Source organism: Eubalaena glacialis, chromosome X, assembly GCF_028564815.1.
Source record: "Eubalaena glacialis isolate mEubGla1 chromosome X, mEubGla1.1.hap2.+ XY, whole genome shotgun sequence".
NCBI lineage: Eukaryota > Metazoa > Chordata > Mammalia > Artiodactyla > Balaenidae > Eubalaena > Eubalaena glacialis.
The window spans coordinates 18,808,179-18,880,267 of NC_083736.1; the positions used below are offsets into that span (position 1 = coordinate 18,808,179).

Below are 72,089 nucleotides of genomic sequence, written 5' to 3' on the forward strand. Positions count from 1 at the left end.
TTATATCGTTTGCTTTGGCCTGTCAATATGCTGAAAACCAGTATCAGAGATTTTGACCTTTGGCAGTTTTTAAGCTGAATGGATAATAATTCAGCAATTTTTAATTGTGTCACTGATAAGATAACTAATTAGATGAGAATTTTCAAGTGCCAAGTACAACTGCTATCTAATTTGCAGTTCTTACCAAAACCCATTAAATCTGAATAGATAAAATGTCCACTGTGAATATTGTACAGAATATTGTACAGAATTTGTACAGAAGGTACAAATTAAATTTTTCAAGTCACCTATCAGAATTATTTTGACACAATTTATGCTTTGTGTAAAAGTAATAAAAATCTAAATTTAAAAATTAGCTTTCTGTAAATTTTATTAGTTACAAAAAATATTAGAAAATAAATGCAGAATTTTCTTCTCAGTTATTTTATGTTGACAATCCTCATTATCATATCTAAGCAATGTGTTCTTGCCCCAAATTGAAGCAATCAGAAATCTATATTCCATATACAGTGTGTTTTATGTATGGTATCTCATTTATTCCCTGCAAGAACCCCCTGCTCATATTATCCACATTTTACAAATGAGAAATGAATTTGCAAGACCACACAACTGATAGGTAGCAGAGTTGCAATTTGAACCCAGGCCATTGAACTCTAGAGCCTATATGCTTAACAACAAAACTGCATGGCTCTTAAATTTAAAAACTAAAAAGCAAAAACACACAAGCAAGAAACCTACTTAAGGAACATTCTAGGATCACAGTGTTTAACATCAAGTTTTGTAGGCTCGATCCCTCCAAATATATCCCAAATCCAATTACGTCTCACTGCCTTCACTGCTTCTCAGTGGGACATTGCAGTAAGGGACCTCAGTGGCCCTCATGGCACAGTGTTGGTCTTGGGATCAGGAGTATAGACATCACCTGGAAACTGGTTAGAAATGCAGATTCTCTGCCCTCCAAGTCCCAGACCTGCTGACTCAGAAAGTCTGGGGGTGGGACTGGCGAGCTGTGTTTTAACAAGCCCTCCAGTGGAGTTTGATGCACCCTCAAGTTTAACAACTGGCTTAACAGAATGATGCATTCGTCCAGTCTTCTGACAGCTTTGCCTACTTCAGACAGTCTCTACTGAACGATCCATCTTCTAAGAGTGTTCTATCTTTATGGAATAAAGTTTCACCTTCAAGAACACAGTGATCTTCTTGAATTCTTCTCAAATATGTTCTTCCTGCAACAGCTGAACTGGATCTGCACAAATCCAAAACCTCAGGCCTCTGACCCTGATAATTTCCAAGGCTTCATGTACCCAGTCTATGCATAGAATCTTTTATACTGAAGCAGAGTTTAACAACAAAAATAATTTTAAAGGATTTCTGATGTCTGCTTGTGCCCCTCAAAGAACGTTAAAGGTAACTAAGATTAACGGACTGAAAATATCAAGTCCTTGCATGTCAATAATATACAATAAGTCTGGGGAAAAAATTTTTTTAATTTTAAAAATATCAAGTCTAGACAAGGACAGGGAGCAGCCAGAACTCTCTTGCATTGCTGGTGGAAATGTACATTAGTACATCTGCTTTGAAAAACTGTTTGGCAGCAAATACTAAAGATGGAGATATGTCCACTCTAGGATCCAGTAATTCCACACTTGGACATATACCCAACACAAATGAGTGATTACGTCCACCATCACATATATACAAGAATGTTCATAGCATTGTTATTCGTAATAGCCAAACACTAGAAACACCCAAATGTTCATCAAGTATAGTCCAGAGAAATAATTTGTGAAATACTTTACAATGGTAAAAAAATAATAACCTGCTTTGCTACCTACAACAATATTGATCAATCTTACAGATGTAATGTTGAGTGAAAGAAGGCAGACACAAAAGAGTACCTACCATATGATTCCATTCTTATGAAGTTAAGTAAACAGACAAAAACTAATCTATGGTGAGAGAAAGCAGAAGAGTGATTACTTCCGGGGTGGTAGACTGGGAAGGGGATGAGGAAGAGCTGTGGGGTGCTGGTGTGTTCTGTATCTTCATCTGGGTGGTGGTTACACAGGTGTAGACGTATGTAAAAATTCATCAAGCTCAATCCTTAAGATTTGTGCGCATGACTGTACATGAGTAACATCTCAAAATAAAAGAAAAATGTGAAATCAACAAAGATTATGAAAGTGGATCCAGATCATAACTGACAGCAACAGCCCTAGGGTCAGCTTTCCTCTCCTCCCCAATTCCCTCACACACATACTTGCTACAGTCCCTCTGACTAACCAAATCCCCAAACTCTCTCTGACATCCAGCCCTTAGTTTGTCCTTTATCTCTCCCTTCTTTTAACCTTAACTCCAGGTTTGACTTGGCTTTTTACTAAATCCTTTTCTCTTGTTGATCTCTCAGGACCATCTCTTTCTAAGTCCATCTCGTTCTCCCAATTCCGCATCCTAAAAAATCTCAAATAGGACAGCAAAGACAAAATTCTCTTTACTAGATAGCTACAGGGAGAGAAGTAGAGAATGCTCAGCCAGTGATGTATCTTTTCCTCTCTCACACCCTCAGTTATGAAGTTAATTGAACTTTCCTAGGGCAAAAATACCACTGAGTAATTATTTCTTTTGAATGATAGTGGGCACCAGTACAAACAACTGGCTTCTCACCTAAAAGGCAGTAAAGTTTGGTCTTGCTCTTCTTAGCAATATCTACTAGCCTATACCAGGAATTCCATGCAGCGTGTTTGTGTGTGTTTGTTTGTTTTTTTGTTTTGCTGGAGACTGTAAAAGTAAAATTGGGAATTAGCATGGCTTCTGGAGAATAGTAGAAAAGCCAAGTTGCAGTTTCCTAAAATATGAATATTGGCAGCACATGTCAACTTTGCAAGGAACTGGTCATGGGCACAGAGTACAGAGGTAATCAATAGCACTTCCCTGGTGTAAGTTCCCAATGTTAAATTTATAGTCTTAGACCATTTTTTTCTCAACCTGGGATCTGAGAATATCTGGGGTTTGGCAAATGTATTCTCAAAGGTCTGTAGTAACTTATCCCTTTAGAACAGGCCCACAGGAGGTAACCAGGAGCTGGGGGCGGGGGAGAGTAGGAAATTATTTTTTAATGGGTTCAGAGTTTCTGTTTCCGATGATGGAAAATTTCTGGAAATAGACAGTGGTGATGGTTACATACCATTGTGAATGTACTTAATGCCACTGAATTGTACACTTTAAAATGGTTAAAATGGTTATTTTTTAATAATATTTATTTATTTTGCTGTGCCGGGTCTCAGTTGCAGCACGCGGGATCTTCGTTGTGGCATGTGGGATCTTTAGTTGCAGCATGCGGGATCTTTTTATGTTATGTATATTTTACCACCATTTTTTTAAAAAACTGATCCATAGGGACTTCCATTTCCAGCAATATAGCATATTAGCCGTCCTGAAAAAACCTTCCTGGGACAAAAATACATAAAGCATTGGATAAAGTATTGTAAATATTTCATAAATGCGTAGTAGAGGTAGTGGAAAGTAAGGGAAATCCTCAGAGGTTTTTGTTTTCTTTTTTTTAAAGGCAAGATGAAAAAACATAAATCCAGAGAGGTGAGATCTAAAGCTGGTGTCTGCCCTGCTGTCATCTGCTGACCTTAGCTATATGAGTGGGCCTTCAGTAGGGGTAGAAGATAAAGCTCAGAGACTTGGAAACTGGACCCTCGGTGAATGAACTAGAACAGACCAACCACTCCCAGAATGTGACCTTAACGAAACTTGCCTCTCTTGGCCTTGGCTATAGAGGAGAAAAAAAGTCTCCCATGTAGTTTTCTGATCACAAACTGGACTCTAGTAGGTTTGAAGCCCATACGTCTTGGTCATTCCTATTGCTCCCAGATCAGGCTTCTTTTCTACCACCTTTTTTAAAATTTGAAAAATTATCATAGATCAATTTTTGGGGTAGAACATACCCAATTCATTCACCTGTTCTTCATATGATATATTTTTCAGACCTCTTATCCCCCTAACAGTATCCCTTTGGGTATTTTCTGGCTTGTTCCAGTATCTCCTTAAGGAGATAGTCATAATGGAAAATAGTAACAGATTTACCTCAACCGACAGACCAGAATGGAACTATTACCACTCATGATTGACGTTTTGGTTATCTACCACTGAATAACAAATTAGCCTAAAACTTAGTGGCTTGAAATGACAACAGTTATCATCTCACTATTTCTGTGGGGCAGGAATTTGGTTGTGGCTTAGCTGGATCCTCTGGCTCAGGGTCTCTCACAAAGTAGCAGTCAAGTTGTCGGCTGGGGCAGCAGTCATCTCAAGGCTCAACCAGGGAAGGATCTGCTTCAAAGCTCACTCTTGTGGTTTTGCATAGGATTTAGTTTCTTGAGGCTGTTGGTCTGGGGGCCTCAGTTCCTTGCTGTCTGTTGGCCGGAGGCCACCCTCAGTTCCTTGCCACGTGGGCCTTTCATCAGAGCAGCTCACAGCATAATAATTTGCTTCATCAGAGTGAGAAAGTGAGGAGAGCCAGAGAGAGAGAAAGGAAGACAGAAGTCACAGTCTTTTATAACCTAATCATGGAAGTGACATTCCATCATTTTTGCCATATTCAGTTTGTTAGAAGCATGTCACTAGGTCCAGCCCACACACAAAGGGAGGGGATTACACAAGGCGTGATTACCAAGAGGCAGTGACCATTGGAAGCCATTTCAGAAGCAGCCTACTACAACTGGACATCAACTTCTAATCTGAAACCTAAAATTGTGACCTAAAAGAAGCCTACATTAAGGATTTAGATTTAAGTGACCCTAGGTTAGTGAGGTCCTTAGGTACTTGGAAAAGTAAATGCCAATTATCTCTGGAGAAACTTACCTCAAGCTCAGGTATTAAGTACTTCCACTAGATAGAGTTCCAACAAACATGAGTTTGCAATAAAAAAGAAAAAAATGCAAGTCACCATGAATGACAATTAGCAGAAACAAAGAATCAGATCTGCCAATGCTACAGATACTGCAATTATCAGATACACAGTATATAATAAGCATGTTTAATCTGTACAATTAAAAATATGGCTAAGGAACAAGAGAAAGCAAAAAATAATAAATCAGATTTGAAACAAAAACAAATATAATTTCTAGAAATGAAAAATAAAATAATTGAAATTAGAAAATCAATAGACTGGTCAAAACAGCAGATTAGACACAACTGAATGAAGTAAGAAATAATGAACTGAAAGATAGATTTCAAGGAATTACCAGGACTTCCCTGGCGGTCCAGCGGTTAAGACTCCACACTTCCAATGCATGCAGTTTCTATCCCTGGCTGGGAACTAGGATCCCACATGCTGCGTGGCACAGCCAAAAAAAAAAAAAGAAAGAAATTACCCAGAATGCAGCAAGGTAAAGACATGGAAAATATTAAAGGAAAATAGACATGGAGGATAGAGAAGCTGTTACATCCAACCAGACTTTCAAAATGAGATGAACAAGGGAGAGAGAACATTCAAAGAGAAGGTAGCTGAGAATTTGCCAAGTTTGATGAAGATGACAAATCTTAAAATTCAGGAACCTAAACTGTGCTGGTCTTTCAGCTCCACACCCAGGCTTCTATTCCCTGCAAGGCAGCACTGGAGTTGGGTGTCCACAATGCTTTTCCAGGCTCCTTTAGCAGCTGGCTTCCTCCTGGGTTCCACCAGTAAGAAGCGCTGGTATGTGATCAAAAGGTAGGAGGAGGGTAACAGCAGGAGTTCCTCTTTCTCTCTCTCTCTCTCTCTTTTTTTTTCTCTTCCTTTTACTCCTTCTGGTCCCAAGCCCTTAGCAACAGCCACCCATCCATCCCCAGTAGCATAGCTGTTCCTGAGATGGTGGCCACCTGCTCCACCCTCCTAGGTTCTGGTAACATAACCTCCTCCTTTTGGTGCCTTGAACCCTAGGGATGTGCTAGCTATTAATACTTTCTGCTTTCTAATCTCCAGGCTACCTGACCTTTGTTCCTCTTTCAATCTCCCAATACATGTGTAGCCGATTCCCTTATCAAATCCTCTCTGTTTTGAAGTACCTAGCAGGGCTTTTGTTCTCCTGCCTGGACCCTGATTCATATAATGACAAATTCCAAGCAAGTTAGACAAAAGAAATCTACACCTAGACACACCAAAGTCAAACTCAGAACAGTAGAAAGAAGCTAGAAAGAAGACAGATTGCCTAAAAGAAGTGACAGTTGGACTAGTAATAGACTTCTCAACAGCAGCAATGGAAGCCAGAAAATAAGTCACATTCTCAAAATGCTGAATGAAAACAACTTTCAGTCTAGAATTATATGCCCTATAGAACTATTATCTACAAATAAGAGGGAAATCAAAATATGTTCAGAGAAGCAGTAAGAGATTAATTTTAGAGCCTGCTGAGTTAAATAACAGGGATGCACTTATGTTTAGTTTACGCCTTGGGATTTGGGATTTAGTTTCCCCTCAACTTTGCCTTTGGAAGTCCAAAATAATAGACTTTATGAGAAGGCTTTAAGAAGAGAATTCCTGGGACTTCCCTGGCAGTGCAGTGGTTAAGACTCAGTGCCTCCAGTGCAGGGGGCGCGGGTTCGATCCCTGGTCAGGGCTGTGCGGTGCAGCCAAAAAAAAAAAGTAGAGAATTCCTTATAGTTCTATGTCTAGGGAAGCTAAAGTTAAAGAAAAATCTTATTGACAGTATCACTACAGACCACAAACCAGCATGCTTTTTCCTTTAAGGACCAGATAGTTAATATTTTAGGCTTTGTGGGCCATTAGGTCTCTGTCACAACTACTCAGCTCTGTTGTTGTGATGCAAAGCTGCCAAAGGTAATGCAAACAAAGGAGCATGGCTGTTTTCCAATAAAACTTTATTTACAAAACAGGCAGAGGGCTGGATTTGATCCCCAGGCCATAATTTGACGATTCCTGCTACAGACTATGAACTATTTTCAATAGTTGAAGATGATGGATTTTTCATATTTGCTGAAGCTATAAATCCTAGTTGTTAAGTTCCTTCTAGAAAATATGGTATTGAAAAACTTCCTGAATTGTATTCTGCTATGACAAAAAGGCAATAGTATTAAATGTGCCACTATATCTTGGACATCAGACACTTGGATATGCAAAAACGACTATAAGTCATATTTAAGTCTAACAGTATTGTAGATTAATAATGAATTCAACTCTGATTCTGTTCAATTGTTGAGAGATCGTTGAGGCCTCCCTCACACAGCTATCAACATAATGCATTCTGACTGAAGAACTACTTATAGGATGGAAAATCAGTTTCAAAATGTGTCAATTGTTCTGGATAATAGAACAAACATGGTAAAGGCTAAGAGTGATTTAGGAATCATAAGCATACAGTGTTTTGTTCATATAACCTTCAGTACTGTAATCCGAAAGCAATTATAACTGTCTATAAGCAGAAAGATAGTGGGCCACTGCCTCATACATCAGTCAAAGACAAAAATACATGATGTACAAAGGTGTGTTGTTTTTTTTTTTCCTATTTAGAAGAGTTTATTGAACATTATTCCTGCATCACACTTATTGAAAGAAAAACTTAATTTTCCCTGAAGGCACCCTGTCATTTCACATGATCTATACCCTAAAGTTTTTTGTATTAAAAATACAGGTTAAATATGAAATTAGTAAACCACAGCATATGAAAGTTCATGCTGAGCAAAAACAAGTCCAAAAAAAAAGCTACCGTATATCAGTAGAATAGTTCCTACAGTATTTGTTTCCTATGTAAATCATATTTGAATGCAATTTTCAGAACCATATTTAAATATATTTTGCAATTTGTTAACTGTAGGCATCCACATTTTTCTTCCACCACATAATCTGTTCCTTTGATTAAGCTGGCAACATTTGCTAGGATCCACAAAATGCAGCAAGTTCACAGATATTTCTCAAGATTTGAGAAATCTGGTCCACCTTTAGTGTAGTTTCCTGAGATTTCTGCTCCGCTGAAGTCAAAACCAGGATTTTCTTTCTGGAAGTTTTCTCCGCATTTGGTCTTGCACCCAAGGATCAGCTGCATACTCAGATTCCAGAATAGAAGTCCAACAATTTGCTGCATCTCTCTTTATAAGAACAATACGGACCATTTTTCTACCCTCCACAGTCCACGTTCCCTCATCAGCTATTGTAGAATCAAAGAGTTTGCCCTTGAGGATCTCGTGGCCACCCACAGCCAGCGCCACATGCCGGCTCTGCGGGCCGCACTGGATATCCTGGGTGCGAGTGCCTGGCGGCACCTGAACTTCAATGAACACCTCCTCCAAGATCTGGTACCACTGGCCCCACGGTGTTATGCATGGAACCACCCCACTGCGCTCCTCAAACGGGGCTGACATACTCCGGTCGCCTCCTGGCCCCGGTGGCCATCCAAAGGTTTTTGAATCGCCTTGTCATATATTTAACAAGATGTTTAAACAAGATGGAATAGCAGCTACTACGTGTTTAAAAGCCATCTAGAGCAAAACTAAACATGCTTTTTAGATGAAAACAATATATCTTAACTTATTAAAACTGCTTGCAGTGAAAAATACTTTGCTTTCTGGAACCTGAGGAAGAAGTAATCAAACTGATGATTTCAGAGTACAAGTATTTCTTACATGACAGTGGCTGAAAAGATTCTCTTATCATTCTCCTCCAGGAAGATGCTGAGACTGGTGTACATGAAATGAAACTGAAATATAAATGGAAAAACCCAGATGACTGGTTTCTTGAAAGCCAATTGTATTGCTCCTTTGCCACAGTTTTAGAACCAAGGTTTAAGGACAAATTTTATTCACATGACTGTGTAAAGCAGCAATTGCAGGCAAATATTGTGTGTGTGTGTGTGTGTGTATATATATATATATATATTTGGAGTAAAAAATATAAGCGCGGATAATACTTTCAGAAAAGATTCAAAAAATATTTTCTTCACCTGGGACTAGAAGCTTGCGTCTGTGGGGCTGCTTCAACCAAACTGCACCATCATCAGCAACCACACCAAGCTGAGGATATGAAATAGAGATGAGGGACTTCCCCGGCCGTCCAGTGGTTAAGACTCAGCATTTCCACTGCAGAGGGTGCGGGTTCGATCCCTGGCTGGGGAACTAAGATCCCACATGCTGCGCGGCGCGGCCAAAAAAAAAAAACAGACATGAGCCTTTATCTTAGTCAGTTCCTATTAAAGAGAAAGGAAAGCTTAATAATTTTGTGGCGGCATCAATACTAGCAGTATCCCATAATGGCAGCACTAACCAAACATTTTCTGTTACACTGCCCTCCATAGATGAAAGAGAGCATCTATTTATGTGGTAGATGGCACTACTGTTTACTTCCAGGTATATTCTTCTCTACTTCTAGGTATACAGAGGATTACAGTCGTTCTGCCCTTTAAGTTAGGAACAGCTATTTGACTAGTTTTGGCTCATGAAGCTGGAGTGGAAGGAACGTGTGCATGTCTGGGCCATAGCATTTCGCAGCCAGTGGTAAACACTCTAGTCCTCTCTTTCTCTGCTGCATTAAATCCTGAGCCTCGCTTTGAGAACTGGGCATGATAAAATGGAGTCTCCATCATTCTACCAACCCCTGTTGGATATGCAGCACAAACAAAAAATAAATCTTTGTCATTTTAAGCCAGTGGGATCTTAGGGCTTGTTTCCTAAGCATAACCTAGCTTATCCTGACTGGTGTAAGTTAGCGTCATAAACATAGAGTATAATGACCCCAGAAGCAAACTATCAGCTTACATTGATGAGAAATAAACACTCCTGAAGGGGATGTCAAACTCTAAAAATCTGAATACTTACATTTTAACAACAAAATTATAATATTTTAAAATTAATATTATCTAATTTTTATATTTCATGTTGATTCTGGTATCTCAGAAGTTTATTATATAATAGTGATATTCTGCTTCAGCCAAATATTGATTTTTAACATGTAGCTGGTTTTTGTTTGTTTGTTTTCAGCCACGCCATGTGGCATGTGGGATCTTAGTTCCCTAACCAGGGATTGAACCCGTGCCCCCTGCAGTGGAAGCATGGAGTCTTAACCACTGGACAGCCAGGGAAGTCCCTAACATGTAGCTGTTTTGCATTCAGCCAAGATGTATTTTTGGTGCCCCTCTAAAAAAAATATACTAAATAAAAATGATATGAATAAAAGCCTGGCTGTGCGTCCTTCAAGATAGTTACTTGACAGAAACCTGAAACTATTTGTAAATTAGGTCACATTTCTTCTAAGGAAGAATACCTTGATCTTATGGAATACAGGTGTTTTTTGCTGCCACCTTGCATCCTCTGTCTTGTCTCTTCTGCTGCCACCAGCTGGCTTCCACTACTGATAAATTCCAGAAACCAGCAGGATTCTATTCAGTGTTTTGACTGCTGGGTCCCTGATGAGAACACCAAGTCAGTTGAACAAGTAAAATTTTAGGTTGGGAACAGAAAAACACAATCAACTCATTTCCTACATATTTTGGGTAATCAGCCACACAGTAACTGGTTTTTGTCCCAGCAAGTGGTCCAGACAAGGCTTCAGGCTAACAAAAGAGAAGACATTTTAATTCTTAAGTAAATTTTCTCATCCTAGGAAAGAACGGTGTTAAAAACTACAGTCATTATACAAGAGCAAACAAAGGTCAGTTCAAATACAATAGTGTACCAATAGTCTTAGTGTAGTTTTAAGCTTTAATAACTTCAGAAGTACAAACTCTATGAACTTACACAAAACATCACTTGAAAAATAAAATTATTTAAATTTATTTCATGCTTCTTTGGTCTCGGGAATTTTTGAATAATAAATGTAATTCAATTTTTTGTTTCAGTCAACGTTTGCCATCCTCAGTTAGGGGGACTAAAAAATTTGAAATTTAAAATTACTCAAAATTCACCAAATTAAATAGTGTAAAAGAAATTTAAATAAATTTTCAAGTGATGCTTTTTGCAAGTTTTCGGCATTTGTACTTCTGAAAGTATTAAAACTGCACTAAGACTTTCGGGATACCTGTACATGGAAAACTGTGGAGTCACAGGGTGCTTGAATATAAACTTTTATAATTATACCTAGCTTTGTCCAAAATAAATTGAAACATTTTAAAACAACACATATACACACATATAGGCAAGAAGATGTAAAACTGAGTCATAAGGTTTCTTGAAGCTAGGGAGATATGGTGGTAAATTATTAAAACTTTAGGAAAAGTATGGGAGAGTGAGGCAAATGAGTAACAGTATCTGTCATACAGGTTCCTAGTATGACACTATATTTTTACTTTGGAGAAGGCTGAGGGTGCATTTTTATTTGGGATACTTGTTCTCAAGCTAGTATTATGTTCTCAATATTTCGGTATTAGTATTACTATTGCTAATGATGATTTTCCAGAAAAGTAAAAACAAATAACTTTTAAAGACTTGGGCCTTAAGAGAATGCAAAAAACAAAGAAACAACAAACAAACAAACAAAACTCTATAAATACTAGTTTTCCTTCCGTGGTTCTCAGTCTTGGCTGCACAATGGAATGACCTGAGTTTAAAAAATACTGATGCTTGGATCTCATTCTGAAATTCTGATTCAAGTGGTCTAAGCTACAGAACGGGCATCGGGAATTTTTAAAGCCCCCTGGTGATCCTAATGTTACAGCCAAGGTTGAGAACCACTGCTCCAGGTCAATATAATCAGGTACACGTCAACAAAAAAATATGTACAGATGTTCAGAGCTTTTTTTTAAATGTAGCGCCAATCTCAAATTTTATAATGGAAGAGGTTGAGGAAAGAACCTAAAGCTCAAAAAAACATGTTGAACGAAATAAGCCGGACACAAAAGAGTACTTATTGTATGATTCTATTTACACAAAGATTTAAAAATTAGAAAAGGGGTGATGGGAGGGCGAGGAGAGGATTAACCGGGAAGCGAGCGAAGAAAATTTCTGAGATGGAAATGTTCTCTATTTTTATTAGGGTACACAGATATATAGTTATCAAAACTCATCGAAATAGTTGAGATCCGTATTGTGTTTTCGCTATATGTAAATTACGCTTCAATTAAAAGAACGAATAAACATAATTAACTTAAATCTGGATACCTATGACAGAGTCTGAGCGGCGGAGACGATTATATTTGGGATTACCCAAACCCCCACTAGATTAAAAGGAACCGCAAACCCCAGACCAGAACCGGAGAATGGAGAGCAGACAGCAGGGAGGGCCAAAGCCTAAGAAATCGGTAGAGGGCTGGCAGCCGCAGTCTAGTTGATACCTAGACAGCGGCGCCCGAGTGCCCCGCGAAAATAAGCCCCCACGCCCTTTTCCGGTGCGCACACTGCCGTTCGTGCGACCCACCAGAAGGATCCGGAAGGAAACGACGCCACCACGAAAAAGGAGCCGGTGGCAGCTGGGTTCCTGCGCAGATGCTGGGGCTGTAGGCGCCGCGCGGCCGGCTCGTTGCGGCTCGCAGGGAGGACGCCGGCGCTCGCCTTCCCTCCGCTGCCCCCGCCGCTGCCATGATTCCGGTATCGCTGGTGGTGGTGGTGGTGGGCGGCTGGACTGCCGTCTACCTGACCGACTTGGTGTTGAAGGTGAGGGCCTCGGGCCTAAGGCCCAAGCCCGCGGTGCCAGGGCCGGGGCGCAAGGCCCTAGGCCTTTTCTCTTCCCCTGCCTTGTGCCTCCCGGGCTGAAAGCCGTGCGACCGGAACCCACGTGCGGCCTTCCGCGTGGCGCCCGGTCCCATGGAGTAAATAAAGCACGGCTGGCCGCGGGAGGGGTGTGGCGGCCTGCGCAGCTGCCGCAGTCTCATTGCGGGGCTCTGCAGGCCCCGCAGCCTTCGGGTCCTTCCCGGGAGGCGCCGGTAGTGGGTTCGGGAGGGCCGGGGCCCTGCCAAACCCCGTGGCATTGCACCTGGAAGGAAATAAAATATCCTCCTGGGAAAGACATTGTTTGCCCTCATTGTCTTTAAGGCCACGACCCTCCAGAGACTGGTATTGGAATGAATCTAAATCAAGTTGTGATTTACATCAGTGGTCTCAAACTTTAAAGTGCTTACGACCATCTGGGGTTCCGGTTAAAATGCACATTCTGATTCAGCAGGTCTGGGGCGGGGGCCTAAGATTCTGCATTTCTAACCAGTTCCCAAGTGCTACCAATGCTGCCAATCTACAGACCATACTTCAAAGTAGCAAGGCTTTAGATAACTTAGTTTCTGACTACTCGAATTCTCATTTGTATCTTAGACGCCGTTTCTTCACACTAACCCCCCCTTAATACTCCCACCCCCGCCCCACACACACCCTGGGTGCACGGCCCATTCTTATTTGGGTAGCGGATATTATGGACAGTTGTCTGACCACATGCTTCAGGCAGCCTTTCGGAATTGCATATTGGGGGTGGGAGTATTGTATGCGTGGAATAAAATCATGTCAATTCGCAAATATTTAATGAAAATTCCAATTATGACTAGTAAAACCTTCATGTTATGAATACTGTTTTAAATAGAATACTGTAGTTTAGTATTGTGTGGTTTAGGCTTAACAGCAAAATGATACTTTTGTTGCTTTGTTGCATTCAAACTTGCAAAGTGAGGAGATTATACAGTTGAATCCTTAGAGCAAGGGCTGCGATCTGCCACTTCCTATCCATTGAGAGCTTGGGCAAATTACTCTCTGTTCGTCCATTACTTCATCTTTAAAATAGGCATAATAATTGTAAAGCTCTCCTGAGGTTATAGGGAGGATTTCATTAATTCATCCACATAGAGCCTTGCTACTCAACCTGAGATTCAAGGACCAGCAGCACTTGGCATCATCTGGGAGCCTGTCAGAAATGTAGAATCTCAGGCCGCATTCCTGACCCACAGAATCCGAATCTGCATCCTCATAAGATACGCAGGTGCTTTCTCTGCACATACTTGGCACAGTGCTTAGCATGTCATGAGCAGTACAGGCCACTGCTTGTTTAAACAGTGATTTTGTTGTTTGGAAAAAACAAAGCCGCATGATTTCTTCATGTTGCATGTGTGACAAAAATCCAAAATAAAAAGAATTTTTCAAACCTCTATAGTCTCTGGTCCAGTGTGTGAGGTGATCAGGATGTCACTTTAATTTCAGTAACAGCTCCTAACTCGCTAAGAGAGCACTATTCCTTGAGCGAAAGACCGAACTCTCATTCAGAGTATCTGCTTGGGGAATGGAGAAACCTCAGGTTTTAGGAGCCTGCACCTTCAGCTTCTCTGCTTCTAACTTGGTCTGCTGTTCCACCCTTGGTTTGTCTAGGATTTCCTCAGTAGACATCTGGAGGGGTGTGTCACTCTCCTTTTCCAAGTCCTAGAAGACAAGCAGGTTTAATAACTTCACCTGAAGATTGAGAGCAGAGAGCATTGTGGATCCAAAGGCAAACAGATACCTATATTCAGACTCAGGTCATTTTATGACTGTGATAGGACTGAAATATCCTTCTAGATAAGTTTCTCAAATGGATGGGCATCTGTATGGCAAAATACTTAACCATACTTACTGTAAGAGGTAAGAGGTCAGTGGCAGTGCATGTAAAACAGCCTTATGTTATCCAAAATCTTACATTACTCAAGGACTTCAAACTTCCCTAAAGATAAAACTCTTTGTTAGGCTGCGTATAAGCAGCTGTCTCCCCAACAGTGAAGAATGTAAGAAGTTACTGAGACGAAGGTGGCTTTAGGTAAGTTTTGTACTTTTTCATGGTCAAACTCAGCCTAATTTCTTAGGGTTGTTGCTCAGAAGAGGATAGAAAGCACCAATTCCAACTAACCTGTCCCCTCTGTTGGATTGGCTGGGGGTCTTTTTTAATTACAACAAAAGACCTCTTTCTCTGGTAACAAGGCTTCTAGACCTGTGCTGTCCAGTATGGTAGCCACTAACTACATGTGGCCATCTAGCATTTGAAATGGGGCTAGTCCGAATAGAGATGTGCTGTAAGTGTAAAGCTGACACTGAATTTCAAAGACTTAATGCGTAAGTAAGTAAATAAATAGAATGTGAGGTGTTTCAATATATTAATTATATTTTGAATGATAATATCTTGATATTTTGAGTTAAAAATACATTTAAATTAACCTCTGTTTCTGTTTGCCTTTTAAAATTCGGCTACTAGAAAATTAAAAATTACATATGTGGCTTGCACTTGTAGCTCACATTGTATGTCTATTGGACAACGCTGTTCTAAGCAAAGGTCAGCAAACTTTTTTGCCCGTGGGCCATAGTTTGCCAGACCCTGACTTCAGCAGATCAGCTAGTCCAAGACTCTTACTTTAATATCCTGAAGAATAAACATAAAGCTTTAAAATTATAAACATTTGATTAGCCAGTATCTTGCGTTCCTGTAGAAAACACTTTTATTTTCTTAAACCTTATAAATTATTCTTCAAAATTCAGTGATGTGGAACTTTTCTTTCTCTCTTAGTCATCTGTGTATTTTAAACATTCTTATGAAGACTGGCTGGAAAACAACGGATTGAGCATCTCCCCTTTTCACATAAGATGGCAGACTGCTGTTTTCAATCGTGCCTTTTACAGTTGGGGACGGCGGAAAGCAAGGATGCTTTACCAGTGGTATTCTTTATTTTCTCTTTTTGGTTTAAATTAGTCATTGTGATCATGAGAAATACTTGTTAAATGAACTGTTTCCATCATTTTCGATTTATTGAGTTTTAAAATGTTGACAATGTAAAAACTTTCTGGCTTTATATAAATTCATGGGATTGCATCATTGTGCTTTTGCATACATTCAAAATCAAGGTTCTATGTCTTGATCTGGGTGGTGGATACATCGGTACACATATGTAAAAATTCAATGAGCTGTATGCTTTAGACTTAGGCACTTTGTGTAAGTTATACACCAATAGAAAGGCAAAAAGCATGTGGAGCATTTTCCACCAGGAAAATAATCCTGGAGAATTCTCTCCCCCATCGTGACACATAGAAACAAGGGTCCTGGGAGTCATAGGGCTCCCAAAAGTCTGCAGGCTTTCCTCTATAATTCTTCTGTGATACCCATCCAGGGCAAGGATATTTAAAATACTTATCATCCAGTAAGGCATACACACAAACCAATCAGGAAAATGGCCAGCCAGGTTACAGCAGCAGGGTCCTGGAGCCCTCTGGCTATGCCAGGCATATCCCTTTAATTTAAAATATTTTTAAAATCATGGTTTATAGTGTTTATGGTTAGGGGGTTTACAATGATCTCTGGGACACCCTAGAGACTGACAGTTTCTGTACTTGACAGAATTTCTAGTATGGCAGTAGGGGGCCTTTGTCGAAATTCCTTTTTGTTAAAAATTTAGCTCCAACTAGAGTGGAGCTAAATATAAACAATCAGGTCATCAAAAAGCAGAAAATGCAACAGCAAATCAAAGCAAACAAAATAGAAACAATAAAGATAAGAGCAGAAATCAGTGAAATAGAAAGTATACAGTAGAGAAAATCAGCAAAGCCAAAAGTTGGTACTTTGAAAAGATTAATAAAATTAATAAACTCCTACCATGACTGATCAAGAAAAAAAGCAAACAAGATAACTAAAAATCAGAATTGAAAGGAGAAACATTACTATAGATTCTGAGACTTGTTTTATTTTATTTTTATTTATTTATTTATTTATTTATTGGCCACACCATGCGGCTTCTGGGATTTTAGTTCCCCAACCAGGGATTGAACCCAAGCCCTTGGCAATGAGAGAATGGAGTGAGACTCATTCTGAAAAATGAAACTATTGTGAACAGTTATGTACCTATAAATTTGACTATTTAGATGAAATGGACAAGTGCCTTGAAAAACACAACTTATCAGAAAGTTAGAAAATGTAATAGATTATCCCCAACTATAGAGGAGTGATTTCTAATTATTAAAAGAGTAGAAGAAAGAAACTTAAGTTTTACCATGTTAATATTTAAGCTCATTACAAAATTCAAGTAAAATAAAATGCAAACAAAAGAATTGGTAGATGAAAAAGAATGGATGTCTATAATGTCAAAAGAGCTTTCATAACTACATGAGAACAAGATCAAAACAATGCTATGTAAATGAGCAAAAAAATATGAGAGGAAACAAACTTTTTATTGGGAACAACATTCAGCCTCTTCAGTTATGAGAGAATTGTAAATTATAACTGCTTAAAGAGACTAGTGCCCATGCTTCAGTCAAGTATCTGAACTTCAAGTAGGAAAAAGAAGCAGAGTTATTGAAATTTTTAGATATTGTTTTGAAGCTATGAAAGGTGGCTGGTTAATGAATTTTTTAGTCCATGAATTGTGAGGAATTGTACATTTATGTAATTTTTTTTCCTCTTGACAGGTTCAATTTTGGAATGGTGTTTGGTGTAATTGCCATGTTCAGCTCTTTTTTTCTTCTGGGGAAAACGCTGATGCAGACTTTAGGCCAAATGATGGCTGACTCTCCCTCTTCTTATTCTTCCTCCTCTTCCTCCTCTTCTTCCTCCTCTTCCTCTTCCTCCTCTTCCTCTTCTTCCTCCTCCTCTTCATCCTCTTCCTCTTCCTCACTTCACAACGAACAGGTGCTACAAGTTGTGGTAAGTGCCTTCTTATTGCTTTAAGTAGCTTTATTGAAACATAGATATAAGAAATTTCTTCTGGATAGCATAATTCCTATCCATAATATAAATATGAAATAAATGAAAAGTCTCACAATTTCTCAAATTACTTGCTTAAACAAAATCATTAGTAAGAGTATAGCAAAGAATTGTTGCAATGTGGAGTAGTGGTAGTAATAATAGAACAAATGGACCACCACTAAGACTGTCAACAATTACACAAGTATTCGGTTTAATTCATGTTGTCTTTTTTTTTTCAGTGCAAGGTTTTTTTTTTAATTGAAGTATAGTTGCTGTACAATCTTATATAAGTTGTGGGTGTACCATATAGTGATTCGCAATTTTTAAAAGTTATACTCCATTTATAGTTATTATAAAATATCGGCTCTATTCCCTGTGTTGTAAAATATATACTTGTAGCTTGTTTTATACCTAACTTGCTAATTCATGTTGTCTTCTTGAGGTGTTGAATAATTGTTACTGTCAAGGAATAAGCATACTGATTTAAGATCTCTAGAATGTAGAAATAAATTGCATCTTAATCCTATGCAAAATGTTCCCCTTTCTTCTTCATGGCTTTCAGATTCTTAAGCAATAATATCCTTTCAATTAAAGGTAAAAGACCTTTTGAATGATCACTGTGATTTCTTGATATGAAGAATAATGTGCTGAGTTGTACTCCTTTGACTGTAAGCTACTTAAAATAATTCCCACTTTAAAGCACATGTGTAGACCAATACCTTATCAATTCATGTTTCCAGAGTTTGAAAGGGTGCTTTACCACTGACTAACTTCAATTTTAAATTTTTTACGTTAATAGTTTCCATTTCCGTGAGTCATGGATGTTATGTTTTTAATCGTGTTCTTATTAATGAAATAGACTATATGAGTTAGTGACTTTTTTTTAAATTGAAGTATAGTTGATTTACAGTATTATGTTAGTTTCAGGTATACAGCATAGTGAGTCAGTATTTTTGCAGATTAAATTCCATTGTAGGTTATTACAAGATAATGGGTGTAATTCCCTGTGCTATACAGTATATCCATGTTACTTATCTATTTTACTTTATTTTATTTTATTTTTATATCTTTATTGGAGTATAATTGCTTTACAATGTTGTGTTAGTTTCTGTTGTACAACAAAGTGAATCAGCTGTAAGTATACATATATCCCCTCCCTCTTGAGCCTCCCTCCCGTCCTCCCTATCCCACCCCTCTAGGTGGTCACAAAGCATTGAGCTGATCTCCCTGTGCTATGCAGCTGCTTCCCACTAGCCATCCATTTTACATTTGGTAGTGTATATATGTCAATGCTACTCTCTCACTTCATCCCAAATATACAAACTATATAGTAGTTTGTATCTGTTAATACCCCTAATTTGTCCCTCCCTTCTTCCTTTTCCCCTTTGGTAACCACAGGTTTGTTTTCTATATCTGTGAGTCTGTTTCTGTTTTGCATATACATTCATTTGTATTATTTTTTAGGTTCCACATATAAGTGATATTATACAGTATTTGTCTATCTCTGTCTTATTTCACTAAGCATAATATTCTGTACGTCCAACCACATTGCTGCAGATGGCAGTATTTCATTCTTTTATGTGGCTGAGTAATATTCCAGTGTATATATATAAGTACATCTTCTTAATCCATTCGTCTGATGGGCACTTGGGCTGTTTCCATGTCTTGGCTATTGTAAATAGTGCTGCTATGAACATTAGAGTGCGTGTATCTTTTCGAATTAGTGTTTTTGTTTTTTTCATATATATACCCAGGGGTGGGATTGCTGGATCATATGGTAGTACTATTTTTAGCTTTTTAAGGAACCTCCATACTGTTTTCCATGGCGGCTGCACTAATTTACATTCCCACCAACAGTGTACAAGAGTTCCCTTTTCTCCACATCCTCGCCAACATTTGTTATTTGTAGACTTTTTGATGATAGGCATTCTGACAGGTGTGAGGTAATACTTCATTGTGGTTTTGATTTGCATTTCTCTAATAATTAGCAGTGTTGAGCATCTTTTCATGTGTTAGCTATCTGTATGTCTTCTTTGGAAAAATGTCTATTCAAGATTGACAGATATTTTTTTTAACTCATCTCTTTGTGGCCTCTACTAGCAGGGTCACTATGGGAAGATTACAAGTCATTTGTAGCAAAAAATAAAGAATCTCTCCTATGGTAATAGCTCTTTCTTAGAGGTTAAAAGGATTCAGGGGGGTGAGGCCTCAGACGAGATGATTTATTTCTTCAGCAAACATTTACTGAGTTAGTCTGCCTACTGGCCTTGTGCTTAGTCCTGCTTATACAGGGAACAAAATCCAATCCTAGCACTTACAGAGCTTTTAGTCTAGAGGGAGAGCTGCTATGATTTTCTACAGTTGGACAGAGTACAAGGTGCTGCAGGAACAAAGACAAGCCCTGCTGAGGTGTGCCTGGCACTGGGAAGAGAGTAGAGGAGAAGGGAAGGGTAAGGAGAGTCCACATAGCCTGGGAAAGGAAGATGGCAGTTGAGCATGCCAGAAACAGAGGGAACCATATAACATGGAAAGGCAGAGGGAATAATAATACTACTAATAAAACCTAGTTAGGGGCTTCCCTGGTGGCACAGTGGTTAAGAATCCGCCTGCCAGTGCAGGGGACACGGGTTCGAGCCCTGGTCCGGAAAGATCCCACATGCCACGGAGCAACTAAGCTCGTGCACCACAACTGCTGAGCCTGCGTGCCGCAACTACTGAAGCCCATGCGCCTAGAGCTTGTGCTCCGCAACAAGAGAAGCCACCGCAATGAGAAGACCGCGCGCCGCCACGAAGAGTAGCCCCCGCTCGCCGCAACTAGAGAATGCCCGCACACAGCAGCGAAGACCCAATGCAGCCAAAAATAAATATAAATAAAATAAATAAATTTATTTAAAAAACAAAAAACCTAGTTAATATGCAGTGCTTCCCATGTGAGGTTTTTTGGTGCCTATTTTATTTTATTCCTGCAGCAATCTAGAGGTAAGTATTGTTGTTATCCCTGATTCACAGATGAGAAAACCAAGGCACAGAGCTGTTAAGTCACTTGCCTGTGGTCACAGCTAGTAAATGGTGGGTCCATCACTCACCCACCACTGACCTCAGAGCCTGTGCACAGTATGCTCTACTCCCTTAAAAAAGACCAATAATTCCTCAAGGAACTATAAAGTAACTTTGACCTGTATCTAAGTGATATATGGTGGAAGGTATATGGTGTAGGAGATAAGATGGGAGATATAGGTAGGGCCTGAGTTATGAAGGGCCATTCTAAGAAGTTTTGATTTTATCTGTAGATAACAAGTCTGTGCAAAATGGACTGGAGTAGGGTTTCACCAAAGATGGGGAGACCATTTAAGAGAGCATTTGGAATAATTCACGTTAGAAGTTATAAAGATCTAAACTAAATTAGTGGTAAGGAGAATGAAGGGGCTGGATTCAAGTGATCTTTTGCAGTGGCGTTCTCAGACCTCAGTCATTAATTGAATGTGAGGCTGGAGGGAGAAGAAAGTCGAGGATGACTCTCAGGCTGCATGACTGGTTATTGTTTGCCAAGAAAGAGGATAGTAGAGAAAGAAGCAGGCTTGGAGGAAATATGATCACTGGCCTGTCTGCCTGCTAGGATTAGAATGGCAAAAGGTGTTTTTTGGCTTTTTGGTTTTATTTCAGTTTAACAAGTTTGTTTTTGTTTTTGTTTGTTTTTAAAGACACATTTATTCAGTGTCACATTTATTCAGACTATTACATTTAGCAATCAACAGCGTGGGTACAAAAAAAAATCTATATTAAAACCCTTTGTTGGAATGCTTTACACTTTCCACAGAATAGAAACTAACCCTATTATACAATTAGTCACAAATATAGTCCTCGGGGTTTTTTTGCCCATACACAGGAGTATTGTCTAAAACAGGGGTCCCCAACCCCTGGGCCGCGGACCACTACTGGTCCGCGGCCTGTTAGGAACCGGGCCGCACAGCAGGAGGTGAGTGGCGGGCGAGCGAGCGAGCAAAGCTTCATCTGCCACTCCACATCGCTCCCCATCGCTCGCATTACCACCTGAACCATTCCCCCTCCCCGGTGCATGGAAAAACTGTCTTCCATGAAACCAGTCCCTGGTGCCAAAAAGGTTGGGGACCGCTGGTCTAAAACACGTCTTTGTAGCAACTCCCCGCCACCTCTGTGCTTGGTTGAGTTCCCAAATCTGTTGTAACCTGTAGCTTCCCTGTCACTTCTCTGGCTCTCCTCTCCTGCTAAGCTTTGTTTCCTGGCAGTAATTAAAAGCTTCTGCCACTGCCATAGCTACTGCTGCTGCTGGAACTGCCATAGCCACCTTGGTTTCGTGGTTTGGCAAAGTATTGGCCTCAGCCCCCATAGGGGCCAGACCTTCTGCCTCCAAAGTTTCCTCCTTTCATGGGTCCAAAATTTGAACATTGATTGTTGTAATTGCCAAAATCATTGTAGCTTCCACCACCTCCAAAATTGCTTCCGTCATTACCAAACCCATTATAGCCATCCCCACTGCCACCATAGCCACCACCATGGCTGCCACCAAAGCCACCTCGACCACTGACATTTCCTCCACGACCAAAGTTGTCATTCCCACCAAAACCACCTCCGTGACCACCACCAAAGTTTCCAGAACCACTTTGATCTCTGGCTGGATGAAGCACTAGCCATCGCTTGCTTAGATAGGGCTTTCCTTACTTCACAGTGTGGTATTTCTGAATGACAATCCTGTCTGCGGAGTCATGGCCATCAAATGGTACAAAAGCAAAGCCTCTCTTTTTGCCACTGCCTCAGCCAGTCAATTTTTTCCCCATACTATTCAAAATAATATCTTAGGTGATGTTCTTCAGTGTCTTCTTTAATGCCACCAACAAAAATGTTTTTCACAATTAAGTGGGCACCAGGTCTTTGAGAATCTTCTCTTGAGACGGCCCTCTTTGGCTCCACAACTCTTCCATCCACCTTGTATGGCCTTGCCTTCATGGCTGCATCCACCTCCTCCACAGTGGCATACATGACAAACCCAAAGCCTCTGGAGCGCTTGTTGTTTGGATCCTTCCTTACCACACTGTCTGCGAGCGTTCCCCATTGCTCAGAACTGCTCCTCAGACTCTCATCGGTTGTTTCAAAGCTCAAACCTCCAATGAAGAGCTTCCACAGCTGTTCGGGCTCTTTGGGAGACTCTGATTTAGACGTGACAACAGTGGAGCTGGGGAGACTTTAATGATGTTTACTCGGCAGCGTCCATGGGCAGAAAGAAAGCTAACAAGTTTTTAAAATTTTTTTATTTGATAAATTTGACATGTTACAATTTGCAAATTTAAGGTGTACAGCGAGTTACTTTCATACATTTATTTATTGTAATATGATTGCCATTGGAGCAATATTTATCACATATCATTATAGTATAATTTTATTGATTGTATTCTTTATACTGTGCATTAGATCTCTGTGGCTTATTTACTACTTGTTACAAGTTTGTACCCTTAAATACCGTCACTCATATCCCTCCCATCCCCTGGTAACCACCATTTTACTCTGTTTTTTAATAGATTTGACTTTTTTAGATTCCATATATAAGTGATATCATACTGTACTTGTATTTCTCTGATATATCTCGCTTAGCATCATGTGCTCAAGGTCTATCCATGTTGTTGCAAATGGGAGGATATCTTCCTTTCTCATAGCTGAGTAATATTCCATTGTTTAGGTACATGTACCACATTGTTTTTATCCATTCATCTGTTGGTGATCATTTGGGTTGTTTCCATAATCTTGGCTATTGTGAATAATGCTGTGATAAACAGAGATATGCATATATCTCATTGAAATAGTTTCATTTCTTTTGGGTATATACCCAGAAGTGGAATTGATGGATCATACCTTAGATGTATTTTTAACTCTTTGAGGAACCTCCATATTGTTTTCCATAGTGGTTGGACTAATTTATATTTCCACCAACAGTGTGTAAGTGTTACCACATCCTTGCCAGCACCCGTGTTGTCTCTTTTCTTCTTGATGATAGCCATTCTAACAGGTGTGAGGTGGTATCTCATTGTGGTTTTGATTGGCATGTCCCTGATGATTAGCTATGTGGAGCATCTTTTCATGTGCCTTTTGGCCAGTTTGCTGTCTTCTTTGGAACTACTAAATAGTAGTTCTGTCCATTTTTTAATCAGATTGTTGGGCGGGGGGGTTGTTTGTTTTGTTAGTTCTTTATATGTTTTGGATATTAACCCCTTATCCAGTATATGGTTCACAAAACTTTTCTCCCATTCTGTAGGCTGCCATTGGTTGTTTCTTTTGCTATGCAGAAGCTTTTGAGTTTCATGTAATCCTATGTGTTGATTTTTGCTTTTGTTGTTTGTGCTTTTGGCATCATGTCCAAAGAATCATTGCCTGAATGGTAAAGTGTTATTTACAGAAGAAATTGTTTCTTCTGTTTGCTTTTCAGCTTACTCATAGAGCTCACAAAATATTGATTCTGTTAGGAGAACCATGCTTTGGAACCATTAAGAAGTCAGCTGCCCTCTGTATATCTACCCGGCATATTTTTGTTTAAGTTTGTTGTATCTCCTGACTTTGATATGAGCTCTTGTAGCTTAGAGGACATACTTTCTGTTTACTCTATAATTCTCTGCAGCCTCATTCAGTATTAATTCTCCAAAACCTGGCACTCTATGTTATTGAGAGATCAGTATTTTGGTACATCTAATACCCTGTGTGATCACGGCCGAGACAGATGGGCAGTCGAGTATTGTTGCCAGCAAATAAGACCTACCATCTGTTGGTATAGTCACATGTTCAGATCCTTACCTTATTTCATTATTACATCACTGAAATAATAAAGAGAAGAAATCAATATCCTATTGGATCAAGGCTACTGATTTATTTGAAATAAAGGTAAGATAACCTGAATACTTTGTGATATAGAGGGAATGTATGAGTATTAATCTTAAGTACATAAATTTAGAGAGGAATCAGAGAAAAGGAAACTACAGGTCTGAACAGACAGATGCCTGACAACATGGGAATGGAGCAGATATGTAGAAAAAGGTACACTGATGTTCTTGAAAAGAGTTGCTTAGTAGGGTCTGAGTAGAGAGAACTTCAGATAATGAGCATCATAAAAATATCCTCTGACCATTTACTTCCACATCTGGGACTCTAGGTTAAGGAAACACTTCCAAATTATAGAAAAATTAGTATTCATCAAGCTCTTTATCCTAACATTTATTACTATGAAGAATTGGAAACAACCACAATATGTAATTGAGGAATGGTTAAATTATGGGATTGTCATTCAGTGAAATGTTATGAATACATTAAAAATGATGACTATGAAAGCTAGTTTCATAACTAGAGAAAGGACTCTTGGAATCAATGAATTTAGAAAGCAATCCAAGCAGCATGGTTTGAATCTCCTCTTCAGTTACTAAAAAAGGCTTAAAAGTGAAATTCCTTTGTTATACACAAAAAGAAATTGCAACTGAATTAAAAGTAAAATGTGAAATCATAAAGGACCTTGAAAGAAAAAAAAACAGGTTTCTATTTATAGGAACACAGAATGAGAAAGACATATGCGTAAAACTAATGGCAGAAACCATGAATATTGATAGATTTGACTACATAAAATTTTTTATATATCAAAAAACCAAAAGCAAAATAAAATTAAAAGGCAAAACTTGGGAATGCATCTGTGATGTGTATCACAGAGAATTGATAATTGATACTTGAAGTGATCGTACAGACAATAAGAAAAACATGAACACTCTAAGGAGAAAAAAATTGACAAGTCGGGAGTAGGCTACTCACAAAAGATCTATCAGTGGTCAAAAAGTAGGGGGAATGTTCAGCTTAATAATCATCAAAGAAATAGAAATCAAACAATGGGATGCTTTTTATTCCTCTCAAATTGCAGATTTGAATAAAATGAGCTTAACCAAGGTTATTGAAGTATCTGCTTTTGGAGAGCAGTTTGATATGTATCAAAGTCCTTTAAATTTTGTGTATAATTACCCTCTCTGTTAGGCGTAATGTTAAACAGTGGACAAGGATTATCTCCTGTAATCCTCAGAATTACCCTTTTATGTAAATGCGGTGATTTCCATTTTAATGATGGGGAAATTGAAGTACTGGAGGAATAATCCAAGCTTCCTCAAGGTCCCTTAGCTAGTTATGATGGAGCCAGAACACCAAACCCAAATGATATGTCCCCAGAGCCTGAACCAACCGTGCTTGTCTAACAATTTATTCCCCCCAAATATTTGTGTATATGTGTCCAAATATATTTATCACAGTATTTTATAAGAGCAGAAACCTTTAAAACAATTAAATGCCCAACAGTCTATTCCATGAAATACAATGCAGCTATTAAAAATCATGTTGAGGGGCTTCCCTGGTGGCGCAGTGGTTAAGAATCTGCCTGCCAATGCAGGGGACACGGGTTCGAGCCCTGGTCTGGGAAGATCCCACATGCCGCGGAGCAACTAAGCCCGTGAGCCACAACTACTGAGCCTGCGCGTCTGGAGCTTGTGCTCCGCAACGGGAGAGGCCGCGACAGTGAGAGACCCGCGCACCGCGATGAAGAGTGGCCCCCGCTTGCCGAAACTAGAGAAAGCCCTCGCACAGAAACGAAGACCCAACACAGCCAAAAATAAATAAATAAATTAAAAAAAAAAAAAGGAAAAATCTCAACTATTAAAAAAAAAAAAAAAATCATGTTGAACCAGAAATACTCATGGGAAAATGTTTGTGATACTATTAAGTGAAAGGGGTAGATTTCAAAACCATATTTATAATAAAAGAGTATAATTTTTTAAAATATGTGTACATGAAAAGATTGGAAAGACATGCATTGAAACACTGAGAATGGTTTTTTGTTTTGTGTTTGGGGAACAGGAACAGTTTCTATTATTTTTTGAGTTTTCAAGTTTTCCTGCTTTAAACATATTTTGTAATTAATTTAAAATACTAACTAATGAAAGAAAGACGAACTTTCCTCCAGAAGGATACCTTTAGAGTCCCACTGCCTGGATTGTGAGAAATAGAACTTAGGAACGATTATTTATCTTACAAGAAGATTCTTGGGTATCTAAAAAAAATTTTACTCTGCAGCCCTTAAAATAGCAAACTTAAGTGCATAACAGGAGCACGTGGGTCCTTAACATGTCTGTATGTTCCAAATGCCTTACTTTCTGCATTAAATTTCAATTTTAGTATAATATTTATGTATCACTTTGATATGATTTTTCTAACCAATGTACTAGACAAACGGATAGAAGAAATGAAGGGCCTGGTGCTCCCACACCAATAAGGCACTTTATTACACTGCCTTTAATGATCAACTCTCATATAACTTGATAATACTAAAATGAAACTCATTGAAGGGGGGTGGGGACATCCTGTATTACTCACATAAGTACTTGGAGCCTTGCAATAACACTTTAGCGGAAGGAGTGGGAACTGTAACAAGAATTCCCAAATCGGGCTGCCAGCCCTCGAGGGTGGATCAGCTGCTGACTCCTTCACTGCCACTCTGCCTTCCCTGGCACTATGCCAGGCTCCCTAATTCTTTCCCGTGGTAAAGACTTCAGGAAGCTAACGTTTCAACTTTTTAACCTGGTGTTTCCTATTCTCTTTAGATTGGTGTTGTGCTTAGCTCAAAAACTGCCTAGTTCAAAAAAACTGACTGGTGTTTTTATATTTATTATGATAGAAATGGAGAAGTGGACCATCAGTGTTCATATTACTTTTAGCTTACCGAACACTGAGTTTGGAAGTTTAAGTTTTAGTACAGAGTGAACATCGTGGTCTCTTGGTGCCCAAGTGTGTCTTTATCATTGTGTCTGTGAACAGGTTCCTGGCATAAATTTACCCGTCAACCAACTGACCTATTTCTTCGCTGCAGTCCTCATTAGTGGTGTTGTACATGAAATTGGACATGGGATAGCAGCTATTAGGTAATGATATTTACCTCTCTCTCTGTATTCCATGCAAAGAAGCTTTTCATTTAGGAGGATTTATTACTAAAATCTGCTACATTTGATACTTTTTCTTTCTTTGGATACTGCCCAGTGCATATCCACCATTATTATTTTAAGGTAACTTCTCTTTTGTAGAGATTAATATATTGATGAATATGCTCAATTAACTATGTGCACATCTATAATCTGGGTCTTTCTATCCTTTGTCCTTTGCCAGCATGGTTATATCCTCATGGTTCTTCACTATTTTCATCCAATCCTGAAACCTAATCTTTCTATTCATCACTGGATCAGAATGATAACCACTACACTCAAAGCCCATCCACCTGCCTTCTTAGTACTTTCTTTGGCTCATCATCTGAAATACTTTCCTGCTTCTACTCATGGCCTCTGCTGGCTACAGCAAGAACACTGAAAGCTCTGGGTTTGTTAGCAAATATCATAGCCTATCTAGAAATCCAAGTGGAAGAAGATAAGGGAGGATGAGACCTGGGACTTGCTTCAAGTATCATGCCATGTTCTTGTCCTGACTATCCAAATGTATCATCGTAATTATACCTGAGCATTTTAAAGACTCCTAAATGTGTAAAATCCTGATGGGGGGAGAGATTGAGTCACAACTCCCCTTCACTCCCACATAATGAACACACATACTGATGGCAATGTGTTTCATCCTTTGGGTGTGTGGACCAGATAAAAGGTTTTAGAGGAGAAGATTTAATCACTTCTTATTACTTTCCAGTTGCTTATGAACAAGAGTCTATTGACTGGCAATAAACCCTCATCTTGACAGAGCATATACTGTTACACAGGTGTGCCATGTAGTGGTTTAAGTGGTCGGCTACTTTTTCTTTTCTCTCTTTCATCTTTACTTCCACCTTAACTTTGCAGCTTTTTGGGTTTTACATAGAAAAGCATTGTTATTACAGTTTAATCATTCATAATATGTTTGTGAAATAGTTTGGGTAATATTTTATAAAATCCCACTGCCAAGAAAAAGTGAATTTTACAGTCATCTTATATAGTTAATGCTAGGTGACAGCACAATATATTTAGATGATGCTTTTTTTAGAGTAGCTGTATGGTCTTACAAGGCTTTTAAATGTAATTCCATTTTTAGAGAATGAATTGATAAAAAATAGTTCTCTTGAGGACAGTCTGAGCATTATGCATTTTTAAATGTAGTACTTATTTTAACATTAATTCCACAGGAATACACTTAGATAAACCTCCACCTTTATAATGGCTAAGAGAAATATAAATATTTAGATAATTTACTTGAATTCTATTTTCTACTATCTCCTTCCCTGAAAATAATTTAGAATAAACCATAAAAATGTTTTTCATTTAGTTTCTCATAGAAATATTAACTATTTCTTTATACAAGTGACTAATTTTAAGTTATTTGCTCAGCATATTGGTTTCTAAAAATTTTTGAAGTTGTTAAGTCTATTTCAGAATGCCCTGTTTTATAAAATGCAATTTCACTGGTAACTAAATCTGTATGCTATTATAAAATTACGATGATATATGTATCATATATAATTTTTTGACTGTCCAGAGAGACTTGTATTTTAAGCAAGAATTTGAATTACAGTGGGAAGTTTTAAGATTACATGCATTATTAATCTGAAAAATGCAATACTAGTAGTAAATTCCTTTTTCTTATGTGATTTCTTAGGGAACAAGTTCGATTTAATGGCTTTGGGATTTTTCTCTTCATTATTTATCCTGGAGCATTTGTTGATCTGTTCACCACTCATTTGCAACTTATATCACCAGTCCAGCAGCTAAGGATATTTTGTGCAGGTAAAAGACTTAAATTTCTTTATTCATCTGTGTGTTATTAGTGGTTTTATGGAAAGTACATCACAAATGAAAACACCTCACCTTTTGGTTGATAAATTCAGTTTATGACTCTCAGTCAGGGCTTCCCTGGTGGCGCAGTGCTTAAGAATCCGCCTGCCAGTGCAGGGGACACGGGTTCAAGCCCTGGTCTGGGAAGATCCCACATGCCACGGAGCAACTAAGCTCGTGTGCCACAACTACTGAGCCTGTGCTCTAGAGCCCGTGAGCCACAACTACTGAGCCTGTGTGCCACAACTACTGAAGCCCACGAGCCTAGAGCCCATGCGCCGCAACAAGAGAAGCCACTGCAATGAGAAGCCCACGCACCGCAACGAAGAGTAGCCCCCGCTCGCCACAACTAGAGAACACCCGTGCACAGCAACAAAGACCCAACGCAGCCAAAAATAAATACATAAATAAATAAATTTTTTTTTTAAAAAGACTCTCAGTCAAAAGTGGTAGAGCAAAATAATTTACATTCCAGTTTTTTCATTTTTTTAACATGAGTTATTTTTAAAAGATTGAAAAAATGAGAACATATGAAAATATGACTAAAGCATTAAATTAGACATAGGAGGTCACTTGATAATCATGAGTGTAATCCACAATGAAAATGTAATCGTGAGCCTTACTGAATAAACTAACAAATCATCAAAACAAAAATGGAAAAAGTACAAGGAAAAAACAGAAATGTAATAAAGGAGGCTTATCTCATCTCTCAACACATAGCAGGTAAGTATGAAAAAGTCTTAATCATCGAAGCTCTAATTAGCAAGGTCAAAATCAATAGTTATGTCAAACCCTATACCATGACAATTTCTTTTCAAGTGCCCATGAAACTTATAAAAATTGGCCAATTTAATTCAAAACCATAATTGCAGTATGTTTAAAAATGATAATGAAATAATGTGTAAAGTTTTGCTAAAAGGAAAAGTCACTGCCTTAGGCAATTATCGTGAAATAAGAAATGAAAGTAAATCAGTTAAACTGAAGAAGTGAGAAAAGAACTATAAAATAGGTAAGAAATGATGTAATTAGCATGCACATAGGCAAAAAATAATAAATTAGAAAAAATAGAACTGTTAAATAAAAGAGTTCTTTGAAGAACAAAAAAAGATTAAATGGGAGAAAGCATTTATAGGCAGAATTAGCAGTCAGATTGGGGAATGACAACTGATAGAGAAATTTTAAACAATTATAAAAGTGTTCTTTGTTCATCTCTGCAAAAAATTTTCACAAACCTGGATAATTATCTTTTTTTTAAACAGCCGCAATTAACCCCAGCGCAGACAGAAAAAAATTATAAATAGGCTAATTACCATGGGAGAAATTAAGAAAGTTTAAGAATGGCCCTTAAAGTTTCATAGGTAGAATTCTTTCAAATCTTGAAGGAATCTTGAAGGAAAAGATTTTTCTTTTCAATTCCAATTTAGTATAAACTTTCCAGGTCGCATAGAGAAGGAAACTAAGAATTTTTTAAAAGTCAGTGTAACACTGATACTTGTAAAGCACAAAAAAAATTCTACAGACAGTTGGTGTATCTAAACAGTGCAAGGATGGCTTAAAGTTAGGAAATCTTATTTGAATGTGGTAAACATTAATTACTCTTAAGGGAAAAATATCATCTCAGCGGATATTGAAATCGGTATTTAACAAAATTCAACATCCATTAATGGCTAAAAACCAAAAATCTTTAGTAGAAGTATTGAATAGAAATAGCTGGTTACTTCCTAATGGTATAACACTTAGAAGCATTCCTATTAAAGGACAGGACAAGCATTCCACTGATACTATTAAAAATGGCCTGTAAATGTGGGTCAGTGCAATCAAATAAGAAAAAAAAGAAGCATAAATATTAGAAAGGAGTAGGCCTTCCCCCCCATACTATTATATACCTGGCGGGGGCGAGGGGGGGACAAAAAAGTCAATGGAAATGAAATACAGAAAAATTCTGTAGAGCCTGGTTGCTGTATTCAAAAAAACCAATAGCTTCGCGCGCTGAGCGAAGAGGCATGCAGTGGCAGGAGGGCTGGCGCACGCACGAGCACGTGAGCGTGGGCACGAGCACGTGAGCGTGGGCATGAGCATGGTCGCGCACTCTGCTGGGGTGCCCCAGCTTGGAAGCGCATGTGCGGGGTGCCCCAAAGCGCATGTGTCTGTGGTGGGGGTGGCCCAAAGCGCATGTGTGGGGGTGTCCCAAAGCGCATGTGCGGGGTGCCCAAAGCGCATGTGCGCGGGTGACGCAAAGCGCATGTGCACGGTGACGCAAAGCGCATGTGCGCGGTGACGCAGAGCGTATGTGTGGGGGTGGGGGGGTGCCCCAAAGCGCATGTGCGAGGCGCACCCAGAAGCTTCCACGTCTTCCGCGTTTTCCGCGTCCGGCACCGGAAGCGCCCTCTCTTTCCTCTGGAGCTCGGGCTTTTCTCCCACAGCCTTTGTTTTCGGCGGCCTTCTGGTCAGCCATTTGCTGCCCAGTAGCCAAAGCCTCAGAAGAGCCCTCGGCCATGGCCTCAAACAACACTTTCTACATCGCCGTAGAAAACTCGGAGGTGTATGCAGATGCTGTGGAGCTGCACCAGATCCCTGTGGAGACCGTCCCTGTGGAGACCATCCCTGAGGAGACCGTCCCTGTGGAGACCATTCCTGTGGAGACCGTCCTTGTGGAGACCGTCCCTGTGGAGACCATGGCGGTTGAGGCAGCCGAGGAGTACGAGGACATCAGCGGCAGCGGTGTCCATGATGGCCACCACCATCCGTCTCTGATCGCGCTGCAGCCTCTCATTATCAGCACCCCAAACCAAGGGGACTACAACGAGGAAATGGTCATGGTACGGATGCAGGAGGAGGTGGTGGGCTACTACCAGTCTGACGACCTGCAGGTCAGCAACCTGGAGAACAAGACGGTCATCCTGGCCGACGAAGACGACTGCATCCAGGAGACCCTGGCTCCCTCGTCACCCTCCACGTCCTCCTCGGCCTACAGCCACAGCAGGAAGCACAGCGGTAAGAATAGTTACGCCGGCGGCAAGGCCAGGGCGGGAAGCAGCTCTGAGGTGGGCAGCAAGAAGTGGGAGCAGGAGCAGGTGCGCATCAAAACCCTGGAAGGCGAGTTTGCCGTCCCCATGTGGTGCGCGCGTAGTAAGAGAGACCATGAGACTGGACAGGCTGATGAGAACCCAGCTCTTGGTTATTCAGAGTACGTGATGGGGAAGAAGCTGCCTCCTGGAGGGATTCCTGGCGTTGACCTCTCAGATCCCAAACAAGTGGCAGAATTTACTAGAAAGAAGCCCCAGAAAACCAAAGAAGAGCTCCCGAGGTCAATAGCTTGCCCTAACAAAGGCTGCATGAAGATGTTCAGGAATAACTCTGCTTTGAGAAAACATATGCACACCCATGGTCCCAAGGTCCACGTATGTGCAGAATGTGGCAAATCTTTTGTTGAGAACTCAAAACTGAAACGTCATCACTTGGTGCATACGGGAGAGAAGCCCTTTATGTGCACCTTCGAAGGCTGCGGAAAACGCTTTTCCCTGGATTTCAATTTGCGTACCCATGTGCGAATCCATACCGGAGACAGGCCCTTCGTGTGCCCCTTCGATTGGTGTAATAAGAAGTTTGCTCAGTCAACTAACCTGAAATCTCATATCTTAACACATACTAAAAATAAAAATTGACAGTAAAAAGGAGAGAAGAAACTTCTCAGGCTCGGAAAGCATCTTCCAGAAATGTGATGAGAAATAAATATGCCTTTTTTTTGTGTACTGTTTCTAGAAAAGAATCTTTTTAATGATTCTAACACATCTAAGGGTCAGGTTTTGATAGGTTAGTAAAAGTAAAATTTAAAAGTTTAAAAAAAGTAAGTTATATAAGGTAACATTGTTAAGATGTTCTGTCTTGTTCTGTAATACTGTTTGAAAAACGTTATGTTTTTGTAATGTTTGGTCACAAAAGGAGGACAATTCATGAAGCTCACATCAAAAGACTGTTGTTTATACAACTGTGCTAAAAATGGGACTTCTTTTCACATTCTTTTAAATAGGAAGTTCATCTATTGATAAGTTTTTAAAGTTCTGGGTTTTCTAAATGTTCATGTTTATACTTTTAAGAATATGTTTAGTAGTTCTATATATGGTTTTTCTGGAAGTAGATAACGTTGCTTGCAGATTTTCTTTAAAAGAAGGACAGTTACATGCATATGTAAAGTATTTTCCTGTTGAAAAAAAGTTATATAGGTTTGGTTTGCCATCTTAATTTTGGTTGTATTCTTTGACATTAAGACATTTTGCATAACTACCTTTTAGACGCACTGGATTATGTAGTATTGAATGTTGGATGGGATGTAGTAGTTGATTTTAAACTTGTTTTAGTCTTTTTATTTTCCCCCAAATACTACCAGGTGCTGTCTTTTAGTGTCATTTCTTTGCCTGTTTAGTTAAGGAGTGGTGCTCAGTTGTGGAATACGTTGTGTATGTATTGACTTTTCAACACTTGGTACATACATCCCTTGTAATAGAAAAAGCAAAAAATAAAGTACCTGTTCTAAAGAAAAACAAAAACTTGCCTATATAAATATTGTACCTAGAAAATAGAGAAAACAGGGAGGGTACGACTGGCATCTGGTGGGTAGAGGCCAGGGATGCTGCTAAACATTTTACAGTGCACAAGATAGTCCCCCACAACAAAAAATTATCTGGCCCAAAATGCCAGTAGTGCCACTGTTGAGAAACCCTGCTCTAGAGAAAGTAAAAATTGTAACAAAAATTTGTTTGGTATACTCAAAAAGCAAATCATTAATGAACAAGAGGTTGTTTAAATAAAGGAAATAAAGGTACCTGCATTGCAATTTAGCCATCATGGGCAAATCTGGAATCTAGCAGGGTGGTCTGGTACCAGCTGCATCCCTGACAAGAGATAGGAGAGTCCTTCCCAGAGAGTCAAAGAATCAGTGCTGCTGTGTGCCCCTCTGACTGTTGCTTGGATGAGAAAAGCCAGGGTCGTATGGTGGTGTCATCCTGATAAGGGAGAGGTAGGGTGCAAGCATTTAGGCCATCCTGAGGGGTTAAGGGAAAAGTTGAATTTAGCACATGGTAATGGTGGCAAATCTAATCAATGGGGCTGGATTATTTTGTGAAATTGTTTTGGGACTAGCCACAGGGTGGTGGGGTGGTATAGCTGTATTCCTAATTAGTTTCACTAGAGTAAATTCCAGTGGGTCAAAGAATTAGAGGTTTTTTCTGTTTGTTTTAATTTTGTTTTTTAAATGATGCTAGGGACTTCCCTGACCGTCCACTGGTTAAGACTGTGCTTCCACTGCAGGGGGCATGGGCTCAATCCCTGGTGGGGGAACTAAGAACCTACATGCCTCGAGTGAAAATTTAAAAAAAAAAAAAAAAAAAACCTATGAAAACAATACAAGAAAACACAGGTGAGTGTCTTCTATAATCTTGAACTGGGAAAGGCTTAATACAAAAGGAGACATTTGACCTCACCAAAATTTAAAATGTCTGCATAGGCAAAACTATAAACCGAGCCAAACAAACTGGGGGAAATGATTATAATACCTCGTACAGAAGAACAAATTCCTCAGTGTATGTATTACAAATAATAATATATATAAATTAGTTTAAGAAAAAAAAGACAACCCAGTCAAAAAATGTAAACTGACGATGGATAGAAGTAAGCAATTCTCAGACAAAAATACAAATAACCATTTAATAAGCATGAAAAATGTACAAGCTCACTCATTAAAGAAATAGAAATCAGGATGAGATTTTACTTTTCACCTAGCAGATGGCAGTCTAAAGTTATGATAGCATCCCATCCAGTATTGTTTAGAGGGTGGGGAAACATATGCCACTTAGGAGAATATAATGCAAACTTGTTGGAGGTCAATTTTAATGCACGTATTTTTTGACCCAATAATTCCATTTCTGTGCAATTTTCCATACCCTCAGAGATGCATTCTTAATTAGATGCATAACAATATGAGCAAAGCTGTTTGTTGCAGCGTTGTATGAAAAAGTTAAAACAGGGCTTCCCTGGTGGCACAGTGGTTGAGAGTCTGCCTGCCAATGCAGGGGACACGGGTTGGAGCCCTGGTCTGGGAAGATCCCACATGCCGCGGAGCAACTAGGCCCGTGAGCCACAATTACTGAGCCTGCACGTCTGGAGCCTGTGCTCCGCAACAAGAGAGGCCGCGATAGTGAGAGGCCCGCGCACCGCGATGAAGAGTGGCCCCCGCTTGCCACAGCTAGAGAAAGCCCTCGCACAGAAACGAAGACCCAACACAGCCATAGATAAATAAATAAATTTTTTAAAAAAAAGAGAAAAAGAAAACCTTTAAAAAAAAAAAAAAAAAGTTAAAACAGCCTAAGTGATCATTAGTAGGGAACCTTATAAATAAGTCAAAATGTTTTTTTAAAAATGGATTACTCTGTAGTGGATATAAGAAATGGGTTAGATATGAATGTGCAGGTAAGAAAGAAGTCCAAAATATATAAATGAAAAAGCAAAATATAGTTTGTGATAAATAGCTTGATACCATTAGTGTTTTTAAAAGATCTTTCTGTGTGCAGAACAGATAATATTGTTTACCCAATGTGTCCTGGACTAGAGGAACATTTTACAATGTGAATATGGTCCATATTAGCTAGGTATCTGGCTGCTGTAAAAGCTAAAAATAACAGTGACTTAAACTCTCATAAAACATTGCAAATGTAAGTAGTTCAATGCTGATATGATAATTCTATGATTTGGGGGACTCAGACTCTTTCTGTCTTAGCTCTACTATTCCCAACATGCAGCTTCTACGTCATGGACTCAGGTTTAGCTACGTTCCAGCCAGTCAGACAATCCCCATCACTTCCACTTGCATCCTTTTGCCGAAACATAGTCATATGGCCATACTCAGCCTCCTGAGAGTCTGGGAGATGTCTTTTAAGTTATGTTTCTATCATTATAGAACACTGGTCCTCAACCACTGGTGCTATCACCCTCCTGGGGATATTTGGAATGTGTGGGGTGGGGGCAGTTGTTCGGTTGTCTCAGTGACTGGAGAACACTAATGACTTTCAGAGGATGGAGTCGGGAATGCTATATATCCTGTATTGTAAGGGACAAGACCTGCACAACTAAGAATCACACTGCTCAGAGAGCGGGTAGTGCTTCCACCCTGCCTTATGAGAAAAGCTGTACTAGAGGGCAAGGATCGGTATGGGAGTGGGGGTTATCTAGAGGTATGCTAGTGAATGTTTAGCATCTAGCCCTGGAGGAGAGGGTGGAGAGCTCTGATACGTAGCATTTGCTGGTTTCTGTGGTGTGAATACTCCCACCATGGCCAATTTCAAGGCGCCAACTTGAAGTTCCTGAAGGAGGAGCTGGTTAAAGAGGCCCAGTCAGCTGTGGCAAGCTGGTAGGAGCAGGCTCCAGCCCACCACTGGGTTCACCTAACTGTCTCTACAGAGATGGCAGAGATAGTTATAGTCTTGATGTAAGATACATACCCCAGTTCAGCAAGAATGTTTTTTACTTCATCATAACTTTTATTTGATAGCTCTGAAGTTCCTTTCAAAGATCACAAGTATGTTTTTTTTTCACAAGTATGTTTAAATTAATATGTATACATTTTCTGAGAAAAGAGTATAGTAAGTAGAAGATATTCTATTCATTATATACACACACACCTTTACATATATAATAGAGATATATATGTAATAGAATATAGGTTCTAATAGTGTTAAATCATATTAGCATGTGGTCTTCCTAGTATTGTATTAACATGCTCATTTTAGATTTTAATATCTGAAATGGAAGAAACCTCTAACTGAACATCTGTCTTCCGTATTAATAAGTAGATCTATCTGCCTCACAGCTTCTTCTGGTTACTTTACTAATTTATCAGAATGCCTAAGTATTATGAAGTACAACTACCTGGAATGATATCATCCCTGCCCCTGGTTGAGCTTATTCCTTTTTTTCCCTCTTTTCAGGTATCTGGCATAATTTCGTCCTTGCACTCCTGGGTATTTTAGCTCTTGTTCTCCTTCCTGTAATTCTCTTGCCGTTTTACTACACTGGAGTCGGGGTGCTTATCACTGAAGTTGCTGAGGTAAATAATAGATTACTTGGGGTATTCTTTCACCAGATTTTGTGATGTAACACTTAGCATTTTATGTCAGGAACTTTTATTCAAACTCTTCTCATATACAGAATGCTCAGTTTCTCCTGAAGAAATTACTGTAATCCTTTCAAATCAAAGAAATAGTTTTGTGAACTACATTGGCTCTTTTAAAGTACTGAAAATTGTTTCTGTTCTGAGTTACAAGGATAGTGTCAAGACTTTCTACCTGTAGTTTGTTGATTAAATGCATCATTTACCTTTACTGTTTATTTTTATAACTCTGCTTTTGAGTCAGATGTCTTTACTCCTAAGAGGTAAGAAAGATGGAACGTAGGCTAGCCAGCCAGAACATTTCGTGGGAGTTTAAATTAATGTCTTCAACTCTGTATTTCACTCCCTTAGACTACTATGATGGTATCAAGTCTTCTCTTCACACTTTGGGACAAGGAAAATTACCTTGTGAGCAACTGCCTCACGTACTCATGTATTCATTGTGCTGACGGTACTGTCTGCATATTTGAGACTGTGTTTAGATAAGTCTTATAATTCTATCCATTGATGATATAGGACAATGAAGGCATTCTGATGACTACATTCACAAAAAATTTTAATTAGCGGTTTGGGAAAAAGTTTATCATTTTAATCTTAACTGTTGGCAAGTGGGGTTTGTTTGGTTTTCATTTGTGAAAAATTCAAAATCTTAGTGAAATATGAAAAGTAACTATAATTGTTGGGTGTTATCTTGTTAATTTTCTAGGACTATACATTTTGGATTCAAAGCTGGATTATTTTCTACATTATTCAAAATAGTCTACTTAATTAAGTCAGTGTCTTTATTATTTGCTCAGATTAATCATAGCTTCTCTTCACACATTACCTGATTTGTTTCTGCCCTCTTCCCAAGGACTCACCTGCCATTGGACCCAGAGGCCTTTTTGTGGGAGACCTTGTCACCCATCTACAGGATTGTCCTGTTACAAATGTACAAGATTGGAATGAATGTCTAGATACCATCGCCTATGAGCCCCAGATTGGTTACTGTATAAGTGCATCAACTTTACAGCAGTTAAGCTTCCCAGTTAGAGGTGTGTATATTTCCTCAGTATAATATAATGCTTCAAGCAGCAGTACTTGCCATTTGCTAATTCTTAGATCATGTCTGTAGATGTATTTTGTCCTAACTTCTTTAAAACAAATCAGTAAAGTAATAATAAGCTTAAACTAGCAAACATTCTCTTGGTAAGTTAGATACCAATATGTAAGTTTTGTTTATTATATATTGTTGTTGAACTTCTAACTAATTTCATATTTGATTTTCAGAACTCCAGTATCTAATTCTTTCAGCATTTAAAAAACACTTGTGTTAAGTCAGCATTCAAGCTCAAACATAACCAATTAACTAAATTCCAGCAATTAAATACCCTTGTGCTGTATGGATGGTGGCATGTCCAAAGCTATTTGGGGTAGGGTTTTTTTGTGTGGCAGTCATCCAGAGGAAGTCATCTTGGTGTCCGAAAATACCCACTGAAGTCACATCTGTTCTGTGTAGTAGGCGACAGAGTGAAGCAAGTTTATTCTCAGAAGCTTCCGAATTTATTTTTAGCTCTTCCAGCTCTGAAAAATCAGTCTGCCAACTCTTCATGCAAAATTATGGGGACCCAAATTATTGGAAGTGCTGGAAAGCACAAATTATGCTCACAGACTACATCTTTAAGTCAAGAAATGCCTGGATACTTGTCTACATCTACTGGGGTTAAGAAATATGATTAATTATCAAGAATAACTGTATTAAAGTACTGTGTGCAACAGTGACAAAGTAGTGAGAACTGATTTAAAATTTTTTTTCAAATGTAGTGTTCCATGTATAACCCATTTTTAAGAATTTTTTTTATTGTAAACATTTTTCAAACATACATAAATGTCAAGAGAGTAGTACAGGGAATTCCCTGGTGGTCCAGTGGTTAGGACTCCGCGCTTTCACTGCCGAGGGCATGGGTTCAATCCCTGGTCGGGGAACGAAGATCCCACAAGTCATACAGCACGGCCCAAAAAAAAAAAAAGAGAGAGAGAGTAGTATAAATGAAACCTCATGTATCTTTCTCCTAGCTTCAACAATTATCAACATTTTGCCATTTTTTTTATCCAGCCTGTCCACTTTTGAGGGAAGTATTTTAAAGCACATCCCAGGTATCCTGTCATTTCATCCATAAACTTCAGCATATCTTTAATAGATGATGACCTTTTAGACATGACCACAGTACTGTTACCACACCTAACAAAATTAACAATAATTCCTAATACCTACACTCTTCCCTGGTTTTGTTTTTATAGTTGGTTTAAGTTGGATGGTATGCCTTTTAAGTCTCTTTTAAGTTGTAACAATTCCCCCTGACTTTTTTTTTTTAATATCATTTATTGAAGAAACTGAGTCATTTGTTTTGTCAAATTTATCATTAACATGTTCGGTATCCCCCGAATTTCCTATAGATGGTAGTTAGGTCCAGAGGCTTGCTTAGATTCAGGATCCATTTTTGGCAGGGGCAAAAATACCTCGTAGGTAGCACTCAGTACTTCATATTGCATCTCATGTTTTTCCATGTATCGCATCTTTTCAACTGGGTGTGTAATCCACAGTGTGTTCTTCTGTAAGAGGAATAATCCATAATTTCATACTTCTTAAGTCCTTTATCATTTTCCTCAAGTTTCTCTAAATTTGGTATAATCTGTATTGAATTACAAAAGCCAAAATGACATCGTAATCAAATAAAGCTCTCTCCAGTAGGATTGTTTTATTTAGAATATCTGCATTTCAGATGTTTAAGGTTTTGTCTTTTTTCCGGCAAACAGAATGGAAGTGAAATTTTTCTTGAAATACTCTGAAACTCTTTCCTTATTAACTTTTTGAGTTTTTCACTATTATGGATCATATGCTGTATTTTGGAGGTATTTGTTTAAAAACCCAAAGCAGATATTACTCTTCCCACACTAATAAAAAAATCAATCCCAAAATAATAATTCTTCAATATATGTTTCATTTCCTTAGGAGCGACTGTATTAGGATACTTGCTGATTTTACATGATGACTGTATCTGATAAACCCGTACCTCCATTTAATCTTTTTTTTTTTAATATATAAATTTATTTATTTTATTTATTTATTTTTGGCTGTGTTGGGTCTCCGTTGCTGGGCGCGGGCTTTCTCTAGGAGCGGCAAGCGGGGGCTACTCTCCGTTGCGGTGCACGGGCTTCTCATTGCGGTGGCTTCTCTTGTTGCGGAGCACGGGCTCTAGGCACGTGGGCTTCAGTAGTTGTGGCTCGCGGGCTCAGTAGTTGTGGCTCGCGGGCTCTAGAGCGCAGGCTCAGTAGTTGTGGCGCACGGGCTTAGTTGCTCCGCAGCATGTGGGATCTTCCCGAACCAGGGCTCGAACCCGTGTCCCCTGCATTGGCAGGCGGATTCTTAACCACTGCGCCACCAAGGAAGCCCCATTTAATCATTTTTAAATGGAGTACATATACTTAGCCAGACTGTAGGAATCTTAATGACTGTAAATGTAACTTAAAATATATACTAGATTAATTTTAATGGCAGACTTGACCACTGTGGCTATGGACATTTAAGAAAACTACGGATTGATGTTATTTTACATGTATCTAGGGACCTTTGTTATCCTACATTATGAATAGAGGGCAAAGATATAGCCAAATATGGTAATACAAAGTAGCTCATAATCTAAAAGTGATTCATATTCAATTTAGAGTAGAATTCAGTATACATAATTAAAATTCTAAAAATTTATACCACTTGAAAACAATAAAGCCACCTTGGAAAGATCTGACCGTGAAAGTGCTCATAAGCTGTCCCAGCCAATCATTTCTGGCCTCATTTCATACCCTGACTCTCCCAGGTGTAATTTTAAATTTTTAAAGATATTCCCTAAGATATTAATTAATTAAGGTATTAATTAAGCAGACTAGATGTTCTCCTTAAAATATTAACAGGTATATTTCTGGCAAATTAGAAAACTGTGGTTAATCTACATGAAATGACTATTCATTTTATGAAATTGTTGGAAACTACTTTTTTCTTCTGTCAGTCCTTTCGTTTTTGATTTTTAAACATTAACCTGCTGGACTATGAGCAGCACCAACAGAACCAAGGCTGGTTGGATTACACCTCTGCCCCTGGTACATGGGGCAAGCCTACGGAGCTTGTCCCACACACGCCTTGGAGATTGAATGGCCTTTCCAGGAAGCCCCAAAAAGGACACTGGGTGAGGCTTAGAGCCCTTTGTACCTGGAGTAAATCTCTGGTTTCATTCTGCATCAGAACAGAACAAACTTTTCCCCTCTTCATATTCAAGCCTCTGCTTAATTTAAGATTGCTGTGTATCCATATGCCACTTAGTGATTTGAATGAAACTAAAAGTTACAGACAAGAACTAGTTTGTTTCTTTTGGGGGATTATTTTCTAACAAGTAGCTTGCATCCTCTTTCTTTAGTTTGAGGGGATACTCTTCATATATGCCTAAAGCTAAATTCCTTTTTTCTTTCTTGGAAGCATTGTCTTCAATAAGAAAGACTACTAAGTCCAGCATTTGAATGGCATTTTAAAAAGAGTGAGATTGAATACTAAAGGCAACCACTCCCTAAAATGAAGCTATGAGTCCAGACACAGGCATCCCCTTTGAATAGCCTATATTCCTGTTCAAAGGAGATGAGGGTATATACCTGTAACTGCCTGGCACAGGGAGTATTGTCCTGTCTTATGCATCTTTAACTGAAGTGAGAAAAGACCGTTCCTGACTTAGTTTAAGATAATAAAAGGAAAACTCTGGAAATCTTTTCCACATAGTTTGAGTACCCAGATTGTTTTTATGCGTAAATCTTCTCTAATGTTTAGAAAAAAGTATCTGTTCTCCCATTGTGAATATCAAGGTATCATCCAAGGTTTCTTTGCTCTCACCAATTGAAGAGAGAGAGAGAGTTTATAATTTTTTAACTACTTGGTACTAGGTGGTGTTGGTATAAATTCTACCATAGAACTAAGAATAAAGGGACTTCCCTGGTGGCGCAGTGGTTAAGAATCCGCCTGCCAGTGCAGGGGACACGGATTCGAGCCCTGGTCCGGGAAGATCCCACATGCCGCGGAGCAACTAAGCCCGTGCGCCACAACTACTGAGCCTGCGCTCTAGAGCCCGCGAGCCATAACTACTGAGCCCGTGTGCCCCAACTACTGAAGCCCACGCGCCTAGAGCCGGTGCTCCACAACAAGAGAAGCCACTGCAATGAGAAGCCCGCGCACCGCAACGAAGAGTAGCCCCCACTCGCCACAAAAGCCTGCGCACAGCAACGAAGACCCAAAGCAGCCATAAATAAATAAGTAAATAAATAAATAGAATAAATAGGTTTGCATGCCTATATTGGAACTCTAGTTACATTTATATATTTATTAAGCTAGGGTAAGAAAATTGTTCAATTCATTTTAGTGATGTAGAAAGTAGTGAGTACTGTGAACTATAGATTGAAAAAGTCTCTTCCTTCCAGCCTTATTCCAAAATTACCTCTGGTCTAGACCATCCTTTGAAGACTAGACTATTTCTACAAGTGTCTTAGGGCCCATCTTAGGGTACATTCAGAATATGCAGGTTCTCCTTGTAATGAAATTATGAAACTGTTCTGGTCTTAATTTCCCTAATTGTCTCCCAGTCTGGGGAGATTTAAGGGAGAATTCTAATTTCCTAGAGTTAAACTGAACCCATGAATGCCTCTGGGACCTCCCATTGCAGTCTTGAATGTGCCTTCCAAAGTAGAATTGGATTGGTCTCTCATGTTGATAGCAGTATACTAATGTGAAAATTACCTGTGGCATACCCGTCTTATAGGTTAAGAATTGAGTCACAGAAATTAAGTGACTTGTCCTTTAATGTGATCCAGTAGAAAAGATTCTAAAATAAAATACATTTTTAAACGTACAACTTTTTTTAAAATTGATAAACAGAGAAATATCAAGTTTATTTCTCACATGATAACAAAATAATGGGAAATTCTGTATGTCAGGAGGCACTTCATCTTGTCAGGGTAGCCATAGCCATCGGTTTATGTTTTAATTGGATTAATCACCATAGGAAGAAGCCATAACCTAGAGGTCACAAATTGGTGGTAACCTAGAGGCCAAATCCAGCCAGCCTTGACAGATGTGTATGGTTTGGCTTGCACAATATTTTTTAAATTCTTAATTGGCTGCCAATATTTAAATTTAAGAGGTTTCGGGACTTCCCTGGTGGTCCAGTGGTTAAGACTCCACTGCAGGGGGCACGGGTTCAATCCCTGGTCAGGGAACTAAGATCCCGCATGCCGCACAGCACGGCCAAAAAGAAAAAAGAAAAGGTTTCACATGAGGGTCCAGACTTCTTTCTCATGGAATAAAACAGATGATCTCTTGACTCTCGGCCCCAAGTTGAGTGGCCTGGCTGCTAACCCTACTTAGAACAAGGTATATATTCTCTAATTCATCACAGCCCCCACCATTTCCTATTTTTTCCACACACTATCCACTTCATTTATTTGATACCCGCTTGGCCCCTTTAAGCTGTTGTATTATCAGACATGCTATATCAACAGTGATATCAAATTCTTGACTTTCAATTCTGTATTGCATACATTCCTCCAAGAAAAAATTAGGATCAAGCATCAGATGTAAATTTTTAAAAATCATTACTGATACAAAGGCAAGTGGCATAGAACACCATTTATGTATTCAGTGCATATTGAGTTATTCACCTTATATAAGATACTGAGAAACTTTTCCCTCAAAGACCTCACAGTCTAATCGAAGAATTAGACCATGCCCACATTACGGTACAAGGTTAAGTATAATTAATGACAAAAAGTATTGGGAGTTGTGAGAGTTGATGGCAGTCAGTCTTGACTGAAAAGATGAGGACAGGCTTCATAGCAGCAGCTCTTGAGCTGGGCTTCAACAGTGAGTTTAATTTCCGGAGACCGATATAAATGAACCTCGGCGCCACAGACCAGAAGTTGGTCAGGGAACTGCTAATAATTTGGTTCAGCAAGAGAAGAGTATGAGCTAAGGTGACTAAAAAACAAAGTAGAAGTCTTTACGTTGTAGGCTATGGCATTTAGACTGTTTGGGAGCAGCGCAGAGTCTTTGGATATTTGGATTAGAAGAGCTACATTCTCAGAGTTCTACACTGGAAGGTTAATCTGAAGCATTCAGTATGTAGGACAAGTTTGCATATGAGAGCTAGGTGGTAAACTAGATGCTTTAGGACTCTCTTCAAATGGGTCAAGTGAGAAAGAACTGGAGTCTACCCTTTAGTGGGAATAAAGAGAAAAATAATGAGGAGGTGAAAATTGGTGCGACTTGGCAACTGATGAGAAAAAATACTGAGGGCTTTTGCCTGGATCTTTTTTTTTTTTTTAATCCTAAACACCTTTTTACCTTATAGTTTACCGTTAGGGCTGATGAGTGATTATAGGCACAAGTTTGTGCCATTAGATGTTCACAGTTTGCTTTCATATTTTAAATATTACTCATCACCCAGAATTTAAATACCCATTCAGTTATGGTAAGAAAACAAAGCAAAACTACCCACACGGCCAGCCATTGCAGAGGAGAAATTGATGCATCTGTTAGTTTACTTCACCTCTGTTTTGTTCTTCATGTTGGCAACAGTGCGTGTTTAAGGACATCCAGTCTAACCAAATGATCTAGAAGAAAAAAAGAAAAGATTTAAAAACAAACAAAAACCTTTGCCTGAAATATAAAATCCTTATAAAGTCAGATTGCATATCAACAACCATTTTCATGCCAGCGCTCCTAAAGACACTCTTGTTAATAATGCTTTTCGTAGTATTGGAAATCGGGGATAACTTTACTCTCTCTTCTTCAGCACATATGAGTATGGTAGTAGGTATATAAGATTCTAAGTTTAATTGGTCCTTGCCACACATCAATTTTTTTCTCTCTTTTTTTTTTTTTTTTTTTGCCACTCCACGTGGCATGTGGGATCTTAGTTCCCCGACCAAGGATCGAACCTGCACCCCCCTGCAGTGGAAGCTGGGAGTCTTAACCACTGGACTGCCAGGGAAGTCCCCACACATCAATTTTGCTTTACAAGTTTGATGTGCTGAATGCAGGAAACCTTCCAAAATAAATACATGGAAAAAAATTTTTGTCCCAGCTGTATCAGTGATTTAGCTTCCTTATTCTACCCTAGACACAAGTGAAGCAGTCTACCAAAGAACTTGAAAAAATAAATGAATAATGGGGATACTTGCCCTGTTTCTCTTATCTTCCAAAAATGGTAACTGGATTACTAGTATGCAGGCAAATATGTGCATATCTGTGGGGTCAAATTGGGCTGCCCTGGTTCTGTGGGGAAAGCCTCAAGATAAGCCTGGAGGTGGGATAGATATTTGATATAATAGGGATGTCCTTAGGGATGAGAGTCTCTTAGGCATCCTCTAGCTCAGTGGTCCCCAACCTTTTTGGCACCAGGGACCGGTTTTGTGGAAGACATTTTTCCACGGGGCAGGGGGCAGGGGTGGTGGTTCAGGTGGTAATTTGAGTAATGGTTCAGGTGGTAATGCGAGCGATGGGGAGCGATGTGGAGCGACAGATGAAGCTTCGCTCGCTCGCTCGCCCGCCACTCACCTCCTGCCATGCGACCCGGTTCCTAACAGGCCACGGACCGCTACCGGTCCGCGGCCCCGGGGTTGGGGACCCCCTGCTCTAGCTCACTCTGCTAACAGCACAGCACAGGAGTTCAGTAGTGAAATTGGATCAGTGGATCAGCAGCGTTAGGACATCTAATAGTGGCTCATTCGATATTTGTGCTTGACCACCTGGAGCTATTGCAAAACCTACTGAGACCCTGGAACTCCAGCTTTACAAGTGGGTAAGTTTATATGAAGACAACTAACCTAGGGTAATTGATGCTTCTTGATTTCAAATTGGATATATCTCTTTTTATAATGTAAAATCAAACTCTGCAGTGAGTAGCTGACAAGCTGAACTGTCAATTATACAGTTGTTTCTGAATTCATATGCATTTTACTTAATTCTTTTTGTCTTGAAAGCAAAATTCTTATTACAAATGTACTTCTATGTAATGGATTCTTTTTTTAAATAACAGATTTTAATAAACCATTTCTCTTCAGCGTACAAACGGCTAGACGGTTCGACTGAATGCTGTAACAATCACAGCCTTACAGATGTGTGCTTTTCCTACAGAAATAATTTTAATAAGCGTTTGGTAAGTTGTCCCTGAAGCAATCTTGCTTGCCTGATGTAATTATTACAAAATAAGCATATAGAACTAAAATGGAATCTACGAAACCATTGCCCTTTTGCTTTGTATCATTTTATTAAAATCTCTACATTTCACATGTCATATTTCATCTGAGAATCTTTAAAAATTTTATAATGGTAATATCTTATTTGGCCAAAGTGGAATAATTGAATCTAATTTATAGTAGATACACATAAATAGCATTTCCTTTATGTGAACTTCGTTCCTAATATGCTGGGTGACATGAAAGATATTGAAGTAATGTAACTTGGTGTTTTTCTTGTTAACAAGTCATTTTTAGTATTGACTAATTAATGTTCTATCCCTAGCATACATGTCTACCTGCCCGGAAAGCAGTGGAAGCCACCCAAGTTTGTAGAACCAATAAAGATTGTAAAAAAAGCTCAAGTTCAAGTTTCTGTATAATACCTTCTTTGGAAACTCATACTCGCTTAATAAAAGTGAAACACCCACCTCAAATCGATATGTTGTATGTAGGACATCCACTGCACCTTCACTACACAGGTGGGTATTATTGTGGTAGACCCGCAGAATATCGCTACAATAGCATATATTCTCAGTGGTAGCAACTCAGTACACATCTTGCATTAATTTTATTTATTATATTTGATCACTTTTCAAAGTCTTGTTAACTTGTTCTTAAGCACGAAATGAAGTTTAAGCAGTAGGAAAATAATCTGAATTTATAAAGCAGGATGGAGCTGAACCCCATGTCTGCCTATAGAGAGTGACACGTGACGCATTTTTCCTTCACTACCGTTTATGTCACATAGATGATCTCTCAGATATTCTCTGACCGTTTATTAAATGTATCCAAGCTCCCAAAACAGTAGCAAGAGCAGCATATGTCAAAGAATGCCTGGAATCATAGTGATACTACACTTGATCTTAGCCAAAAGGCCGAGAAGCGATTGGAATCGTAGTGATAATGATGATAAAGTAATTTGTGCATGACACATGAATTTTATATGAATATAATTTCAAAACCGGGCCAGCATAATTGTTTTAACAATGGCAACATGATTGGATTAAACATATAGCTTTTCCATATGGCTGAAGATCATACAGTCTAACTTATTTTGTTGTACAAGATTTTTTTTATGTTCCTTTTTTTATAACAGTTTTATTGAAATATAATTCACATATCATACAGTTCACCCTTTTAAATTGTACGGTTAGCTGGGACGAAGTGAGAGAGTGGCATGGACATATATACACTACCAAATGTAAAATAGCTAGTGAGAAGCAGCCGCATAGCACAGGGAGATCAGCTCGGTGCTGTGTGACCACCTAGAGGGGTGGGATAGGGAGGGTGGGAGGGAGACGCAAGAGGGAGGAGATATGGGGATATATGTATATGTATAGCTGATTCACTGTGTTATACAGCAGAAACTAACACACCATTGTAAAGTAATTATACTCCAATAAAGATGTTAAAAAAATTTTTTAAATAAAAAATAAAGTGTACAGTTCAGTAGTTTTTAATATATTCAGAGTTGTGGAACCATCACCACAGTCTTGTTCCAGAATATTTTCATCACGCCAAAAAGAAAGCCCATACCCATTAGGCAGTCATTCTACTTCTCTACACCCACCCACCCCCAGCCCTTGGCAACCACTAATCTACTTTCTGTTTCTGCAAATTTGCCTGTTTCTGCACATTTCATATAAATGGAATATTTTGTGACTGGCTTCTTTCACTTAGCATAATGTTTTCAAGGTTCATCCATGTTGTAGTATGTGTCAGTACATCATTCCTTTTTATGGCCAACCCAGTAATATTCCATTGTATGGATATATTACATTTTCTGTATTTATTCATCAATTGATGGACATGTGGGTTTTATGTTACTCTTTAAAAAGCTCTCTCATTTCTCCATAGTCATATCCTAAGATAAAAGTCAGGTCATTCTTCTTATTTATTAGTTTGACACTAAGTGACTCTAGAGTGCATAATACCTCCTCAACAAATGTAGAAATGTCCCTTTTCAGGGTAATTCAGAAATGTGTGCTATGGGTTCTATTTAATTATAACAGAGTTTTTAAATGTTTTGAACAAAAACAGGATCATGGAATCCACAAAGTGGAGGAGACCTTCAAAATCCCCTAGTCTTAGTCCTTGTTTTAGCAATGAAAAAAACACCGAGACCAGAAGGAGATTAAGTGGCATAATATTGATAGTTGGAGTGAATGTGATTTTAAGGTTATACTTCTTTGAAAGAATAAGGACTCTTTTGATATAAATTCTAGTGTATTTTTAAAGTCAATCTCTGTATTTGGTAGTCATAGTTGTTATATAATCAGTTTTATCGTATTCTCACCTCAAAATATAAGTACACTGAGACATGAATTTCTGTATTCCACTATTTTTATTAGATGTTCTAGAATTGCCAGTTGCTTTTATATGTGGGCCATAGAGCCTGCCTGCATATGTTTGGGAAGGGCTTTCTCAATCAATTTAATAGGCTAGCCCAATTTTTAGTCATATGGTAAAATTCATAATGCTGTTGCTTATCTGTATAAATAATATTCATTATTTCTTATTTTTCTTTTTTAGTGAGCATCACCAGTTTTATCCCACGTTTCAACTTTCTAAGCATAGATCTGCCTGTGGTTGTGGAGACATTTGTCAAGTATCCTTTCTGGCGTGAAAGATGTTTTTAAAATGTGCTACTTGGAACTTCATCAGTTTTACCTTGACTAAAGAGCATGAACAGACCTTACAAGTATCAGTTAACTGCTAATACCAAAAAAAGAGACTTTAAAGTTGAAAAAGATCAGATTGTACCTAGGGAGGAAGAAGTCAGAGAAGAAAGATTGATTGGGAAGAGAGAAAGGTTAAGATGTCGAAGGGAAGGAACCTAGAATACAAATTGAGAGTTGAATTTAGAAGTATAAAACCGTTTAGTACGTTTATAAAGGATGAACGAACGCTTCAGCTACTAATGAGGTGACGAATTCCACCCCTTCTGAGCCTGTTGGCTCTGACCGAGTGGAGGAATGCGTAAGGGAGATCAAACTGGTTTCCACTACTAAAATAGCATTCAGAGGACAAAATCTCATGTGTTCTTTAGCATATTATATTTGCATATAAAGAAAAATTTTAATTGGTTATTATATAGAATTTGAATAAACTGAACAGTTTGGAAAGGTTCTTTATTTTTGTCACTTTTAAATCTTTTTAATTTCTTTCCTTAATGATTTGCAAAAAAATGAAACAAATGAGCAAATTAGTAACAAATTAGTTAACAAATGAGTTACTAAAAAATGTGTACAGTCAAAATTGTACCTTGTAGACTGCAGCTTTTTCTCAGAGATATTTACACTATGACCTTACAGATGATAGTAAAATAGAGTTCAAGGGGCCAAAATCTTTATATATCTAATATAACGTATACTTCGTAAGGATCAAAAAGTAATTTTCCCTTATTTCTTACTCCTTTCTCTTGATGTATCATTAAAGGATTAGAAAGAGTTAGTCTTCTGAAGGAGTTCATTACAGATTGTCTTGGTTTACAAGTGGTTGGCCTTTATTTTTCTAGTCAAGGTTTTTGAACTTCGAAATAATATGTCATTTGTTTTAAATAGTAGAGATCTAAGAAGCATTGGTGTATACTGGTAAGCAGAGATTTAAAGAAAGGAAGGAAGTCACCTGTAATCTCAAATCCAGTCCTGGTAAAATGCCTGCTTCTGACTCCCAGAAATGTGCTTTGCCCTCAGACCTCGCCGTAAGCTCCTTAACCGATTTTAACCAGGTACCTGATTTCCCTCTCGGGAGCTCTGGCTATTGTTAATGCAGTGCCCTGCTTTGCTTTGGATGGACAATGGATTTTAAACTCTTTCCTAGATGCTACTCTTACCTCAGTGATTGGAGACAATGATGTCAAAGATCTGATAGGATTTTTCATCTTGCTTGGTGGCAGTATACTTTTGGCTGCCAATGTGACCCTGGGACTCTGGATGGTTACAGCACGGTAATATTTGCACTCATTTGATAGAATCTCTGAGTTACAATATACAATATTGAAAACCTTACTTGGTGTGAAATATAAAGTGTTTCCTTAAAATTACATTTTAGCCAACAACTTTAAGTTCTTTATCCAGAGTATCCAAACTCTGGGATGGGGGATAAACAGAAGAAATGAAAGGCATAGTCCCTGATTACATTCTAGTTTTAAAGACTGAACCTACAACCTTCAGATGCTTGTGGAACAATTTCTAAACAAGTGCAAATTCATATTAAACCATTTTTGTGTGGCTACGTATCATGTTGAAATAATGTAAAGGAAAACAGAATTGGGTAGGATTAATTGGGAAAAACTTCTTGAAAAAGCATCATTAATCCAGATTTGAAGGAGACCAGACTTTGGCCAAGTGGAAAGGTGAGCATTTTCTTGGTCTATATCTCTTGTCCCTTGTCTTGTTTGAAAAGTATTTTTAAATTAAACTGTGTATTATTTTGTACTCTGACAACTGAGGTCTGATTACAATTAAATTAATAAAATTCTGTAAAAGAATCTGCTGACATGAAAGGGAAAATCTTTGTCAAATGACGCCAAATAAATGAACAAAGAGGAAGTAGGGTCTATAATAGGGTGAGACATGTTTTGCCCCACAAGAGTTGCCTCTTTGATAATATGTCCCTATACTCTCATAAAGCAACACTACCCTTGACATTCAGAGTGAGCTGCAGAAGTATCTCCCACCTGCAGTATGTGAGCTGAGACAGTTAGGGGTGAACCTCAGAACTGAGCCAGGTGGGTCTTGCGGCAGGTCACAAGACAGATCACAGGACCTTCTGCAGTCCTGGTTACTGTCCTCTACAGGGCTTCAAAGCTTGGAATCCTTCCGGGGTAGATATTTTCTCTTGTGCTGCTGGAGCTATCTGGGGCCTAGCTCCTAGGTCCCTGTCTTCAAGAACAATTACCTTAAGCCCTGAACCATACTCTGTCCTCACCAGTGGCTCCGATGTTTCTCTGTGTTGGGTAATTAAATATGTAGTCCTTGCTTTCCATCTTTCCCCTAAGCTACCTCTGTGGGTCCACGAAAGACTTGGTAGTAGAGTGAGTATGGCTGCATGTGAGTACAAATGTGGATTTGCCAGTGCCCGGGAACTGACTCTTGAGCCCGAAAGAGCCCTGCCTAGTTTGAGATCTTTTGGACTGGAGATGCAGCCCTGGAAGATCTGGAAAGTCAATAGGCCAGTGTGAAGCTGTTGGTATTAGAAGTATATGAGCAAGCTGTTTCTTTGATGAAAAATATTTGCTTCTCTCGTATACTCAAGAACATGAATAGTCATGTATCCAACTTTTTCACTAATTGAGGTATTCGTGGGGTTCACCTCTTTCAGATCACTGAGTTGCTTTTTAGGCACTAAAGCTTTTTAACCATTTTTAAGGAAACTTTAGATTGTATTATAAATCTACCTGCCTTCTTAAACAGAAATTATATATTGAATATAATTTTAACATTTTTTTAATGACTCAAGGTCATCAGTTATTACCACTACTTAAAACTGTACAAATTATTGGTTTATCCTAGGAAAAAGGCATTTGTTCTATTTTTAGGCAGACAGTCTTTCAGGATTAAAGTATATTAGCAGAGTAATACGCAGACCTGTTCAGGTAGTAAAGTTTGGGGAATACCGTGAAATACTTACATAATTAATTTGATTACATGAACTAAGCAGTTTATTAATGGAAATGCTATATATGTGCAGGTCAGTTTTTTAAAACTGAGAAAAAAATTTAATAGATGAAATCCTACCTGTAAACTTCTTTTTCTGGGTGGAAAAAAATCCCCAAGCACGTCATTTTCTTATGGCTTTTAAACACCTTGGTCTTCTGCTACATTGGGTCAGGATTTGGCAAACACTCTATTAGGATATTGAGCAGATCAGTCCCATTTTTACAGAAATGGCCTCATTGTGTAAGAAAGGAAATGTTATGTGTTGTTTCTTCAGCTTGATTGTGGGCACTTCTAGAGCGAGGACCATGTCATACTCATCTTTGCATCCCTGGCACAGTGCATGAGACATCAAAAATACTTAATAAATGTGGTTGAATGGATGATGATTAGTGTTATTTATGGATTAGAAAAGCATGTTTCTATTTAAGTAAGCTGTAAAAAGTATTGTTGAATATACTGTAAATATATGTTGACATAAAATAATAACTTGGAAGGTCTTTGTGTCCCTGATATATTATCATCTTTATGAAAATAGTCCATTTTGGTTTCTGTAGAGCAATTAGAAAAATGAATTATTTTGAGGATTTGAAGGAAGTGTTGTGTTGGCACTTGTTCAACAGTAAAACTTTATTTTCAGTGTTTCTACTCTGCACTGTTTACATTTTTCAGGGTTGTTTTTAATCACTTAAAATCCGTAAAGGATGTATATATTCTTTTTAGCATTTCAGTTTGAAAAGACATGCAGTTAAACTTGACCTTCTGATAATCGCTCTTACAGGTCATTATCTGTTCTGACAGTAAATTGTAACCGTGCACTTCATGGATATGTGGCTCTTAGTCATCAGTTTGTCCTGTGATATTTATTGAATGTCCACATACTAATGGTACACAGGTATTTTTTTCTATAAATCTTTCAACTGAGCTGTAATTCATTCTTAGGCTTTAACTTGAAGATATCATAGCTGCTGGCGTTTAATGTTTAGCAATAAAAGAATAAATGTGTACCAGCATTCTATGTTTTATCATCTATGTGTTGTATTTTTTTTTTAATTTGTATTCTTTTCTGTCAAAATTTTTCCCTTTACATACAGTACCATCTTAGATGTTTTAAAATTCTTGATTCTAAAAGCAGCCTCAGTTTTCACTCAAGCAATCCGTATATGAAAGTTGTTGGTAGGCCACAGAAAGAAGTCTTTTTTAAATGAAATCCCTGTACTCTCACTACTGTTTTGGAAATGGCCTGTTCATGGATAAAGAAAGAAGACCATCATGTTTCATTAGTGTCTGATAGAAGTCTTCTCTAAGTCTATGTTTTTAGGAATTCGTGAAAGAAAGTGTTTCACCTTTTGCCCTAGCACTTCCTCCCTTGTCCACAGAGCCAACCTCCCTCCTACACACACACACACACACACACACACACACACACACATTCTCACATTCTCTTTCCTTCTCTCCGCCTCCCCCTCTTCCTCTCTTTTCTTGGTTACTAAGGGCCAGATAAAATAGGCTGGGAATTTAGCGCAATTCCTGACTGGCTAGCCCCATTTCACACCTCCTCTTTGCCTCTGATCCCATTATACTACAGTTAAGAGCCACAAGACTAGATGATTGATTATCTATCAGCTTTACTGAAATATAATTAAATACCATAAAATTCACCTGTTTAAAATGTACGATTCAATGTAAACCAGTTTTCTTTTAATGACTCATCAGACAATAGTATACATATGCTTTGGTATAATCTAAGTTTTTAAGTACATGAACATGTGATAAATGATAGAGTTAAGTAACAAATTTATTTTTAAGGTAAAGCATGTGGATATACTTTATTGAAACAGTAAGCCTTTTTAAATCAGTGCATATATGCAAGCTACTCTTGCTGTTTAGGCCATACTAATTTGAATAATCCATTGTATATTTTATCAGACCATGGCAAATGAATTCAATGAGGGGAAAGCCTCTATTTCAAAACCTAATGCTACAATAGGTTATATTCAGGGTGGAGGTAGAAAAAAATGGCTAAAGGAAGGTGCATTTCTAATTACCAAGCAGGTTATATTGTGTAATTTGATTTCCCATTAAAGAAAGAAAAAAAACCACGCTTATATCTTAGTTTTATTTAGCTAAAGATTGATGGATATTCAATAAATGTCCCTTATTATCTGAATGCTTCTCAGACTTTTGTACTGAAGTGCTCCTGACACTGTAGAGAAGGGAAAAGCCAGAAGTATCTAAGAGTAGAACCCTGTAATTGGCTCTCCATCCTATAAAGTTGAATCTCACTTTATCTTAAATTCATGTGAATTTTACATTCCATTAATCAGGCATCATAAAGCCAGTCCTCCTCTTAAAGATATGAAACTCTAAACTGTAAAAGAATTAAACCCTATGAATATTAAGATTTTCTTCATGTCTAAAACACATTGGTAGAGGGAATTCCCTGGCGGTCCAGTGGTTAGGATTCAGCACTTTCACTACCATGAGCCAGATTCAATCCCTGGTCTGGGAACTAAGATCCCGCAAGCCACCCGGTGTGGCCAAAAAATAAATAAAATAAAACACATTGGTAGAAAGTATATAACAGCTGGTCTGTAGACTTGTGACAGTCTATGTTGGTGTTTTTGGATCCATAGTGAAATAAAGATAATGTGTATTATCTCTAATTACAAAATAAAGATAATGTATGTGTGTTGTTAAAAGGTTGCCTGCTGCCCTTTATCAAAGAGCCCTCCTTTATTTGGAGTATGGAAATGCAATAATTTCACTTAGCACTTAATGGCTCTCTGTAACTGAAACTTATTCATTGGCAAGGCATGAGGGTTTCATGTTTACCCGCACCCTTACCTCCACCTGAATTATCTGACTTCCATGTCCTGACAAATCCCTTAGGTGCAAAACGGCATTTCCTTTGAACTTGCATTTCTCATATTATTAATAATATTGCACATCTATATATTTGTCTAGCCATTTGGATTTTTCATTCTGCCAGCTGCTTATTGATATCCTTTGTTCAGTTTTCCATCAAGCATCCTAAATTTTTCTTATTGATCCATAGGAATTTCTTGTATATTCTAGATTAGGGATCAACAAACTACAGCTTGAAGGCCAAATCCTGTTCACCAGCTATTATGGTAAATAAGTTTTTATTGAAACACAACCATATTCATTCATTTATGTGTTGCCTATGGCTGCTTTCATGCTACAACAGCAGAGTTGAACAGTTGCAACAGAGACCATATGGCCCATAAAACCTAAAATATTTGCTATCTGTTTACAGAATAACCCAAGTTCTAGATATCAACTCTTGTCCATTTTAGATGTTGCAAATAATTTTTCCCAGTCTATCATCCGTCTATAAATTTTTATTTATGAGATCCTTTGTTGAACAAGGATTTTTAGTTTGATGCAGTCAGATCTATTAATTTCTTGATTCATTGTTTGTGTTTTGTGAGTCTTACTTAAAAAGTTCTGTCCTGTCCCAAAGTCACAATAATATCCTATACTTTCTTCTATTTGCTTTAGAGTTGTACTTTCACAATGTGATCTTTAATATCTAGAATATATGGTGTGAGGTAGGAAATCCAGGTTTATTTTTCTGTATAGAATGAACTATCTTTAAAATAGACATAATAGTATTTTCCTTTATAATATTGTTAAATAAAACAGTTTACCTAAAGTTCTTAATATGGCACCTGACACGCTCAAGTTACTATTATGTACTTTATTTATTTTCAGAATGCAGAATTATAAATTTGCCCTCATATCTCAGTCCACACTGGCATTAGATCTTGTCTCCTTTTGGTATGCCTTTTTGGCTTCCAGTGCCTTCAGGCTAGCTCTGGTTTTCCAGAGTGTCTCCCCAGGCCTTGACCCTTTTAAATATTTTTTTCCTGCAATCAAAATGGACCTAAAATCGTATTTAAGGTGTTGGCTAAGGATTTTGCTCACTGAAACTATTCAAAATAATCTGTGTTCATGGGTGTATTCATTGATAGTAACATGGGCATTTAACCCAAACTGTCTTAACTCAGAAGGAGGCACTGTGATGAACCAATGTAGGAGAGAATTTGGGGTAGGATGAACTTTGAGGACTAAATCAGACAACAGAAAGCTGTACACAGTCTGGGATATTGCATTTCAAAGTAAGCTCTTTTTTTTTTTTAAACAAGTTCATTTTAATTTGTATTTTTTTAGTTAGAAAAGAGGCTGAACTTTTTTTTTAATGTCTGTTGTTTCGTAGATCTTTTTTATCCACATTCTTTGCCCATATTTCCCTGCAGCCATTATCACCTTCTTACTGCTTGTCATCATTCAAGACTCACATTTTCCCAAAGGGTTTGCAAATATATTGGACCATATCTTAACTTCTTTTACCTGCCCTTGACTTTCATGCTTTATTCCTAGCATTCTTATCTTCCCTTTCAGCCACTTTGTTTCCATTCTTTAATGGCTTCTAATTTTCTTCCTAGGCTTTATGTATCACCAGCAATCTACAGTGGGAGGTAGCACTTAGCAATATACAGAATTTTCATTCATCCAGTTCAGGCCATCCCCTTTTCTGTTACGGAAATAACTGGGAAAAAGAGGTTGGTTATCAGGAGTTAACTTTGGGAATATGGAATTGGAACAGAAAGAGACAGATAATGTAACTTGGGGGCCTTTATAGAATATTTCTTACTAGAAAAGAAAGGCAAGTTCATTATAGAAAACATGTTAAATGAAAGTAAATTGTAATTTCTTGAAAAAATAGCATTATATTATAGATAATTGGTAAGCTACTTTTTAAACTTGACAATGTATTATAAGCATTTTTCAATGTTATTAATATTCTGGTATTATTTTAATGGCTGTATAATATTGCAGTGTTAAATATGCCATAAGTTAATCAGCCCCTATTATTTCCAATTTTGCAATATTATAAACAAAGCTGTGAGGAATATCCTTATAACTACATCTTTTTGCATATCTATGATTTTGGGTAATTCTAGAAATTTAATACTAAAAGGAAAAATTGCTATCTTGAAATGAACAAAGTTTTATATATACATATTGCCTTGTTGCATTTACATTTTTTTCTGTTAATTGGGTAAGGTAAAATGGCGTCTCATTTTAATTCGCATTTCTTTGATTAGAAAAGAGGTTGAATACTAAAATGTATTTATTGGCCATTATATTCTTTTTGTTTATCCCTATCCTTAGCCCATTTTGCAAGGGAGTGATTATTGTCTTCTTACTGCTTTTCCTCATAAGCTCAGCTCCATCATTTGATTTGTTACTTGCAAATATATTAAAACATCATTTAAGTATAATGCTTATTTTTATGTTTTCATATATCATGGTCTGTCAGTCTTTGCCTTATGCTTTCCACCTTTGATGATATGTTTTGAAAGTCTCCTCAAGATTTTATAAGTATTCACATTTTCTTATAATATTTTTATTATTTTGTTTTTCAAACATTCAAATCGTTAATCTACTTGCAATGTATTTTGATGTTGGTGCAAAGTACGGATGTAACCTTGTGTTTTGTTATCCCCAAATGATTAACCAGTCGTCTCAAAGGAGATGGTTTAGTCTTAAGAGATTTTTCATACCAGCCAGGAAGAGGCATAAATTTATATCCCTTGGAGAGAATAGATATAATAAGTGAAATTATCTCTCATTTGATAAATCATTCCTATTTATATAGGAAGCAACTATTTATTATTTTACTTTTTCAATTCATTAATACAATGAACTGAGAGTATATCTCATGTGTTTTAATTGAATAGAGTGCTTAAATAATTTATTTTCCTTAAGGTAAGTTTTTCGGGGTTTTTTGTTTTTTTTGAAATAGTGTTTCTCATTCCTAAACAATATAGATTAGCAATCTGGAGATTATCCTTAATATATATCGTTATCTAAAGGTACTGTTTTCATCAACTTCTTAATTAAAATTTTTTTTGCTGAGATTTTCAAACATTAATTCCTCTTTCTGTGGAATTTTAAATATTAGTCTTTAAAGCTTAAAAAAAAAATCTGTCTTTGAAATAGATGTCCTGATTTTAAAGTAAGTATCTTATCTTCATCTGTTTTAGTTATATAATGATTAAGTATGGAACACTGCATTTCTTGATTACTTGTTCAAATATATGCATTAATTTTAGTCATGGTTTAAAATCAGGAAAATAAGAGGTTAGGATACTGTGAATTTGTATTTTACTTCTTATAAAAATTTAACTTTTTCTATTCATAATAAATGATCAGTTTAAAAGAAGTTGGTTAAGTGTGCTTTTTCCCCCCCATTTAAAATGCTTCTGAGATCATTGTAGTTGGTTTTTTAACTTGCCATATTTTAGAGTATGACTCTTGTAAGTATGCTACTCTAATAGATGCTTATTGGATTAAAAATGTCCCATTTTTTCTTGCTCATCCTCATTCTGCTGTCACTAGAACTGATACATATATTCTTTCCTTCATTTAAGAAATATTTATTGCATACCTACTATGTTCTGGGCAGTGTTCTGGGCTCTGGGGATGCTGCAGTAAGTAAGACAATTTTTCTCTTTTGTATTTTGAAAGAAAAAAATGCCATTTATTTTTAAAACAGTAAGTATATGCTGACTGCTACTAAGTGTTGTAGGCATGGGGTGGCAAGAGATTAAAGGTTAGCAGAGGGACTTCCCTGGTGGCGCAGTGGTTAAGAACCTGCCTGCCAATGCAGGGGACACGGGTTCGAGCCCTGGTCCGGGAAGATCCCACGTGCCACGGAGCAACTAAGCCCGTGAGCCACAACTACTGAGCCTGCGCTCTAGAGCCCGCGAGCCACAACTACTGAAGCCCGCAGGCCCTAGAGCCTGCGCGCCGCAACAAGAGAAGCCACCGCGATGAGAAGCCTGCGCACTGCAACGAAGAGTAGACACCACTCGCCACGACTACAGAGAAAGCCCACGCACAGCAACGAAGACCCAATGCAGCCAAAAAAAAAAAAAAAAAAACGAAGGTTAGCAGAGGCCAAGTCTTACAAATATGATAAGGAGACTGTGGACTTTAACCTTATCAAAAATGGGAAGTCATTGAAGGTTTCAAGCAAGAGAGTGCCATAATCAGAATTACATTTTGTATGGATCACCTTGGCTGAGGGTAAAGCATGGATTGGAGGGAAGCAAGTCTGTAGGCAACAAAATTGGTTAGGAGACTATTTCAGTAATCTCAGCAAGAGATGATGATGATATAGAATAGAATGGTGGCACGGGACTTCCCTGGCGGTCCAGTGGTTAAGACTCCGTGCTTCCACTGCAGGGGGCGCGGTTCGATCCCTGGTTGGAGAACTAGGATCCTGCATGCTGCACAGCATGGCCAAAAAATTAAAAAATAATATAAAATAAAAGAAAGAGAGAATGGAATGGTGGCCGTAAAGATCAAAAGAGAGAAGAAGACCAACTCAAAAGTAGAATCCACTATATTTGATGGTTACACATAGTTTAGGTTCAGGAGGGAGTCAAGAGGACTTCACATTTCTGGCTTGGATAATTAAATGATGGCAGTGCCATTAACAGAGCTAGGGAGCATCAGAAAATGCACAGTTCAATTTGGAACTCTTGAGTCTCAATGCCTGAGAGGACTTCAAGTGGGCCACTGGGCATACAGGTCTGGAACTCAAAAGAAATTAGTTGGAGATACCATGCAAACCAAATATGTAATTGAACCCATGGGAGTGGATAGATAGTCCAGGGAGAATGTAGAAAAAGGAAAAGGGAAGAGAAGGTGTCCTAGAATGGAGCTCTCAGGAACACCAGCATTTAGGTAAGAAGGGTACAAGGAAGAGGAAACAGAAGGAGCTTCAGAAAAATTAGTAAGAAAATCATAAGTGAGAGTTTGGTATTAGAGAAACAAAAGGAAGAGCATGTGTCAAGAAGGAGGTGTCAATAATATGAGCTGTGGTTGAGAGAGGCTGCAAAATGTCCATGGGATTAGCAGGAGTTCATAGATGATCTTAAGAGAGCAGCACCAGTACAGCAGGGGAAGCTGAGCCAGGTTGTAGTGAATGGAGGAATTGTGGGGATGGGGGAAGGGGGGGGCGTGCAGATAGAGACTGCAAGTGCAGAAAATGCCCTCATGAAGTTCCATTTGGAAGGGGTGGGGAGAAAGAGTGAAGGGACTAGGTGAAGGATGTAGGGGAAAGTTTTTAGTGTTACTGTCGTTGCTTTAGCAATGGGAAGTTCATGAGGCATGTTTTTGGTGCTAATGGGAAGAACCCTAGAGAAAGAAAGACCATCAAGGGAGGAGATGGGATCCAGAGCACAAGCAAAGCAGCAAGAGGGATGCCTTTCTAAGAGGAGAGAAAGAGGAAACACGGATTCAGGTGTGGTTATCTGTGGGTTTGATGGAGAACCTCAGTTGAAGTTCTCCATCAAACATCACCTGAGTCTTAAGTGTCTAGAACAGTGCTTGGCACGGAGTAGGCACTCTAGAAATCTTTGTTGAGTAAGATAGTTGTCACATAGCTGCAAGAAGCAGCCTAGCCAATCCCACTTCTAGGTAAGACCTGCCAGCAGAGGCACTTGAGGAACAGGCACACAGTGCTCAGCTCTGGGATAACAGCACTGAATTTCGTGATTTCAAGAATGTTTTGTGTTTACCTAAATTCTCAGGAAACACAAGGCTGAGGTACAAAAGTCAAAGAGGTCCAGAATAAGGCATTGTGGCATAAAAATGATTTTGAGCAGAAGGCATTTGAGTTCCTAAAACCCTCTATCTGCCTAAAAGCAGAGCCTCCCAGAAGAGCTCAATTATCATAAAGTGCCTCCCCAGGTGCACCTCTAATCTTCTCAAACATTGTCACAAAACTACCCTGTCTCCTACCTATACTCCTAAGGGCCCATTTATCTTTCCAAAAAGTCATTTGTTTTTCCTAAGTGCCCTTTCTCCCCTGCTTCTAAGAAGTCATTTGTTCTTCTAGAAGTGCCCCTCCGCCCCTTCACATCCCCCATTAAGATGTTAGATAAGCCCTAAGTTCCAGCTGCCTCCTTGAGTCACATTTCTTGGTGAACCCCTGTGTTATATATGTAATTAAATCTGGTGTGTTTTTTTTTCTCTTGCTAATCTGTCTTTTGTCAGTTTAATTTGTAGGCCCCAAATCATTAACCTAAGAGGGTAGAGGAAAAACTGTTTTCTCTCTGACAGAGTAAAGGGGCATGATCCTCTCAGATGGTTGAGAGAGAGAGAGAGAGGGAGATGATAAAGCAAATATGGCAGAATATTAACCATTATTGAATCTGGAAGAAGGGTATGAGGCAGTTCTTTGTACTCTTCTTGAGACTTTTGTATGAAATTATTTCAAAATAAAATGGTTTTTTTAGAAAAGAACCAGCTTCTGCATTTATTGATCATCTCTGCTTTTTTATTTTCTATGATCATCTATTTCCAATATCGACACCTTTTTATTTCACAACTTCCTATGAGTGGAAAAAATGAGGAATTTGAAATATGGAGCTACTTTGAGGTTTGGGCAAATTATATCTCTGTGTTTTAATTCCTTCTTTTTGAGGATAATACCTTCAAAAATGTTGCTATGTAAACTGAGATAGGCACAGAGCAGGCACACAATAAATGTTATTCTCTACCCTTCCAGTACCAGTTCAAATCTCATTGCCCTTATGAAACCTCCCCTCATCACCCCCACGATAACAACTTATTTTGTATCACACCATACGTTTAGCTAAGTGGCTAAATTTCGTACATTACCTCTTTGATTTCTCCTTTACAATCATTTTCTCTGCCTTATAGGTTGGGACATTTAATGAAGCTAAATGACTTGGCTAGATATGGGGCTAATCCAAAATATATAGACAGTTCATACAACTCAACATCAGAAAACAAACAACCCAATCAAAAAATGAGCAGAAGACCCGAATAGACATTTTTTGAAAGAAGACATACAGATGGCCGACAGGCACATGAGAAAATGCTCAACATCGCTAATCGTTGGAGAAATGCAAATCCAAACCACAATGAAATATCACCTCACACCTGTCAGAATGGCTATCATCAAAAAGACCACAAATAACAAATGTTGGTGAGGATGTGGAGAAAAGGGAACCCTTATACACTGTTGGTGGAAATGTAAAATTGGTGCAGCCACTGCTGAAAACGGTATGAAGTTTCCTCAAAAAAGCTAAAAATAGAAACACCGTATGATCCAGCAATTCCGTTCCTGGGTATATATCTGAAGAAAATGAAAACACTAATTCAAAGAGATATTATACATGCACCCCAATGTTCTTAGCAGGATTATTTACAATGGCCAAGATATGGAAGCAACCTAAGTGTCCATCAACAGATGAATGGGTAAAGAAGGTATATTTATATAAATACACACTGGAATTCTACTCAGCCATTAAAAAGAACAAAATTTTGCCATTTACAACAGGGATGGACTTGGAGGGTTTTATGCTAAGTGAAATAAGTCAGAGAAAGACAAATACCGTATGAAGTCACATATGCGGAATCTAAAAAATAAACTAGTGAATATAATAAAAAAGAAACAGACAACACATGAATGTATATAACAAAACAGAAACTGACTCACATATATAGAGAACAAACTAGTGGTTACCAGTGGGGAGAGGGAAAGGGAAGGGGCAAGTTAAGGGTAGGGAATTAAGAGGTACAAACTACTATGTATAAATAAGATAAGCTACAAGGATATATTGTATAGCACAGGGAATATAGCCAATATTTTATAATAACTATAAATGGAGTATAACCTTTAAAAATTGTGAATCATTATGTTATACACCTGAAACTTATATAATGTAAATCAACTATATCTCAATAAAAAAAGAATGAATAATAAAGAAAAATAAATAAATGATTTGGCTAAGATCACACAGTCAGTAGAAATGCAAAGATGAGAACTCAGTTTTTTTAGCCCCAAGTCTTGTGTTCTTTATGTTACACCATAATTTGATATTTCTCCTTCTCGAATGGTTATTTTTTTTTAGTTATGGTAACATATACATAACATGAAATTTACCATTCTAATCATTTTAGGTGTACAGCTCAGTGTCATTGAGTGCATTCACATTGTGCAACCATCACCACCATCCTCTCCAGGACTCTTCATATTATAAGACTGAAACTGTATCCCCCAGCCCCTGGCAACCACCATTTTACTTCCTGTCTCTATGAGTTTGACAACTCTAGGTACCTCATGTAAGTGGAATCATACAGTACTTGTCCTTTTGTGACTGGGTTATTTAACTTGGCATGTCTTCAAGGTTCGTCCATGTTGTAAGATGTGTCCTTCTCAGATTTTAAAAACATTTGTGCTCATGACATTCACCTATGCTCTCATGTATCCTATTTCCCTTCCTGGTTTATAAACTCCTTGAGAGCTGTGATCCTGTACTTACTCTTGGTATGGCCACACTCACAGTGCCTAGTTTATAATAATACTCAACAAGTTCTCTTGAGTGGATAGATACAGGCCACTCTAAAGCAGAAAATGATCCCCTCTTATACTTGTACATTCCACTTTCACTCCAACTCTCAGGTATTGGAGACAAGGAGATGGATGAGCATAATTGTTCTCTCTACCATTGCAGTGGGAGTCAGACATAACTTAAGATGTTTCCCCAGGTTGGAAGTATGGCAGGCATGTGAATTTTAGGCATGTAGCTCCCTGCTCACTGTAAAAAAAGCATACATGCAATATTCTTTAAAGAAAAGAAAAGATCTTGTCTTTTAGTAATATGAGGTGAGGGAGAGTCTGGTAATTTTTTTTCCTCCTCTGAGAAAAATGAAAGTGACTAGTCACATGGTAAGAATGAACTTCTCAGATGATTGGTCATTAATCTTTGGTGTCATCTGAGTATACTGGAGATGCATTTGCCTTGTCATGCTATTTGATTATTAAATAGTTCAAATAAACATTAAAGAATAAAAAAGGAGAAATGGAACAAGAAACATTTGGGGTCCAGGTTTAGCTCAGCCACCCACTAGTGACTGTCAGAAGGTAAAGACTTTCAAGACCCTTCTCACAAGTATGCCGGGCCTCCACCTCTATGAAGCAGCAGAGCTTCAAGGTCAAACCTGGCTTCAGAGCCCAGTGGGGAATGTGGCCAGGTCAGGGGCAGCCCCAGGAAGCCCACAGGTCTTCATCGCCTCATCTGGCAGGAGCTGCTGCTGGACCACATGCCACCAGTCCCACTCCTGAAGCAGAATGTTCAAGGAGTGTGTCTGAAAAGCAGAAGGTACCTACTTCCAGGGAGAAAAGCTATGCTTCAACCAGCCTAAGTCTACTTCAAACAAGGGCATCCAGAAGAGATGCAACCTGAGGGATTCACTCAAGTGTTTTCGAGCCAGGACCTCTAGCACACTTTGGAGGATGGTTGGTATGAAGTAACTGGCTGCAACCTGAAAAGCAAAGCGGTTGAAGATACTAAATGATTTCCCTTTGTATGTCGGCGAAAACAACATTAGCACATTTTTTGAACATGCAAGCTCTGTGGAAATAAGGCAACACACAGGATTTCAAAGGATCTCCCTGACTAAAGGGAAATCAGCAGGCTTTTATTTTAGTAACCTACTGTAACCTTCACCTACTTGCGATTGTTACGTAGTATAAAATATTTCTCATAGTGAAGTGGGTTACATTGTTAATTTTCAAATCAAAACAAGAAATATAGAAAAGAGGTAACTATTCAGAATGCTCATAGAACATGGTAACACCACAGGTTTTTAAATAGAGGAACGTTCTCCGAAAATACGAGTTGGCGTACACTTTTGGTTGCCTGCCCAAAAGCCAATCCTCTGTCACTTTTCTCTTCTGGCAGGGTCTGCTTCCCACAGTAGAGGCTAAAAATGCCAGGTACTCTCTCTCCCGCTCTCACTGCAGGTAGGGCTGGCCATATGGCCCAGGTCTGGTCAATGAGCATTTCAGCAGCACTCTCTCTAAAGGTTTCTAAAAAGATTTTCCATACTGATGAAAACAAGATATTTATTCAAGGAGAACTTTCTTTCCCACTTCTTCCTTCCTGTCATTTCATAGGCTGTGGAGGCCATACTGCAGCCATTAAGCAATAGACAAAAGTGAACGTGCTGAGGATGGCAACAAAAAAGGATGGAAAGAGTCTGGGTCACTGATGACACTGTTTAGCCTCGGACAACCATCTACCTCTAAACTTCTTGTAGGTAAGACAAAACTTCCTGTTACCTATGCCACTTTAAGTTGGATATTGTTATTCCCAGCTGAAAGCATCTTAACTGATCCAAGGAGATCTTAAATACAGTCCAGGAGGAAACTATTTTACACCAAATATTTACTAATTTTCCCTCAGATATTAGGAGGGCATATTACTGAACGCAAGTACATAAGAAAATCTTTATAACATTAAGATAAATGGACGCTCCCAAGATAGAGCCCTGAAGATTGCCCTAGAATGTCTCAGGTACTGTAGTGTCAGAAAGAGTTGTTCATAACATATGAGGGAAGACATACTACAACAGTGAAAATACGTATTAGGAAAATTTTTTGGCCACATTTATTGGCACAAGTATTAGAATACAATCCAAAAGTAACTGGTTTAAATTTTAAGGGCAAAGATAAGACTGCCAATCTTAATTAGTCAAGGATTTTCTTACGGATTCAAATCTGTCATTTATTCTGATTGTAATGAGGTTTTTAAATTGTCCAGTTTGAAATGCCACATAAATCATCCAGATTGAAAGTAGAGTTAATAAATAAAGCAGCTTAGAAGTTGTTTCTGTAATATCTTAGAAAACCTAGATATCTGACCTTGTATTTTTCTTAATAAAACAGGAAAAGCCATCGACTGATAAAGTATTGTCGTTCACAGGTAATTACATAATGAACAAATCCATTGTTTTTATCGAGTTTGCTAGAAAACTATCTTCATTAACATTTAGATGTACTGTAATTTATATGGAACCCACACATTTGATATGCAGATTTGGAACACTTTATACTTAGCAATTGATGTCCATTTTCCTTTTCCATTTATTTTGCTAAGATAAGACATATGTTTTTCTCAAAATGCATCAAATCAAGTTGAAAAAATGAAATTAATATAAAAATATCTGTTAAAGAATGTGTCCAAGCTCTCCATCTTTTGCCATCTGTTACTCATCTGGACATAATCAGAGCTTATCAAATACAATTAATATACCATATGTACCACACAAGTGATTCTCAACTGGGATGATTGTGTCCTCCAGGGGATATTTGGCAATGTCTGGAGACACTTTTGATTGTCACAACTGGGGAATTGGCAGGGTGCCAGTGGCATCTAGTGGGTAGAGGCCAGGGATGCTGCTAAATACCCCACAATGCACAAAACAGCCCCCCAAAACAAAGAATGATCTCCAAAGTATCAATAGTTCCAGGTTTGAGAAACTCTGGTCTACACCAAGCACCCTGATGTTTAAAATACAGCACAAACTGGTTCTGAAACCTAGTCCACCTAAAACTGAGTTCCTCTGCCGAGTTTATGATTAACTTTTCTATCCAAAACTTTATTCCCTTTCTTGTCCGACACCTGTTCCCCTCAAGATTGAGGAGTATCAAAGAAGAGGGGGATTAAAACCAAGCAGGACCCTGCAAGGCCCTGCCAGGTACAAAGCCTTTCTGTGTCCCCTCTTTCTTCTTTGTACGAAAAAGGCTTCAGCCTCCTAGACCTTCTCTGAGTTCCGAAGGGTCGATTCAAACTAACTAGGGAAGTGAGGGAATGCAGAAACAAAGGAAAAGGAAGAAACAAACTCGGACTTTTTCATTTACTTTGGCCTCACTGTACATTGGGCACATGAACTTGGGTTTGACAACAGTTCTTTGTTCATTAGAATTCCTATAGAGGAAAGAATAGATTATTATCATTTTAAAATCATCTCAACATTTTCTCAGGGGAAGGCTGGATTCTTACAAACTGTAAAACATTAGGTTAACATCCAGCTTGTATGTATTGTGTGTTTTGTATGAGAAACTCCTTTTGATGTTATATTTTCTTTCATGCAAAGACAAAACTGATAAAACGAAACAACAAGCCCAAAATGGAGTCATTTGCCTCCACAACAGCAAACCAAGACTTACTTGCAGTTTCAACCTCTCCCAGGAATGTGACCTTTAAGCAGACAATCTGAAATTTCTTGATCAACACTAGTGAGGTCATCTGCATGACACAGACCCCTGCTGTTCCCTTCCCCAAAAAGAGTATGGTCTCGCCTGAAACAATCCTTTCTTTTCTTTTGCTAATACCTTTTTGCTCCACCCTCCTTCTGCCTATAAAAACCTTGCGTTTTGTACAGCGCTTCACAATACCCTTCTGTTTACTAGATGGAATGCTACCTGATTCATGAATCATTGAATAGGGCCAATTAGATCTTCAAACTTACTTGGTTTAATTTTGTTTTTTAATAGATTTGTTGGCAGTGGTGGGATCCAAAGCAAACTTACGATGGCATTCGGGGACAACAAGAAACACAGGCGTGGTGCCCCACAAGCCCTTTTGAGTTCACTGTTGTTCCCGCCGTTTCTGAAGGCCATTGGTAAGTTCCTCTCAATTTGAGCTCCACTCTCTTTGCTTTCAAGCTCCCAAACCAACTGGCTTTCCTTTTCCGGGCAGGTCAGCTTGAGCTGGTAGACGATTCTGCCAGGGGCTCAATTGATCTAGCAGATAGTTCTGCCCAGAGCCAAGCCCCTAGCCTTTCTGATCACAATTCCCAAGTTTTTTAATGGAAAACCCCAGCCCTTGATTCAGTTCCCAGATTCCACATTGGGAACTGCTGATCATTTAGTCTGCAGTACCCCCATTTGTTTGGAATCCTTCCCCAGATTCCACATTTGGCACTGTTGGTGGCAGCTGCAGTTCTCCATTTTGTTTGGAATCAGTCCTCAGTCCCCATTGTTTCAGGTTTGCTGGTTCAATCCTTCCCCCATTCAAGGGTCCACAGGAATTGTTGGTCGTGTGCACTAGGCCATCTTTCAGCCAGGACACAGTAACATCTCTTGGTTACTGCCAATATCTTCATGTATTTGTTTGACTTATTTTTTGTAGACAAAGGCTAACTGCTAATGGGATCCTTTACATCCAACGAGTTGAACGTTCCGCTCTAAAATAAGCACACCTGCTTATTATATGTTTGAGAACTGTGATTCTGGAAGCTGTAGATAGTTACAAAAATGGTAATATCTTGCTAAGCTTGTTCTGTGTCCTAAGAGCTTAGCTTGGTAGCTGAAAGGGTAGGGGCTCCAAAATATGCCCAGCATAGAAATGGGGGTTAAACTCCATTTGCAGCCAGGAACCTACCAACCTGCTGCCAGCCCTCAGGGAGATTACAATGACCATTATGAAGAATGTTCCAAATAGATAAGATCCTTTTTAATGTGACTTAAAAACAAGGGCTCCCAAATCAAACTAACAGAATGGAATACCGATTTTGATTTTGATTAGCATGCAGAAGGCTCCAAAACTTTTCAAAATTCCAAACTTGCTTTATTGAAAGATTCATGGCAAAAGGCTAATGAAAAATTAAAGACACAAAAGGTATTTAAAACAATACCTAGGCCTCCTACATTTCACCCTCCTAGGATTCATTATCAAATCACTGGCCCAAAAATTGATGTCTCCATTGCAATCAACTGGGGACACTGGAAGACAGATTGTCCTCAAAAGCCCTATGTGAATTCTTCAACATCAACTCCAATGCACCTGTATGGACTCCTCCTAGAATTGATGAAACTCAGGAATTTTTGGTAAACTGCTACATTATTCCCTTAAGCAGCAAGGGGAAACTAAAATTAAAATTAATGGGATTGTTTAATACTGCCAGAAATACTGTTTATCCAACCTGAAATCTGATAAGATATTTGAAAGGATTTAATAACTATATGATCAGAAATTTGGCCAAATCAGAAGCTGATATTCAGAGGCTGATAGGAATTTTTTTTTTTAAATGCTTTCTCTCCTTAGCTAAAATAAAACCGTGTACCCAGAAGGAAAGATGCAAATTGGAGAAAAGTTGTAAGTAGTTGTAAGAACAGGTCAGCCTCTTTATGATTTAGGCTGCAATCCTAAAGTTTAAAGTTTACCTGCTGTTTTTTTCTTTGCCAATCCCCCAGACCTCACCTATTCCTCTCAAAATGCTTGAAAAGATCAGGACATTGGAAACAGAATCGTCCTGAGCTTAATCCATGCCTTTGTGATATAGATTTTCTACCCCCATCTTCTCCAGCACCTAAGAGCCATTCTTTGAAATGCAAACTTTAGGAAGAAGTTTCCCATCAAAAGAAAAAAAAAAGAAAAAGGGGTATTTTGTAATTGGGCTAATGAAAAATCTTACAAATCTTCTCCACAGATGTTAGTAACTGTAAGTTCTCTGTTTGCATCTCTCTGTATATATGTTGTATGTGTATGTGTGTATATATATACACATATATGTATATATGTTAAATGTGTGATGTTTTCCTACCTCTTGATGGTATTGCCAAAATTAATTTGTAAAAGAGCTCTATTTAGTTGGTTTGAAGGCAAGCACTTGCAAGGATGGGGCATTAACAGAAACTAACCCAAATGCTTTTCTTTTTTTTTTTTTAAATAAAGGATTTTTTTAAAATATTTATTTATTTATTTATTTATTTATTTATTTGGCTGTGCTGGGTCTTAGTTGCGGTTTGCAGGACGTTCATTGCTATGTTCAGGATCTTCGTTGCGGCATGTGGGATCTTAGTTGCAGCGTGTGGGATCTAGTTCCTGACCAGGGATTGAACCTGGGTCCTCTGCATTGGGAGCGTGGAGTCTTAGCCACTGGACCACCAGGGAAGTCCCCCAGATGCTTTTCAAGTTCAAGTAATCTGGGATAATCTTCAGTAAATAGAAGGTAGTTTAAGTTCATTGGTTTAGTTAAGACATGTCTTTAAAGTTATCAACACTGAATATAAGGCAGATAACCAACTTTTATTCTACCTGTTCTTACTACTCAAATAAGTCCATGTTATCTCTGTTATGGGATTTTTCAACAAAAATAACTTAGAATGATGGCTGATTTTTGTCCAATGTCTCATGAAGTTTTGGTGGGTAATCTAAACATAGTTGTTGGGAGTGTTACCTGAAAAACTGGGTTCATTTCTTGGTGGGTGTTGAGCCAAAGACATAACCAAGCCAAAGAGCAGGAAAAGGAAGGATTTATTACTTGCAGCAAGTAAGGAGAACCCTGAGGATCTTTCCCAAAGCAGAGTCTCCCCAAACACCAAAATTGGGGAAGTTTTAAGCTAAGGGTACATGCATATTCATGAAGGGGCTTGAGCAGGGGAGAATTCAACATAGAATTGGGACAAAGGTTAACAGAGTCCAAGCTTTAGTTAAGTCATGAGGGTCAGAAAAGGTCAACATCATGATCCCTTAGGTTCTAGTTTATCTGGTGGTTCAGTGCTTCATGTTAGTCATTACCATTGAAACAAAACTGGGAGTCTTTACAATTGATTTATTTTTTTAAAATTAATTAATTAATTATTTTTGGCTGCGTTGGGTCTCCGTTGCTGCGCACGGGCTTTTTCTCTAGTTGTGGCGAGTGGGGGCTACTCTTCATTGCGGTGCGCTGGCTTCTCATTGCTGTGGCTTCTCTTGTTGCAGAGCATGAGCTCTAGGCGCGCGGGCTCAGCAGTTGTGGCTTGCGGGCTCTAGAGCGCAGGCTCAGTAGTTGTGGCGCACGGGCTTAGTTGCTCCGCGGCATGTGGGATCTTCCCAGACCAGGGCTCGAACCGTGTCCCCTGCATTGGCAGGAGGATTGGCAGGGGAACCGTGTCCCCTGCATTGCACCACCAGGGAAGCCCTTTACAATTGATTTCTTACCTTTGTTATTGTTTCCTCTCCTGCCTGATAACAGTTTGTTCTTCTGTTCCCTTAAGATCATTATTACTGAGACCTGTTCAAGGACAAGCATTGTGGCCAGACTTAGATCACAGAATGGCTTAGGTAAAAATGGCTTCTCTTTTGTCAAGAAAGCCATGCCTGGTTCTCTTTTTCTGTGGACCCCCTACCCTATCTGCTTACAGTATTAAATGATTTAGATAAATGTAAGTAGGATAAGAGTTTATAGATAAACTTTTTAGAAACAGTTATATTTTAAGTATACTTAAAATTAGCTTCCAAAATCTTTTTGGTAACTTGAACCTTTTCAGTTTTGCTAAGTTAAAATAACTGATAGAAATTTATTAATTATCTAGATCATTTCCAAATAAGATAGAATAGTCAAACATTAATTACTGAACATAGGTGTATCCACTTTTGGCTTCCTATTGCAGAAAAACTAAAGATAAAATTGGGTCTGTTTGTAAACATATTTGGTGCAAAGCTGAGAAATTTTCTCTGAGAAAGCACATTATAAAAAGTATTTATAAGTTTACCAATCTTTTTTTTTTCTTCTGTTTATAGAAAAAAAAAAAAGAAATACTTCTGTAAGTTTACCAATCTTCAGAATGGTAACGTAAAAGATAGTTCATAATTGCTTACTTAGTTTTTGCT

At 38.5% G+C, this 72,089-nt stretch overlaps 2 protein-coding genes and 3 pseudogenes across 2 annotated transcripts; 2 read left to right on the forward strand and 3 right to left on the reverse strand.

Annotated features, from left to right (window-relative positions):
• Positions 1 to 7,904: 7,904 nt before the first annotated feature.
• Positions 7,905 to 8,364, reverse strand: LOC133081712 (nudC domain-containing protein 2-like; annotated as a pseudogene).
• Positions 8,365 to 12,356: 3,992 nt separating this feature from the next.
• On the forward strand, positions 12,357 to 52,269 carry MBTPS2 (membrane bound transcription factor peptidase, site 2). The gene is made up of 11 exons (XM_061177820.1): positions 12,357 to 12,582; positions 15,434 to 15,582; positions 17,323 to 17,557; positions 27,458 to 27,561; positions 29,267 to 29,394; positions 37,422 to 37,540; positions 38,457 to 38,637; positions 46,736 to 46,830; positions 47,196 to 47,391; positions 49,445 to 49,520; positions 50,643 to 52,269. Exons 1-11 carry the CDS (start codon positions 12,508 to 12,510, stop codon positions 50,863 to 50,865), a joined length of 1,581 nt encoding a protein of 526 aa, XP_061033803.1. The 5' UTR covers positions 12,357 to 12,507; the 3' UTR covers positions 50,866 to 52,269.
• Positions 21,868 to 23,582, reverse strand: LOC133082618 (heterogeneous nuclear ribonucleoprotein A1-like; annotated as a pseudogene).
• Positions 31,938 to 33,113, forward strand: YY2 (YY2 transcription factor). Its single transcript, XM_061177821.1, is given in 3 exon segments — positions 31,938 to 32,060; positions 32,063 to 32,164; positions 32,166 to 33,113. Coding segments are annotated over 3 exon segments (1,173 nt in total).
• Positions 47,671 to 47,799, reverse strand: LOC133082859 (U2 spliceosomal RNA; annotated as a pseudogene).
• Positions 52,270 to 72,089: the final 19,820 nt, after the last annotated feature.

Excerpts from the sequence above, each read along its gene's own strand:
- MBTPS2 (XM_061177820.1), top strand. The coding sequence starts at position 12,508 with ATGATTCCGGTATCGCTGGTGGTGGTGGTGGTGGGCGGCTGGACTGCC. Across the intron at positions 12,583-15,433 it reads TGACCGACTTGGTGTTGAAG|TCATCTGTGTATTTTAAACA; the intron begins GTGAGGGCCTCG and ends TTTCTCTCTTAG. Across the intron at positions 27,562-29,266 it reads CATGGGATAGCAGCTATTAG|GGAACAAGTTCGATTTAATG; the intron begins GTAATGATATTT and ends GTGATTTCTTAG.